Source organism: Rhea pennata, chromosome 1 (genome assembly GCF_028389875.1).
Source record: "Rhea pennata isolate bPtePen1 chromosome 1, bPtePen1.pri, whole genome shotgun sequence".
Taxonomy (NCBI): Eukaryota; Metazoa; Chordata; class Aves; order Rheiformes; family Rheidae; genus Rhea; species Rhea pennata.
This window is the reverse complement of record NC_084663.1, coordinates 155,215,911-155,287,999: the sequence shown is the minus strand read 5'-3', so window position 1 is coordinate 155,287,999 and position 72,089 is coordinate 155,215,911. Positions and strand designations below refer to the sequence as shown.

Below are 72,089 nucleotides of genomic sequence, written 5' to 3'. Positions count from 1 at the left end.
GCTAGGAGTAGGCAGGTGGTCAACAGCCTGTTTTTCAATAATATTTGTTTCTCCTAATCAAATAATATCTGTCTTCCACAGAGAAGGAAAGCAAAGCTTTTAAAAGTTTTATTTTAGAGTTTACTTAGAGAACCATAAAATATATTGTAATTTTAACTATACTACTGATTTAAATGGATGAGTTCTTCTGCCATGTATAGCTGTAGCTTAGTTTAAAATCTTACAGATGTTATTCCACTTTCTATTAAATTCTGCAGGTTTCAAAACAATTTCTACAGAATTTCTACAGAGCCCTAATGCTATCATCTTTTATGAAAGACTGCTCAAGAAAAATACCTAACAAGTATATAAACAATCATGAGTACAATTTGTAATTCCACACGGAGGTGATTTTCTTTATGACTTGTCCTCACTCCAGGTGCTAAATAAATAAACCTCTGCTCAGAAGAAGTCAGCTGAAAAAGTGGTGTTGAAATTACTTGTTCTTTCTCTCTTGATTTCATTTTCCTTAAGAATCACAAAAATTCAGCAGTTTGTCTTGTAGCATGTTCATACATTTGAAATTGCTTTTTTGACAAGCACCATCCCATTTCTACTAAGAAGGTGCACGCCTCCATCCTCCTCTTCCCCATTTGAACTAATCACTACACTGTCTTCTTGAGAAAAGGAGCACTGATAAACTCTCCACCAGCCTCCCTTCCCCCTGGGCCAGCAAGTTCCTGCATATTGCTTACCTAGTGCTCTTTCTCAGCAAGGAAACTGCTGAAACAACCAACTATAAACATTTGCAAAGGGATTATGATCTCTCTGTAGGACAGCCTTTCTTATAGAGACACTGCCTTTTCTTCAACTAATTATTTAAAATCTGTTTTCTTCATGCTCTTTTATTACACCATGACATCTTCTGACTTCTGCAGAGTTGTTTTATAATGTCTGAGAGGTGTAAAAAAGCTAACATCAATCAGCCTCATACAGGCGATTGGATTCACTGATGCCTTCCATGATTTTCTGTTAAAAGCCTAGTTCCGTGCTCTGGAGCCTCACAGCAAGCTTCTCAACACCAATCAAGTGCAAATGCTGCCTATGCTCTACTGGTGCTTAGAAAATCCACAAACATGGTGTAAAATATATTATCTGTAATCATGTAAATTTGTACTGTCAGAGAGTCGATTTTTATTTGCTTGGCAGGAGAATCCACAGGATTGCAACACTCTAAAGATTTAAAACTGCTAGGTACAACTGCTGTGACATTTTAATTCAGTTGTGTTCATCCCAAATGATAGAAAAAACATCTCTGACCTTTCACGTGCACGCATATGCACAAAGCTTGACAATAAGTAAATGTTTGCAGTCTCTCTCGGAATAGTGAAAGCAGCTGCTGCCTTGAACGTGTATGTGTGAAGATTTAGAAGATTTTCATTAATATTCTGCTAAAGTAAGCCTGTGAAATTTTATTGTTAGCAGTAGCACTCAGCCTCAGAGAAATAATAGGTGAAAGACAATATGCGGCATGCATTCACATCAAACCTCAACAGAATATACAGAACAGTATTTATGGCCACACTCCTAACAGAGGTTCATCTTCGTTACCTGCAAGTAAAGTTTCCAGGCTGGTGTGGAACTGTGTCACATAATATAGCTAAAGAGTACCCAATCTTTAGCTATGTTATGTCAGCTAACGCAAGACAGAGACTCACATCTGTACTGTAGCACTTCATTATTGGATTCTTCACTAGACCAGAGGGCCCAAAGCACATTTTCCAGAAGAAGCAAATGCTAGTTATCAAAATAATTTGTTGTTAGGCAAACATTTTTATCAACAGCTGGGCATAGTGGCTTTTTGTAAACTCTTTCTAGCAACTTTGAGGCAATGGTAGTTGGCCACTGCTGACCAAACTCTTTTTCCATCTGGACATGAAGGCACACTGTCTGCTTACATGAAGTTTCATGAAAGATCAACACTGCATTCTGCCCATTTGTTCCTACGGTGGATAATGGAACCTTTATAAGTATAATCGAGTGGTTGAAGAAGCCATTGGGACAGTGAGCATCCCAGGAAATTTTGTGGGCACTTCAAGAAGGAAAGTACAAATGATTAGCACAGAGGTCAGCAACTTGCCATGGGTTGTATAAAAGACTATTTCTTTGTACAAACTAGAGCCTAAACACACTGGTAGAAGCTCCAAGGGTCCTGGGACATGCTACCTGCCACCTTAGCAGCACCACTTTTTCTCTCTGGAAAGAAAGGTTTCTGCTGAGCTGAGAATTCATGCACCCTGAAATTAAGGGTGGCTGCCTTACCTAAATGGCAGAGCTGAACCATTAAAATGCCAGTCTTTTTGCTTGTTAAAATTTGTCCACTTAACACCTTAGGCACCTAGGCTGTAAATTGCTGAGTCTGAATTAGTACCTCTAAAATATCTGAAATTCTATCTTGTTGTCTCTGAACTGGAACAGTTGTTTAGTTATATATCTGAATGCTATTTTTAAATATAACTTATACCTATGAAGAACACAGAAACATAAGCATACACATAAGGAAAAAAATAGATCTAAGCCATATTTATTTCCTCTGTAGCAGACTTCACACCTTCACACATTTCTCGATCTCTAAAAATTACTGCTGTAAGGGAATAAAGGGCTGAAAAAGATTTTATAGGGCCCACATGGTAAAATTACAACATTTATTTTAAAAAGTTATAATATTCAAGCATAAAAATCTTTCTACTTTTACATCTTTATTTTTTCTATTTTTTAAAAAAGACACCTTTATTTGATTTAATACATCTTATTATTATTTTCATATAATTAAGCCAAATTATAATAATTATTACAAATATTCACATAATATCAATGAAGGCTAAGAGTAAATTTGATCTAATAATGTACTCATTCATTTTTAGATTATATTTGCATAAATGCAGATATTATTAATACAAAACCATTATCTTACTATGATAGTTGATTATGTAAGAAATTGTGTTATAATTAGCTTTTATAATTCTTATGTTCAGTTTTCAATAGAAAGAGACATTTCTTTTATCCTCAGTATTCACCTGACAGGCATACAAATCTTGAAAACAGTTTATTATATTTAAATATTAAGCAGACAAGCATCTTTTATCTTAAAAGAAAGCAATTAAGGTCAGAAACTTGTCAATATATGTTCCTGGGTCCTATCCCTCAAGCTTTGGTCAAAATTCTTAACTATGAATTAACTATTAATGGCAACAATATCTCCACTAAAATAAGGTAATCATTTGAGTGAGGCTAAACTGATATGATAATTTATCTGCTCCTGAAACTTAGCTAGTAAAATAGCATATATCTATGAAAGTGAAACTAAATTTGCCATCTTCACTTGCCTTGATTGAATACTACTAACCAAACTTACATGAATACTACTAACCAAACTTACATGAATATTAACACATAGCACAAGGACAGCAGCTCAGCCTCCTTCACTGTCATATAGGCTGAGAACTAGATCAGTCTTTCAAGCATCCTTGATAACCTATAAACAATTCTTCTTTACAATTGTCATTGCACACAAAGGTGAAAGCTGAATTATTATTTCTGGCAGGGCAGGAATGGTGGCAAGATTTTTAAAGTGATGTTATGGACATTCTTCATTTGATAGGAAATGATTGAGAGATTGGCTGATTTGAACTGACTTCCTGTGCTGAATTTATGTGATGGATAGTTCTGTGGCTGTATTAGGACAATGTTGACAGAATAATAACTGCAGATATTTCAATATATGTATAACTGTGTTATAGTTCTTGGCAAGAACGTAGTCTTACTGGTATCTGATTAGTATCTATTCTACCTCTCACATTATAATATACATACCTGAAACTTTGGTAGCAAACTAGGGAGAAGGAAAGCAAAATTAATAGACTGAGAGTTGAACAATAAATGAATGCTTTTAAAATTTTAATGTGAGCTATGTAAATGTAAGCATGAATGAAAGTGTCCATGTAAAAACTATGCTTCTTTATACTACTTGTTTATGTGTTTGAATCAAAGTATAGATTTCTATGGTAAGTGTCAGTACATGATTTTAAGAGTGCTGGTTTTTTTCCCTTTTGCAGCTCTCTATAGTTGTCCTGAAGCTGCTGATACTATCACTCTAAAGACATCTTTGTTATTGATGTTACATTATGAAGATATCATTTCTTCAAAGGAAAGTGCCTTACCAAACGTCTGGGCATTGGATGGATTTGCATAAGTACAGCGTTCTGAATGCAGATAACTGAATTACTTGTCGTATTCTTTACCCTCCATCAAGATGAAATACAGTTCTGCAGGGACTTTTCAAAGACAGATGCAGAAGTAAACATTAGATACAGAAGTCCTACTGGCCAGTGATTCCTTAGATCCTTGTCAATGGCTGAAGTTGTATCAAGAACAGCCTGTGTGCCAGAAGTGCTCATTTTCAGAGTGTGGGCCACTGAGTGGCCTTTGAGCAGTACAAATGTCTTTTGCAACTCCATGTCTTGCCTTTTGACTTCTGCACACACTTTTCACAGGCAGATAAACAGCACCATTGCTCTCCTCTGTATGTGAACTGTATAAGTGGACAGGCTTACTCCTGCACTGAACTTAAGGGTCCTAAGGGACAAAGCATGAAGGGAAGCAGGTGCTTCCAGTTCCCTAGGAATGATCTATGCGTGCCATTCTGGCACAGGAGAGAAGTCTGCAAGACACCAATGTTATCATCATCACAATCTCTCAAGTTTGTCCTCAATCTCCATCATCATCTTACTCTGCAAGGCTCCTCAGCTCATGTCCACAGCTGAAATTCTTCCATTAATTATGGTATTTCTGTGGGCTCTCTGTCTGTAAATCTGACTTCAGTTCAGTTGAACTGACTATAGCTCAATTGACTTCTGTTCTCTGTGCCAGGATTTAGCTAGCCACAATTCATCATCCACTTCACTCCAATTGATTATGTTTCGAATTATGCCAACCTTAACATGTTTGGAGTTGCCAGTGAGTTTCTTTTACCGGACAGGTCTTAACATGGAAAACAAATATTTTATCAGGAAATACAAATGTCTAGGTGTGGTCTGAAAGTCCCAGATGTGTCTGCTTATCCTTACCAGTTATATGGCTTTTGTTTATCTCAGTAAAAAAAAAGTCATCTTAATATGCCAAATAGATATAGCTGAGATGAAAAGCTGGCTTCTTAAATCAAACCTGTTAATGCTGATGCAGAATACTGAGTACTAAATCCCACAGGAGCAAGCGAAGCCAATTCCACACGATTTGTTGCTTATGATTTCCCAAACAGAGTTTAAGAGTTGTATTTGATTTATTAAGACACAACTGTACTGGGAATACCTGTTCAAGACAAAGGCATTCTCTAAAGCTTATGGCTACAGATGTAATCAGCAAAGACATATAAGCTGGAACCCGCTGTTCAAAAAAATAAAATTTTCAGACTCCAGTGAGGTATTTTTCTTAGTCTTAGTACTTCTCAGATTTTTTTTTTTTTTTTTAACTAGAAACATGTTTAAATTGGCGGCCTTTAAGGCAGGCTGTACTTTACACTCACTAACTACCTCTTGTGGGGAAGAATGGGCTGATAAGAACAGATATTTGAGAGCCTTGTGAGGAATTTACTGTGCCCTTCCATTATTTTTATTTCAGGATGAGGAGAATCTGCTATTACATTTGTTAGAAAATGTATTTTTTTTCATGGTTAAAGGACTAAAAATAAGCTAAAACTTTTGAGATCCATCCCACCCTCATGAGTTTTCCTTGAGCTACAGTGATGCATCTTCACTCACTTGATATCTACTATGTAGAATACCTTTCTGAAAGAGGAAATTTACTTTGAGAGGATAAGGATGGTTAAAAAAGCAAGATCAAAATTTTAAATTCAGTACAGCAAAATGTTCCACCTTCAAGAGGAGGGATTCCCAGTGATCCTCCTCCTGCAATACCATGTAGCCTCGTGGCTCGAATAATTCCTTAAGAAATTATAGTAGTTATTTCAAAAACATCAAGTTGAGGAGATCCTGTATCTCGAGTTACTCATTTGCATATCCAGATGTTCCAGCTTCTCAAATTGTACAGAAAAAAAGAGATATCCTCTCCCTTGTGCCTACATTTATGCAAAGGCTCATCTTTGAGCCTGCCTGGGAAAACCTACTGCAAAGCTCTGAATCGGGGATACATCTTGTAAGTACTGAACCCATTTGCAGAGGTTCCTTGGCACTTTACACAGTAAACAAGTACCTTGCTCAGACATCTGAAAGCACCTCATTCTGTCTCCAAGGACAGCACTAAAAGCCCAGGCACCTCACTTTGACATACTTTGCCACGCTGATGATCCTACCTTTAGTATACTACCATACCTATTCTGAGTGCTAAAAATATGCCAGCAGATTCTAGTCTTGAATGTTTTCCTTCAGACAACTTCCACATTCAAGTTTCTGTCTCAGTCAGTGTTAGAGTCTTTATTATCCATCTGAACTCCTATGGTTTCTTTGACTCTCTACAGGCTATTTTATTGCTTCTGCTTTTCTGTCTTAATTTGGTATCTCTAACATTTCTCTTATACCCTCTGCTTTTTGTTTTGAGGTACTTGGTGCTAAGAGATAAGTCTATGGCAGATCTAATTATCCAGCAGTGTATTAGTCAATTGTTACTGCCTACTACCTGCGTTTGTCATACCAGAGTGTTTTGGCTGAGAAAGGAGAATGTGGAAAGCCTTACAGTTATTTCTTTATAATAAGAAGCTATGGGGAAGCAAGACACAGCCTTTTAAACCTAAAACCTTAGACCCATTAATCCTATAAACCAAAAAATATGACTCTCAGAACCTACCCCATGATTTGTATCTATTGATGGCATGACCATGTTGGATATATTCATAAACTTTTTAAACTGAAAAGAATAATTATAATCATCCAGTTTGTCCTTAGGCTTCTACTATTTCTTACAAGCTTGTAACTTCAGCTGGAATCAGACATGTCTTTTAGAAAGTCATCTATGCTGATGTTAAAGTTTCAAAAAGTGTAGTAAGACTGGAGTATAAGATTATTTACCTTCACTATTTTTGTATTATTTTTGCCTGAACTTGCCTAGTTTCAGTTTGCACTGTTTAGGAGTCCTGGGAGTCTTGTTGTCATACTTCCATATGATATTATACTTCCTTTGCATTTGGACAAGTAAACACACCTCAGAACAGCCCACGCTCTTTTTTCCAGGATAATGAAGTGGTTTGGGACAGATGGGGAAGAGTGCATGTGAACTACCCCAGATAATGAAGATGCTAGGCAAAACCACATAGACACATCTAAATAACAGTGTGGAGTTAGTTCATAATAATCACTAAATGAGAACAAAACCCCCAGATTAGTCTCATAGTGGCTTCCTGGCATTAGGCTTCCAGTTCCACAGATTTACTGCTTCAGATACAACATCAGGCCTGCACTGTCTACATCCATTTTCATCATTCTGCACCAGAAACTGAAAATCCTTTTACTAAGTCTGCTGGCAAGTGATTTGGCAGATTTTCTCTTGGACTCTTCTGACCTCACTTGCCCTGGCCATGCTGGATTTGAACTGACTTTACGCAGAATCACTCTGGTGTCTCTGTGTTACACTTCCCAGGCCTGCCAGTAATGAGAATGTGTGCAGGGAGGTCTGGGCTGGCTTTGTGTGCAGCACTTTAGGAGCTCCTAGATGGCATTACATTTACTCAAACAAAATCCAAAATGTGTAAAAGCAACTGTACTTCTGGACACATATAGCCAGATTCATATGGCTCTGCACACATGGCTCACAAAAATTGGCTCTGCACGGTTAGCTCACTGTCTTTACAACAATTAATGGAATGATTAATCAGCAACCGGATAAACACCCATAGATAACTCACAGTTCGCTAGAGTTTCTTTTATCTGACTGTGCTCCTGGATTGAAATTTTATGTAGTACACAAGCCAAGAGTGTTTCAGCTAAATTTCTAGTGAATATTTGCTGTCAAGATACGACAACATCACTTGATACAAATGTTTTGTTTTGTTTTGTTTTGTTACTCAAGAAAATAAGGGAATGATGAGATTATTGTAGGCCAGCAAAAATTGATAAGATATCAGAGTAACAGCCCGGTTTCAGCTAAGGCTGATACAGAAATTCTTAAGATGTGATTGACTGAAGGGAAGTCTTGCTTCTTTCACTTGCTGATGGTTTGCTGGGGTCTTGGTTTGGTTTGGTTTGGTTGAGTTTGGTTTTAAAAATAAGCCTCAAAGGCAGTAGAAAACAAAAATGTTGTCTACCTTGAAATGAGTATCTAGACACCCAGCTGTGGAGAAAGCACATTTTCTGAGAAATAGAGTTTCAGTTGTACAAAACCATAGTACTTAAAGATGGAGAGCGCTTATAGGGAACTTTGATGTAGGGTGCCCCTGCTACTCATCATTTTGTGCCCTGACATTGACCCAGACAAACGTCCCATGATATGGACCTAGCCATATCATGTTTGAGCAGTTAGCAAGACTGGTAGCCAAAATATTATTTTAAGAATAATCAAAGTTTTAATTAGGCGTTTCTTAAGAAGAAAGGTTACCTTCTTAATTAACTGTCATTCTTGTGTATTTGCAAATGATTACACAGACTTCAAGAAGATGGCTCAGTTAAAAAGCATGCTGTGCTAAAGTAATATCACAGGGAATCCACCTCTATACATACTGTATTAATGTAGTAAATGAGGTCAAGAAGATCTTTAGAGACTGAAAGCTGACCCACAAAAATTCACAAAAAGATTCATGTTCCTAGCTGTCTCTTTGAGCTGCTTGACAGCTATCTTCACCTTTTCATGAATCTTGTAGACATCTGAAATGCCAAGATAGCTATAATGTTATGGTTAAACTCACCCTAAACATGTACTGCCAACTTTTCTCTGAATCTTTTAAAACCGAGAAACAGGTAGGCATTTAGCTCATTCTAGTTACTCATTAATCATATCACCCCTGATCTCACATCTGGAAGCCAATCTAAAAGATGCTAACAGAGTTCACCCACTCGATGGAAAATACGGAGAAGACAGAATCACAGAATGGTTGAGTTTGAAAGAGATCTCTGGAGATTATCTAATCCAATTCCCCTGCCCAGGCAGGGTCACCTACAGTACATTGCTCAGGATCATGTCCACATGGCTTTTGAGTATCTCCAAGGATGAAAACTCCACGACCTCTCTGAGCAATTTGTTCCTGTGCTCTGTCACCCTCACAGTAAGACTATTTTTCCTCATGTTCAGATGGTACTTTCTGTGTTTCAGTTTGTGCCCATTGCCTCTTGTCCTGTCACTGGGCACCACTGAAAAGAGGCTGGCCTATCCTCTTTATGCCTTTTCTTCAGATACTTATACATGTTGATAAGATCCTCCCTCAGTCTTCTCTTCTCCAGTCTGAACAGGCCCAGCTCTCTCAGCCTTTCCTCATGTAAGAGATACTCCACTCCTTTCATCATCTTAGCAGCCCTTTGCTGGTCTTGCTCCAGTACCTCCATGTCTCTCTTGCATTGGGGAGCCAAGAATTGGACACCACACTCCAGATGTGGCCTCACCAGGTCTGAATAGAAGGGGAGGATCACCTCCCTCAACCTACTGGCAATGCTCTGCCTAATGCACGCCAAGATACCACTGATCTTCTTGGCTGCAAGGGCACGTTGTTAGCTCACGGTCACCTTGTTGTCCACCAGGACTCCCAGGTCCTTCTCTGCATCCTTCTCAACCCTTCTCTGGGGTTATTCCTTCATAAACAGGCAAATACCACTGCTTCTGATTAGCATATCTCATACTACATATGGGAAACCCAGGTTCATACCTATTCAAGACTAGCTTGTACAAAGGAAGTAGGTATCACAGTCCCTATTTTTATTGTGTGGTCACCATGACTGGAAACCAGAATCCTCCATAGGCTCCCTCCCGAGGACACAAGGAGAGAAAGGTCCTTCACAGTATCATCACACCAAATCATCTAGGTAGAGAAATGTCTAAAGATGGCATATTCTGAACACCAAATACATGTAAAGAGGAAATGGAGACACACTATAAGTCTTCAGCCTCCAAACACCTCAAGAATATACCTTTTCCAGTAAAGATCCACACAAGTTTTCTCTATAAGTAGCTACATTTTGTTGAACATTATGTGTACACACATATTCATTGAGACATATAAGTGTAGAATATCTGGTTTCTAGACCCAATAATTTTTGGATCAGGCAGACCCAGCTGAGCTTTGACAAGATCAAGATGCACCTCCACATGTGCAGAAGCAGCTCAGGCATCTGACAAACTAACTCTGTGCCAGAGGCTCCAAAGAGTAGGCTCACTCCAGTCTCAATAGCTACTGAAAGAGGATTAGCAGGATTATCATTTTTGTTTTACTTACATACATTCTATTTACATCTTATTCTAAAGTTCTTCATGTCTGTCTTTATAGATTTATAAATGAAAACCACCCTGTAAAAGTTAGGCTATTTGAATTAATTTTGGTGATATGTTTATTGCTTATCCATAACAGTCCTGCAAAATGTTAGAGTTGCAGTCATATATCACCGAAGCAGGAACCTTCAAAAAATACAGGAATATTAAATATTCTGTTTTCCAATCCACGAGTTTTCAGCACATTTATAGCATTTGTTTTCTTTTCCATTCTACATATGTTCTTATTAAAAAAGCAGCCATCTTTCTGGGAAGTAAATATCATATTTTAATAGCACACACTACCACCTGCTGTAAGCCATTGAAACTGCCTTCAAACTTTTAGAGTTTTTAAACCTGAATAAGGCAGCCAGCTAGTCTCTGACATTTAAAATACAGATAAATTGTTGATATCTCTCTCTGGTGCTAATTTAATTATCTACTCAACCAGATATTTTCAGACTAAAAGTTTCTTAATTACATATGATTTGTAATAGCTGGAGCTTGATTGTTTCTAAGATGCATGGAAATTTAGGAAATAGTTCTGTTGTAAATATGAAATTTGTAGTGCACTATTTCAATAATATTTATGAAAATTAGCCATTTCAAAATACAGAATATTCAGTTAAGAAATCAAAATTTGCTGCAGAGTGCACAAAAGTTTTTTTAATAAATAAAGCCACCAGGAATCAAAGTGTCAAAATGTATATTATTAAAATGTTTATAGTTTTACATAAAGAAGCACTGTTTGACTCGAAGGAAAGCTAAGATATTTTAAGGAAATCAAGATATCTGCTCACGATTTGTTAGAATAAACATAGACACATCGTAGGACACATTCTACATGGCTTTTTTGATGTATGCTTCCCTATTTTCTCCCTGCTGTTTGTTTACCTCAAAATAGGAAGTAGAATTATGTGTAAACAACTGTTATACCAAATTCTCAGTGAGTATAAAACCCTGTAAGTGCTATAAAGTCTGTATCTTTCTTGCAAAATTGTCTTGAAACATGTGGAGTTCTTCCTCATTCCAAGCATGCAGGGAGACCAATTCTGGCTGCCAAGTGCAGCAGAGTGATCCACTTGCAGAGTTGAACTTGGCCATAGGCTAATGCTATAATTAATATTATTTCCCTCACAAGATTATGCAGGTGTCTGAGGGCATAAATAGGGCACATCTAGCACTTGGCCTAAAACATCCAAGAGCTGGAGCACCCTAGGTCAACCTACTGCTCGGGCCACTATGTGCTTTTCCACTATCTAGTCATGCTAAAGACAGGAACTATTTGTTCTATTTCTAAGTGTTATTATTAACAATAGAAACAATAAAAGTATCACATTATTCCCTTCCCCTGCTATCTATTTATTTCTACAATCACCTGTCTGTCCCTTTGTATACTTTTTTCCTTACCGGCTCCATTTACTCCTACTAATCCCACAATGATGAGTTCAAAACTTCCTCCTTGTACCATTTTCTTCCTTCCTCCCTTTCTTCTTCTTGAGGCCTTCAGGCTCTCAAAGAGTCTTGAGACATTTTTTTCTTGGCACTTTCAGGTCTCATTTTGAACAAAGCCTCTCCAAAACTTCCTATTTTCTTCTTCTCTTTTTTCTTATTCTCTCTCATCATTTTTTCTTCTTCTTCTACATTCATAGACTCCAAATCTTTCACTCATAACCATTATCTTGGTAGACTTGACTGATTTCCTCACACTTTAATAACTCTCAAAGCTCTCCTTTTCTAACTATAACAATGTCAAAACATTTTGTTATACGTGCATGTTTTTCCCTTATAAACCTGGCTGCCTTACTTATTAAAGCAGAATTTCCCAAACTTTTCTTTCTGAGCACCAACATAGTAGTAATACTGACAGCAGGTGTCTTCCCTGAAAAGGTGGTGGAAATATCTCACTTATGACTTGTGGCTTGTCCATCACAAATTTGAAGGAACATATATGTGCTGCGTAGGATCTGCTTCAGATCTGGAGCTCTTTCCTTCCATCTATTAGCAAATGAGGAAAAGAAAGGTTGTTTAAGAGGGCTTTATCTGGAGATCTCAGTTATTCAGGGTTCCTTCAGCACCATGCTGGGAGTCACAATAACTGCACACTTAGTCACAATTAGCATAATGAGCTGATGTAAGAAAAGAGTCAAGAAAGAAAGAGTATTGGTTAAAAGGGCACTTAGGGAGTCTGGATGATTTGTGCTCCTTTTCACCTTCTGAGAAACTTCTGTCAGCAAAATTTTTTTGTATTATGGCTGAAACTTTGGGGTACCAAATTAAGGTAGAGAAACTGTTTTACAGGATAATATACAACAGAGCTATGGATGATACCTCTTTTCTGCAGCCGTTAATTATGAAGATTCTTCTCTGAATTTTCTGATCTCCTTTTTGTGTACTCTTTCCACATTCCCTTATTGTTTTGTCTTTTTCCACTTCAGCGGCTATATAGTATTTGTCCCTACATTAATTTCCTTCCTTTTATCCACTCTGTTCTCCATGTCTATCATTAAAACACATATCTTTCTTATCTTTAATGTGAATCCTAATATTTTCTTTTCCCTTAATACTTTTCCTGTATTTTGACTACCTTAAATTGGAAATCGATCATATGTTGTTCCAGGCTTACATAACTCCTATTACACAGCAGTAGGAGCAAATTAAACCATTAATTATTCACTTTTTTAAGTATGAAAAAGAAAGGTCTAACTCTTTTGAAGTAAGATCTTTCCTTTTCATTAAAAATATATATACATATATATGTTATATGTATACATACATATATATATATATGACCAAGAAACAATGGCCCAAAAAACTCAAAATATTTGGGTGACAGAAGCTAAGCAAGCCTCACTTCTCTTTAAGTGATTGGCTATGTCTTACTCTAGAAAGTCCCTGCGACTCCAAAGAGATGTGATCGCTCTTTAACTATCTAGGTAATTTCCTATCTTCATGTTGTCCCTTAACAGTTACAATGTATGCTGAGAAATGTCTCATCTTGAAGCATTTTTCTTCTCCTTCTACCTTTTCTTTAGCCCTTAGGTAGCCTCATAAATAAACCTTAATAATCAGAATGACACGACATATTTATAGATACATGTGTTTGTTATCACCTCAGTGGCACTGCATCTTCTAACATAACTGCACCTTCCTTCATTGTTAGACAAATCTATACGCAAAATTAGTCAGGAAAATATCTCTTAGCAACATTCTTGCTCTTCCAGTCTTTCTATTTTTCCTTTTATTTTGCTGTGGGTTAGTCAAAATAGAGTGGAGAATAGATTACCTAACTTTCACTTTTACTGCTGCTTTTTCCATTCTACTGAACTCTGCAGGATTCCTCCAAACATACTGTCAAGAAAATTGTTTCCATGCTGTTCTGTGCTTTCATCTGCAAGAATCTGTCAACCAAATCTGTTACCAATACCTACCAAAAAGTTGACTGTGCTCTAGAATAAACAAAATATCTTGATCTTAACTAGTGCAAAACTGTATAGTTCAACCAAAGTCAATGGCTGTATCAAGGTTGACTTTTGTAAGTTAAAGGCTTGGCTCAAAATGTGGTTTGTGTGCAAAGATGTCCAGAATAGTCTAAGAATATCAAATGGTAAAATTAAATTTTAAATTTAAATCCAATCCAACATATGCTCAAATACATGCTTTTTAAAAATATATTTAAAAATACAGGAATTGCTTCCATGCTTAAAATTAACTACATGACTAAGCAGTTGTCAGGATGAAGGCAATAAATATGCTATAAACCAAAGTATTCCTGCATTCCTTTGCCTTTTTTGATAGCCTCTGATCTTTCATCATAAGGATGACACATAAATGAAATTATTTGCTCTTGGTGCACTAACAGATGTGGTTCTATTTTCCTTAGATGATTTGACTTAGCATAAACAACAAATGCACTTTTAGCAAAGAAAGAGCAATACATCTTCAGGCTCTTCGAAATGCGGAAAATAGAAAAGGTCAATTAATACTGTAGATCCAATGCTTCTTTACTGACGACACTATCAGAATAAAGGAGATGCTCTTCTCAAAAGCCACTATTTTGATACAAGCCACTATCCTTCTAATTTAAAAGAAATATTTACATAGATGTACCGAACCATAAATAAGTGTTTGGATATGTTTCTCTTACCTTTTTGATCTTCCTTTTATTAAAATGTCATTTCTAAAAACATCTTCATTTTGTTTTCTGTATGACAATAAGGTCAATTCAATTTTAACTCTTGATTTATACCCCTAATATTCTGTAATTCTTTCTGCATTTTAGTAATAGTTAGATGTGGCTTGTTTGTCTCTAAATATATATAAATAGAAACTCTGGATATCTCTACTTATTTCTGTTCTAAGCATAGAGGAACAAAATTAGACACAAGTGTGAACAGAAAAAGGGTTACTGTTTCTGTTAGAGCTTTGGGCACTAAGGAGGATGACCCAGTAAGCAAGGCGGTAGCTGTGCCTGAAAGCTCACCTATCTCTATGGTTTGGACACAGGACTCTGTACTACTCAGAGACACTTCGATATCTGGCACCTTTCCTGTAGGAGAGCATCTATTTCTAGAACATATATGTATGTATGTATGCATATATGTACACACATATACACACACACACATCCTTTCAGTGACAATTTAATACTTTAGCTTTATGATGTTCTAGGATATAGAAGCTCTAAGCTCTAATACATTTGTGAAGGATGGTTTATGCCTGCTGTGGGATAATATGCATAAACATCTCTTGAAGAAGAGTCTGCAATGTAGCGCTCCAGTACAATTTCAACAGAAAAGGTGCAGAATGCTCATGATAACCTACAGCTTTGAGCTTGCTCGCCTGGGCATCCTCTGGAAAGCCAGCACAAGTGAGCCTGTATTCTGTCAACTACAGGTTATTCACAATGGGTTTCCCACATCCTAGATGAATGTTTTAGCAACTATCAGCATTATTTTAAAGAAATGATGTTCCTTTGCATTTCAGGCTGAAGCCATCCAAGTAGGTATGCTTTGGAAGTGCTAGCTGGATTGAGTCCTTGTGGAGAGACGGATGGATTGATTGTGGATTATAGTCAGCCTTAGTCATGAACAAGACAGAAAGCCACTCAGTCCTGTGAAAAATGAGGTGCTTCTCTACATGCTTGGTAGCAGAATACAAAATGTTTTTTAATATAAGATAACAAGAAACCTACAAAACTTTAGTAGGTTTTGGTAGAAATTTAACAGGACTTCCAAGATTGCAGTGTGAATCAGAAGTCCCTAAACTCTATCTAAGTTAAGCTTTATATAGCTAAACCCCATTTTACATCTTTAACAAAATGAGGATAATAATGTACTCATATGCTCATATGAAGGACTTTGAAAACATGGATGATTTAGTGAGCAAATTCCCACATCATTAGAGTTATTACAGTTTTACAAGTCAAAGGCCAGCATATAAAGCTGATGGATATTTTCCAAATATGGATTTTCTGATTGAATATTTTATTCCTGTAGTGTTGTAGTTCATACCTTGGTCTTGTTCACTGCTGCTTTGGGGAATGCTGACTGATGACACAAGAACTGTAGATTTAATACATCATTCATTTAACATTTAATGGTACTAGATGATCATTATAATTTCCCAAACTTAAGGAGTATTAGTTTTGCTCTATTTTTATTCTCAGGAAGTTGAATTTATGTTTTTCCAAGGGATTTTGTGCTCTCGTGTCAGCTGAGTTTTCACATACAAATGTATTCTCTAAATTGATTTATCAAAAGACTTTAAATGTCAACTCAGTATTCATAAGAAATCTTTTGTCTGCATTAAGAGAAGGCTGCTGTCAGTGATATTGGGTTACAGAGCACAAGAACAGTCAGCCAAAAAAAAAAAAAAAAAAAAAAAAACCCAAAGTCATTGCTTGATTTGATTGTTATTCATTTTTAAGTACTTCCATTCAGCTCTGATTGCTTTAGAATTTGTCTGCTTTATGAGTGTCTTTAAAAGGACACATTGATGTTTTATGCTGTCTTAAGTGTTAACAATCATCATTGTTGATGAACATGAACTCATTAATGTCTAAATCACTTACAGCACAAGGATGTTTCTTTCTCTCTTCCATTTGCTTTCCTTGGGACAATTAAATTTTTCCATTAGCTATTACATGTGCTTCCAATACTAGCCATGAATTTTAGTTTATCTTTTGGATCATAACACTGTTTTGCATAATAACATGACATTTTTAATCAGTTGAAGGTGTTTTAGACCATTATCCCCCATCCCTAGAAATGTATATTTTTATTTTTTAGCTCCTAAATGTATGAACCATTGCTCTTTTAGCTATTCCGTCAGCATTACATAGACTTTAAAAAAAACTGACATTATTAATCAGTATTGTACTGTAACCCATGAAGAAAACAGATATAGCTCTTCAGCTCAAAACTATCAAAACCAACATTCTCAGTATGATGCCATGACACTATGACACTACCAAACCATGTAGGAATATGGTAAAGAAACAGTGCTATTGTGTCCATTCTTATCTTAATTTTGGATAGAGATGAACAATTTCTTTTTTAAATGCTTTTCAGTGATCTGCTCTTGTGATCAGTTTTCAAGCAGTACAGCAGTGCCAAAGACTTGGGCAGAACCCAAGTCTTAAAGTTTTCTGAGAAAAAATGATACTTTAAAATTTCACTATCAACAAAAATATGAAATTAAATGCTTCACCAGTCGGGATGGGTGGTGCAGTATTCCTTCATCCTGTGCCATACCCTGGAACTCCTGTGGAGCTTTGAAACAACATATAAACCAAAAAGTAATTGAATCATGATTCTGAGGTGAACGTCTAGGGTCGATTAAATCACCCTCAGTATGCTGTAGGCATGGTGATTATTTTATTTAAACTCAGTTACTGTATAAAATGGTAGGTTATGGGCAATTGACATGAAGCCAAAGAAAATAAAAGGGCAAATTCATGGAACAGCATCTGGCTTATCAGTCTGTTCTCTTCAGTCTTGATTTCCTCTGTTCTTTTGCTGATTTTCAGGTAGAAAATGCTTTCTGACATGAGTAGTCTTCTTTTAGTTCCACAGCATTCGGATTCAGAAAGGAGAAGCAATTGCGTTGCCTTTTCAGTATCTTTCTTCCTAAAATAACAAAAGGCATCGAGTTACAACAGATCAGTCTCCTAGATGCTGAGAGTCTGCATAAAAGTAGCAAATAAAAATGACTGAATTTGCAAGAGAGGCACACAGGAGAGGATGTATGATGCAAACAGCATTGCACTGCAGCAGTGCAAAACATATGTAGTTCTGTAAGCAAGAGAACTAAACAGGAGTGTTTTTAATGAGTTTTCTGGCTTATTGATTAGAGTCTTTGATGTCTGATGAAATACAAGATTTTTCTGTGACTAGGCATTCATAATGTCACTCTTCATATGAACAGTAAAGAACAGATTAAGGCAGAGAAGGGCAAGTAAGTGTCACACCCCCAAAAATTTGTTTCTGTATTGTTGTGCTTTGAACTGACTGACCTGGTGAGAAGGTAAGAACACCAGGGAAAGTTCTTCTGGTATCAAGAATATTCTTTTTGGTGTTCCATCATGGCTTCATAGAACCTTTCTCTCACAGAGGCTATTCACAGGTTCTCTCTCTTCTACCAAATGACCTACAGTATTGGAGCCTGGGTGGAGGAGTGGACAGAGAGAGGGATATTCCTTTGAAAAGTTTGGTTAAAATCAGCCAATTTATTCAGAAGTTTTTAATATTGAATTCAGGCAACCTACTTTCAAATGTGAGGAGAGGCAGAGGGAACAAGCAAGCAATCTTGCTGTATGAGCAGGTCTGAATCTTAACAAGTTACATTTCCCTTCCATTTGCCTCTGATTTGTCACTTTATGATTACATCAGATTTTCCTTGTGAGGGAATAAAGGAAAGAAATAAGACCCTGGGAAGTTGATTTTATGCAGCACTTGATGGATGTAGCTTTTTTCTGAATTAGTTCCAAGAAAAGCAGTTGCCTTACAAGTTTCATTAAAAATATATAAATGTTTTATGAAACATAAACTTTTAACTTCTGTCTTTCAACTTTCAACTTCCAACTTCTCCTCCCTCCTTGTAGAGGTTCTGCTGCTGGTATTTCAATAAGCCAGTGCCTAGCTCCGGTACGGGAACTTGGCTCAGACTTCAGAGGAAATTACTGAGCTGTGAGAAAGAGCTGTGAGGAAGTCTGTAGAGAGGGCAAGATAAGAAATGTAAAAATGCAGATGACGGTAGGATTGTGGAACTGAGGCTGTTAGTAGCTCAAGGACTCAAGAGGAAAAACACCAACATGTAAAAGAAAATATTCAAAAGAAAAAACAAAGAGATGGAAGTTGTTGATTCAGCTACCTCAAAGATCCAGGGTATAGTAGAAGTTAATCTTTCTGTTCTGACCTGAGTCCAGATCTGCCTGACCTGACTTCTTGACTGACTCCTGCCTGCTAGCGAAGATTCTTTGAGTGTCATATGGGAAGGCATAAAGGTTGAGCATAATAATGTTTAGCCGAGTACTAAGCCCTAGCTATCTTTTATATGTGCTAGCCAATAAATAATTGTTGTATACTTTAAAGCAATATATATATTATGCTGGTATAGTCTCTCTGCAAATGGCTAAAGGTGCCAAAAGCAGTACAAAGTGAGAGGTTTACATCAATCAGGCGATATGACCAGGCTGAGATTCTGTGGTTGCCACCAAACACAAAATAGGCCAAAAGCAATTGGTTGCAGAGCTTGAATAGGGAAAGATTTTTGAGGGATGATCATGGTTATCCTAGAGGAAAGCATGTATATTAAATGATCTGTACTATCCACTGCTAGATCCAGCCTTTGAAATCTGGCTTTATATATTCGCTTTTCAAAATGCCATAAACCACTATCTTTTAATGTTCCCTGTTCAGTCAGAGGCAATACGGTAACTTATAGTTAAACTATTGTCCCAAATTGACATTCTGAGCTCATAGGTAGGAAACCTGTACATTTCTTTAATAAGCAGAAGAGCTGTGATATATGAACTCTACTTGAGATCTTCGACTGAAAAACACACCTCAGAATAGGAAATTCTCTGCATATGTGTCAGACTTTTCACTAGATTCTGTAGTCCAGTGGCAAGGACATTTAGCTGGGTTCCAGCCTCCATTCCTATCATGACCTGTCTTTTTATAGAAAGACTCTCCGGTGTAAAATGAACTAACAGTTTTGAAACTAGGCACCATAACTTTCCATGGCAAGTACTTCAACCATGAATCTATTTCATAAAATCATTCTAAAAGCAATAGCTGGACCCTTTCAAAGTCTTTTTCAAAAAATATTTTATATGCACTCAATTTTAAGCAAGAATCCAAGGTCTGTGCCAAGTCTGTGTTAAATGTATAAATTTGAAGAAGGAAGATTTCTTCTGCTTAATGACATTTTTCTTTACTCTTGATAGTGTTCCACTCAATTTGCAGGGTTTCTAGAAAGAGTGCCAGTTTTTGCATAATAATCTGTAGTCAGAGTACTTACTAGGCAGTGGGATGCTTTGAGTTCTCTGCAATATAACGTTAGTGTGACCCTCCCATTCCTGGAGAACACTCAAATACCAAACTGTAAATACAGTTTGTGAAATATATAAATGAGAAGAATATATTGGGTGAAAGTTCTCTTCTTCAGAGCTTGCTTAGGAAATTTAAGTGGTTCAGTTAGTTAGACTGATCACCATTTGAGGTCAAACACATATAATGTTGATAGGCCAATATTTAAGTTAGGAACCTGTATTAGCAGACACGATTTCCTCTTTGAGGTGCTCTTGAAAATGCTCATAGTACATTCATGGATGTAACACAGAAAATCTGTCTTGTCCTTATACAGGAAAATTATTTCACACTATTTTCAGCTCAGACTGCTTAATGCTGTTGACTGCAGTCCTTTTTGGAAATTAACTAACCTCCAAGCCATCCGCCCAAATATATATTAACTGAATCAGCCTTTATCCTTCTTTCAACAGTGTTTAAAACCAAACTTAACATAGGACTCTGCAGGGTTTAACTCCACCAAAATGGCATAAGTAGAGGATAAAAGGAAATAAAAATAAATTTAAGCTGACTAACAATGCCATAACCATTTCCATTGGAATATTAACAAGACAAGTTATCTGTGCTGGTCATCTGCCTAACTATTTGATTCCTGCAGGTGTTTCATTACTTATGCTGATCTTTGGAGGAATGTTGCTAGGCTGCTCTCCATCATCTTTGAAAGGTTATGGAGAACTGGAGAGGTGCCTGAGGACTAGAAGAAAGCTAATGTCACTCCAGGTTTCAAAAAGGGCAAGAAGGAGGACCCGGGAAACTACAGGTCAGTGAGCCTCACCTCCATCCCTGGAAAGGTAATAGAAGAGCTCATTCTGGATGTCATCTCCAGATATATGGAGGAAAAGAAGGTGATCAGGAGTAGTCAGCATGGATTCACCAAGGGGAAATCGTGCTTAACCAATCTGATAGCCTTCTAGGATGGAATGACTGGCTGGGTAGATGAGGGGAGAGCAGTGGACATTGTGTACCTTGACTTCAGCAAGGCTTTTGACACTATCTCCCATAATATCCTCCTAGATAAGCTCAGGAAGTGTGGGTTAGATGAGTGGACTGTGAGGTGGACTGAGAACTGGCTGAAAGGCAGAGCTCAGAGGGTCGTCATCAGTGGCACAGAGTCTAGTTGGAGGCCTGTGGCTAGTGGAGTTGCCCAAGGCTCAGTCCTGGGTCCCATCCTGTTCAACTTTTTCATCAATGTCCTGGATAAAGGGACAGAGTGCCTCCACTAATGATACCAAATTGAGGGGAGTGGCTGATATACAAGAAACCTGTCATTCAGAGAGACCTAGATAGGCTGGAGAGCTAGGCGGAGATGAACCTCATGAGGTTCAACATGGGCAAGTGCAGAGTCCTGCACCTAGGGAGGAATAACCTCATGCACCAGTACAGGCTGGGGACTGACCTGCTGGAAAGCAGCTCTGTGGAGAAGGACCTGGGAGTGCTGGTGGATGACAAGTTGACCATGAGCCAGCAATGTGCTCTCACAGCCAAGAAGGCCAATGGGATCCTGGGGTGCATTAGGGAGAGCATTGCCAGCAGGTCGAGGGAGGTGATCCTGCCCCTCTACTCAGCCCTGGGGAGGCCAGCTCTGCAATACTGCATCCAGTTCTGGGCTCCCCGGTAAAAGAGAGACATAAAGCTACTGGAGAGAGTCCAGCGTAGGGCTACAAAGATGAATAGGAGACTGGAACATTTCTCACATGAGGAAAGGCTGCGAGAGCTGGGCCTGTTCAGCCTGGAAAAGAGAAGACTGAGAGGGGATCTTATCAATGTCTACAAATACCTTGAGGGTGGGTGTCAAAAGGAGAGGCCAACCTCTCTTTTCAGTGGCACCCAGTGACAGGACAAGAGGCAATGGGCACAAACTGAAACACAGGAAGTTCCACCTGAACATAAGGAAGAACTTCTTTACTATGAGAGTACTGGAATAGTTGCCCAAAGAGGTTGTGTAGTCTCCCTCTCTAGAGATAATCAAAACCCACCTGGATGCAGGTCCTGTCCAACTTGCTCTAAGTGACCCTGCTTGAGCAGGTGGGTTGGAATAGATGATCTCCAGAGGTTTTTTCCAACCTCAACCATTCTGTGATTCTGTGTTATTGTATGATTCCTAATGAATTATTTTAATCTTTATTTAATTATTTTTAGATTTAAATATAATTGCAAAAGATATGTTATTTGTGTGTTGTCTGATTGTTAAAACCTATGTGAGATAATAAATTGCATATTAAAAAGCCTCTACAGGAATTTTGGTATTTAGTCAAAGGGCAGACAGGTGTGGGTGATGGCTTGTTGAACAGACAAAATAATCCCTGGCACTACCCTCATTGCTCGCTTTCTGCAGGACATTCATACCAGATTGCTTGGTTGCCTCAACATCATGCCCTTCATCTCTCCTCAGTCTGCATAGGTGACAGCTATGGTCTGTTTTCTCAGGTTCTGAGTACTTAATCTGTTTTGATGCTCCCTATGATTATAAGACCAACAGTGAATACTTACCAGATTTCCCATAAGTTTAAATATGTCATCTGCAGAATTTTGTCCAAGCCTCAAGGACTGGGAAACACAATTCCCTCCCCAAGTTTCCCCTCTGCTCCTGAACATAATCTGGGATTTAGTAAGGATTTTGCATGGTTCCAGGTCTCTTCTCCAGTTAGACTTCACTTCCAGGTTTACCGCTTTGTTCTGATGGCTGAGTCTGCACTAGAAGGAGTTAGGGCATAGTCCTGGTGTTAGCACGCAGATGACTGTAATGTTAACTGTTAGCATAGTCCCTGGTGATTTTGGCCTTGATCAACCAGCATTTTCCAAAACAATGACCAGGTACAGGCCAGAAAGGCCTGGCTAGGGCTAAGGGGTGCAGCACTTATGTGGCCAGCCAGTTTGAAGAAATGAGCAAGTTTACTGTATGAATAAGAGCTATGGCATACAGGAGTCACCAGGACCACAGAACAGTTCCTGGAACACTTTAATTACTAGAATAGATGTAATCTGAAAGAAAAAAAACAACTCCAAACAGTTCTGGTCTTGTAAATAACACCTAACCACCTTTGTCATCTGATCTTGATCCCTTATCAGATGGCTTGCTGTTTACTGGCTTTCCATATGGCTTTCAGATCTGAACACCAGATTACCCATGTTCTGGTTAGTTTGGGGTTTTCTAAGGGCAGAGTGCACTTAGCTGGTGGCTGACATTACAAGTTAAGTAGCCATAATTGGGAATCATTTCTGTTTAGCATAATCAGCAGGATGCAAGAAACAGTCAGAGTCCTGGATTTTTTTTTCTGATTGCTAACTAACTAAAACATTCAAATACCTTTTTCTGTGTAAGGGGTAAGGTCCACATAAAAGGCACAACCGCACAGCAGCAGCAAGTCTGGTGAGCTTGAGGTATAAGCAAAGCAAGTAGCGGGTAGCCTGTAAGTACCAACGTTAAGATACCTTAGCACATATGCTGTTATCTTCCCTCTCCATCTTCCTTTGCGAACTCTAAAAATCTTCTCAGCATTGGTAGAGAAGAAGGAATAAAAAAAAGATGAGAGCAAAAAGGACCCGGCATAAGCACTACATGAGTAGATGTATATATAAACACACACACACATATATACATAATATAACTTTTATATATGTGTGCCTACATATAAACACATATAGTCTTGCTGGGTTTTGAATACTCTGTTTTCAGAAACAAAATAGTTAGTCAACCCCTTCCCATATGATTCCTAAAGGGAGGGCACACACTGGACAAGTAAGCAAGCAGCAAAGGAAACCCAGAGCAAGGGCAACAGTCAAGGCATGGTCCAGCCTCAGGCAACATGTCAACCTGTGAGCCAAAGGTTCAGCACCCCAACATAACCCCAGAATTATGTAAGTCAGATGCATTCATAAACTGTACCCATAAGATCTACTGCAAAGTCTGTGCACACATGTATGCAGAGATGAATATTGTGTAATCTTAAATGCACTTTAAACCAAATGATAATGCAGAATGAGAGAAGCTATGTAAGTATGATTTTGGAAAGATTGAACTGCCCATGTCTGCCAAAAATCCAAGTTTGGAAGGCAGGTTATCCAAAACATGTACAGCAAAATATTTCTCATATCCCATTATGTATTAAGGAGCCAGGTGTCTTTCCAATAGTAACATATCCCCTTATATTTCTCCACCACTAAAAAAGAATAATAACAAATATTTCAGACTTAAATTTTTAGTAGTAAAGAATGAAATGTTACCTGTACTATACTTCAAATGCCATTTATTGAATGTGTGGAATACATATGAGATCTGTATATAGCAGTTGGTATGTTTATAAAGCACTTCATCAAGTATAAGAATTTACACACATCAATATAGAAAAAAATGCTTCCAGAGTTGCCATATAATTCAAGATCTGAAAATATATTTTCTTCCTCTTATTTGTCTTTTACTTGCTAATTTTGTTAATGCATGCAATCCCCCTGTGCTGCCCTGGTTGCTGTAACACCTCTGTGTCATGCAGTTTGAACATAGCACCTACTGTGTTTCGATTACAGCTGGATGGAATCGACAAAAATAGCTATCCTGTTTATTTCTATGTTTCAGGGGACATTGGTCAGAGATTTTATTGTGGGACTTGTCATATTCATATTTATTTTTGTTTCGGATAATCTTTAATTTCTTAGCAATAGCCACTGATTAAATTTTATTATTACATGAATATGTAATATTCAGAGATTTTAATAATAATAAAAAAAAAAAAAAGATGCTGCCTCGTATAATGATATATGAGCACATTGACATGACAAACCGAAACGTAACAGAGAAATGCCCAAGCTAGCTTTAAGCTGGATGCAGATAGCATTTTGTTTTGGCAGCACATAGGCCTGATGATACTTAAAATCTGTAATACACTAGCCAGAAAAGGCTAAGGCTGGGGAAAGTCAGGGGGGTAACAGGGAGGAAAAAAGTAACCACAAAAGTACAGCAAGAACACTTACATTTCACCTACGTATTTACTGTCTTTTCACTTTGTACATGAATATGGCTATCTATGTCTGTACAAACAGACACGTGTGACACATTTATCCACCTGCGTTTGACCACACTGTCACACATTTTGATTTCTCAGAAGTTAACTCTAAACCAGAAGTTTGTTAACCGCAGGAAGCTGAACACATGGATTTGGAGAACGTGTTGCGTCTTGCTGCTGCTGTTGTAAAACTGGCTGAGAAAAGGAGCTCTTTAGCATATCAGCTCCACAAGGAAGTACAGAAATTGCCATGTGAAAGAGGTTGGAGGAAGCCTCCTCTTTATTCAATCCCTACTCTCCCGCAGAGAGAGCAACTCTGATCTGGAGTTGGTACGTATATTTTTTTAAGGCATACCAGCACAAGAAAGTTTTTATTTAAGCACTCCCAGACCAAGTCTGAGCAATCGGTCAGAAACAGTTAAGCTACTGAGTGCATTTTCACTTACATTCACATATATGTATATGTCATGTCAAAGTGAAAGAAAGCTCTTTTACTCTCTCACATAACTTATATGACTATTATTGAAATATTTATACTAAACTGTAGTTCTTTCCATTAATCACATTTTTAACAATACTTGAACAATCTATGTGAGTCTTTACATTCAAAGTAACTCAATTTCTGGGTTTCAGAAATTGAAATTTTATGCCTTATTTTTGTCTGTGGATTTATTAGCTTTTATCATGGACTTTATGACACAAGATCACATAAATTCTAAAGCTTTCCTCCAGCTTAATGTATAGTTTTCAAAGTCACACTGATGAAAGCGTTAGATATATTAATCCCTTTTATACTATAAATCTGACCGTTTTCCCATTCACAAAACACCAACAACTCAGATTTAGCCTGAGTCACAGAAGCACAGAATAGTTGAGGCTGGAAGGGACCTCTGGAGATCATCTAGTCCAACTTTCCTGCTGAAAGCAGGGTCACATAGAGCAAGTAGCCCAAGATCATATCTAGTCGGATTTTGAATATCTCCAGGCATGGAGACTCCACAGCCTTCCTGGACAACATGTTCCCATGTTTGACCACTCTTACAGTAATTTTTGTTTTTCCTTAAGTTTAAATGGAATTTCCTGTATTTCAGTTTGTAGCTGTTGCTTCTTGTCCTGTCACTGGTACCACTGAGAAGGGTCCAGCTCCGTATTCTTTACACCCTCCCATCAGATATTTTTACATATTGATAAGATCACCCCTCAGTCTTCTCTTTTTCAAGCTGAACAGTCCCAGCTCTCTGTCTCTCCTCGAATGACAGCTGCTCCACTCCCTTCATCATCTTAGCAGTCCTTCATTGGACTCACTGCAGTACCTCCATGTCTCTCTTGTATTGGGGAGCCAAGAATTGGACACCACACTCCAGATGTGGTCTCACCAGGGCTGAGTAGAGAAGGTGGATTACTTCTCTCAACCTGCTGGCAATGCTCTTCCTAATGCACCCCAGGGTACCACTGGCCTTCTTGGCTGTGAGAGCACATTTTTAGCTCATGATCACCTTGCTGTCCACCAGGACTCCCAAGTCCTTCTCTGTAGAGCTGCTTTCCAGTAGGTCAGCCCTGGCCTGTACTGGTGCATGGAGTTATTCCTTCCAGTTCCCCAGAACTTGGCATTTCCCTTTGTTGAACTTCATGAGATTCCCCTCTGCCCACCTCACTGGCCTCTTGCGGTCCCTCTGAATGGCAGCACAACCTTTGATATATCAGCCACTCCTCCTAGTTTTCCATTGTCTGCAGACTAGCTGAGGGTGCACTCTGCATCAGCATCCAGGTCATTAGTGAATATGTTAAACACTATTGATGCCAGTATCAGCCTCTGGAGGATACCGGTAGTGTCTGGCCTCCAACTGGACTTTGTCCTGCCAATCCCAACCCTCTGAGCCCAGCAGTTCAGCTAGTTTTCAGTCTACTTCACTGTCCATTTGTCTACCCTATACTTCATTGGCTGGTCTATGAAGATGTTAGAGAAGACAGTGTTGAAAGCCATGCTAAAGTTGTGATAACAACACCCACAGCTCTCCACTCATCCACCGAGCCTATGTTATACTTCAGGAAAACACATAATGCTACAGAAACTAGGAAAATGAGGTCAGAAAGGCCTAACCACAATCATTTTCATCAAAAGGTTGGTATCTGAATCTATCCCAAAAGCAGATTCTGAGCTTTACAAATAGTGGTAGTTATATACAAAGCTACTCACTCACTAATACAATTCTGTACAGAACCAATTAAATTGATAATTAAATTGATTCTATTCTGGAAAAAATTAAGCATGAGAGTGTAGAATAGATAAACCTTCACACCATATTCACTCATTTTTCATATAACAATCCTTTTTTTCTACAGTAACTTGTTTTTTTTCATCTTAAGATTTAAAATCTGAAAGACTATATTCTAATCTATGCATAATAATTTGTGGCTCTGGAGAAAATTGATCACTAGTTTTATATAGTTCCTCTATCTGCAGTATTAATGGAAGAATGAATCCAAATATATTTTGTCTCTAGCATGGGCCAATATGTATTTTGAGATATATTTGCTTTTCAAATAAAATCACAGGCTTAGTCACTCTACATCTTTTTACCATTATTTGAAAGAAAAACTTATGCTAAAATATGAACATGAATGCTTTAAAAAAGCTTGCAGTTTGAATTTTAAAATAAATTATTCCTCATATATTCTTTCAAAATAAACTTCCTAAAAAATTACAAAGAAAGGAAAAGTTACTGCTATTGAAAGTATCTCATTTAAATGTTAAATATATTTTATCTAAAAAAATTAATTTCAAGAGGTATGCCTTTTAATTTCCATTCTAATAGCAAATAACATGGAGAAACATTTTAATTATACATACAAGCCCCACCTTTACTGTTACGTTTGTATAGTAATGCAAAGCTATATACTGCTCTTCTATTCCTATTCACTGCAAATAGCAGTACCATAAAATTGTATAGGCTAACTACTGTTTTGTGGTACAACTGTTACCAGCTGCAGATGTTTTATGCTTTCTATAACTGACTATCTTAAAAGGCATTTCCCCATCCTCCTTTAAATGATTTTTTTTTTTTTTTACACAGGAAATTTTAAAACTTAAAACTTCAAGTTCCTCTTTTGAAATAATTAAAACTGAAAATATTTATGGATTTGAAAAATTAAATAAGTGAGGTTTTTACATAATGGTTTAATATTCTAAGAGACAGTGTATCAGGCTCACTAACAGACTAAACGACTTTTGTAAAATGTGTCATCTGGCCACTAATTTGAGGTGCCATAATAGTAGTAATACACCTTATGTGTCACTTCTTATGAAAGCAGGGAGAACTAATATATTTTGGCAGCTTTCCTTCCTTTATACTAAATGGACCTCCTTCTCAAAACTGTGCATGCAGCCTCTCATATATATTCCTATATATAATTTCAGGAAAGAAATTCAGTAACAGGGAATTCAGTTTTTAAACGTTTGACCTAACAAATATGATAGGACAAAAATTTATAAGGTATCTGCACCTTTGGACTTCGGTCATCCAAAGTGGACTGATCCAAATATCAGATGAATGAAGAGGACAAGGAAAGGAATTCTATGGGGGATGAGATATTCCATAAATAAGAAAACCAAGAAAGTCTGGCCCCTTTGTTCAGTTGACTTTAATATCAAAAGATGCAAGTTCCAACTGAAGCTATTTCCACAGCTGGGCATTTACTCCCTCCCATTTGTGTTCTTTCTTAGGGGCTATTTTTGTTTCTGATGAAAGGTTTGCTCACAATGCATCCTCTTCTTTAGAGAGAATACTAATAGAGACTGTTCATCTCTATCCAGCTGCCTATTTTCATGAAATTTGAAAAAACAAAATATTTGTTAGATGCCCACTCATTCTTCCATATTCAGCTAAAATTGGCCAACTGATTAAAACGTATTGGAAAGGATGGCAAAGGAAGCACTCAAAGAGATAAAAATTTGAATTTAATAAGAAATCACATAACCTTTTTCATTATAAAAGTCAGACCTAAAAGAGGGCATATCCAGCTTCTCCCACAAAACAAACTTTGCAGAGTCTTTAAAATATGTAGAGACTTTCACAACAGATTGACACTGTTCTCTAGGATTTGTGGACGTTAACACTGAAGGTGGACATATTCCACTGTGTGAACGGGAGGACTAGGCATATATTACATGATAAGAGTTCATGCCACACACTTCATGCACATTAAGGCAGGGATGCTAAAATCTCTTAACTATTGTCAAGGGAGCAGCAAGTATGGGCTGCTCCACAAGGGAAAGCAAGCTGGGAGCAGAGAGCAAGAGCAAAACAGGCATGAGACATCTTCACCAGCATGGGGCACAGTCCCACCATACAAGTTCCACCCAAGAAGAGCAAAGCAGATCTGGTAAGAGTAACCATGGTTGGGCAGTGATAACCAGGTAAGTCTACAGTAATAATCAGGTTCAGGTTCAAGGTCAAGCCAGGAACTCAAGTCAGCAGGGCAGGATGAGGATCTGTCAGGTAAATGTCCCAGCACAGCTGCAGCACAGCTCAGGCAAGGACCAAGGCCAGGCGCTTGAGCTCGAATGCAGCTTCCAAGCAAATGGAGGGAGGTCCACAGCAAGGCTTCTCACAACTCTTTCTGACGCAGATCTTTTCACAAATCTGACTAGGTTACACAGGCACACCGGGTCAGAGCTGGCCTAGAGCGCAGGCAGTCATACCCCTAGGAAGGGGTGTACATGCTCAGGGCACTGACAGCTGCTTCCCATCTGTAAAGTTACAGTGCAGGAGAGATCCAGCTGTCACATGTGACTTCTAAGGGATAATTTCCCTTAAAAGTTATTATGGTTGTTATGAGTCAATTAGCAAAATAAACTCACTATAGTCATTTCACTACACATTTTAAATACGCATATCACCCTTGCTCTTCAAAATAAAGAAAATATTAATTCATTAACTAGAATAAGATGATTTGCATTAATTGTTTAAATAATGACTTTTCATCATATCTTCTGCAAAAGGCTATTTATATCCATCTGTCTAATTAAAGTATTCATTTAACTAGCTAGTGATCATTTCATGCAATATGTATAAAGAGAAGTATATATGAAAACAGATAGTGTCCTGTTGACTCACTGTTGCTTCCTGCCTCTTCTTTCTCTTTCTCTGGTAATTTATCTCTCTAAAACCAGGAGGCAAATTCAGGAAGTTGGTTGTGATATTCACTACATTTTCAGTACTGAGCAGATGCATTAACGTACCCAGAGCTACTACAATGCTACAGATAAATTTCAGCAAAAAGAGAGGGAAGCTTTTCTTCAGTCACGCAATTGAGTTTCTCCAGTGTTACTAAACAATATTTTAAATAAGAAATTGCTAGGATAACACATATTCAACACAGTCAGCAGGCTGCAATCAGTATACACACTATTACCTTCAGTGTTACTAGCTTTCAAGCCTTAGAAGAATAATTAAATAGTTAATAATATGGTATTTTGCAAGACTATTTTAAATCTTATTTCCAGATGCAAGAAAGATTTTTAAGTCCCTTAAAACAGCAAAAATGCCAATTATTTTCAGACTAAATGCACAAGCAGAGGAAATGTGAGATAAAGCAAGAGGACTGAAGAAAGTTGTGCTGATGTGTAAACATCTAATCAAGGCTTTCTTGTTTTCTGAGTGGTTCACAGACTATTCTGCAGAAATTCACTCCCCCCCCTCCATCCCCCTCCCCCCCCCCCAAAAAAGTGAATCATTTTTCTTCACCTTTTTAGGTTCAGCTTATGTCAACATTTATGGTTTGCTTAACAGACTTGTAAGTGTTCATGGAATTAAAAAAAATCAATACATATCCTAGGAATGTGAAAAAGATGTAAAATAGCATAATAGCATTTGGCACTTGTTTATGCCATGTGTAGGGTAACTACGATATTAGCAAGCCCTGTCCTTCCAACTTACATCACTAGATGCGAAATTGATGTATACTGTGTATTTTAACATATGAGTACAATTCAGATTTCACCAGCTCTGATCAATACATGCTGTGTTTCCAATGACAAGTCAGAGAAATTACATTAAGGAATGTGCGTGTGTGTGTCCATGTGCACGTGTGTGTGTGTCTCCCCCAAAGCCCCTGGCAAGATTTGTGCCATTGCATACAAGCTGCCCACAGGCTACATATACAACTTTTACTAGAAAAATCCACCGCACCAGTTTGAATATATGCCTTTGAGAGAAGAAAAATGCTAGATCTAAGCCTATTTGGATTTTTCTTTTTTTATAACAAAAGAAGCAGTGAAGGTCTGTGAAGTTTATCGCCTGTGCAGCAACCCGTACCTTTATAATTGACAAAGAAATTGTATCATCATCGATCAACAGACAATTGCAGAGGGGATAAGACATACCAAATGTTCTGCTACAGTAGGTCCTGAAAGTTGCTGTCTTCTCTTTTCTTCTCCACTGACAGTGTTTTCAGAAAGTGCCAGTTACAAGCCAGCGAGCAGGAACAACATCAAGAAAATTTTGCTCTACTTCCCCCAAAATTGAAAGTTTAGTATTCTGACAGCCTTTCTCTTTTTTATTAATTCTTTCTCCACTTCTTCAGCAATATTAACATCATCTTAAATTTAAAACTATACATTATAGTGCAAATTGAAAGGCTTACTTTCACAAAAAGTTCTTATTTAAAACTAAAAAAATCCCACTAGCTTTACAAAAAATGTAGAGAAGCTAAGTCTTCACCTGCAAAATCCATATTTTCTAACATCTAAATGCATTAAAGAAAATGGAGGTATTTAGTGCAGTATGAAATACAGTAGGCTGATGCTTCATAATCAGAGAAGGTCCTCTGGAACCTCAAACATCAGGTTGGTATTTTAGTATTTTGAGTACAACTTTCCCTCTTCCTTGAGTACTAATCTTGTTTTAATGGACAAAGACTATGCAATAATAAAGTTAGTTTATATGTCAAAGAAGTATTTTTATTATACAATTAGAATAGTTAGAAGACAGTTTTTTGGTACACAAGCCCTCTATTTGTCTGTATCTATAGATTGTCAGGTCATATCTACAAACCTTGGCTTATATCCATCCTGAGGCATCATGCCTGCAAATTCCTCCATCCCTCCTTAATTAATTAGACTTCCCCCCCCCCAAAAAAAAAAAAAAAAAAAAAAAAGGGAGAGAGAGAGAAAGAGAGAGAGAGAAAGGCTGTCAGAAGACTAAACTTTGGATTTTGGGGGAAGCAGAGCAGAACAAAAAAAGAAACAATTCTGCATCTGGGCAACATATCTGTAGGCTTTGAATTATTTCCCAGCCTTCATTTGTTCTATCAGTACATACTGGAGTTTCATTGAAAACTATCAAATTCCCAAACTTCTGGATCTTTCCCTGTAACTAACTACGGTTTTGCTATGCTTACTGGATTTTCTATTCTTAATATTCTGTACTTAGCCTAGAACATAATAGTTCTCCTGTCCCTATCTTATATTTTAGATACATATTTTAACAATAGTAGGGACCAGTTTCATCCAAAAATCCATAGCCCAACTCAATTTATTTTTTTTCCATTAAGAAAAACCACCTTCTATTAATATATTGTGGATTAAGAGGTCACCGAAGAATAATAATTTTGGTGTTAAATACTAGTTCCAGATTCCGCTGCCTAACTCTGTGAGAACAATAACAACAAAAATACAGCAGAGAAATTAAAGACTTCTTATATACATTTCTTTAAATTACAGTTGAAGTCTGAAGGTGAAGGTATCTACTTAGCATTGTCTCTACAGTCAGTTGTAATCTCTATTTGCTCTACTGTCTCTTAACCTTCCTAATCAGAATCACTTAAAATACATATTTTACTAAAATATGTTTAAGAGAAATCTGGGTGGCATACAAAGTCTTCTCAATGTTTTCTATCTATAAATCAAAAAAATAGGGCATTACACAAAGTAAGCTTAGACAGTCTTAATATTCCCTGTCATGCAAAAGTGTTAAAAGTATATTTCACACACAACAGCTTTCTGCTGTACTACAGGAAAACAATTATGTACTGTCTTTCAGCATTTACTACTTTAAGTATAGAAAAACAAGGAATGCACATTCTGCTTTTTAATGAATTATATGGTAACTTAAGAAAAATGGTTATGTTTTACCTTTCACAATATTTTGAAAAGTATGGGAACTCCTAATGCTTACAGTAAGAGATAAGAAATGTTCTTCCATTCAGCCTTTCATACAGTATTTCCTAATCCTTTTAAAAGTAATTTTTATGCAAACACTACCACAAAAAACACTGAACAAACAGGTTAGCCAAATCTAGTTCTATTTGATGAGCCCAGAAGCAGTTCTGTTCAACACCTGCATTGACTTCTTTAACAAGAACTCATGCCTGAATATTCCTCCCCTCAAAGTTACTGCATAGATTATTTCATAGAGTAAAATTAGAATGTGTGTTTCATGTTTCTCAAAGAGTTACTCTCACTAAAACAACATACTAGGTAGACTTTAAAAATACATTTTATTTAGTATTCTTTAAAAACTGAACAGTGTTTGGAAATTAATCTTACACATTACTGAAATAGCTTATAAAACATTTTTAGAAAAAAAAACTGAAAATTAAATGTAAAAAATTTAGGTTTGTCGCACTGATGGTTTGACTTTAACTGTAACGGAGAGAGGAAGTCATTACAGTTTTAAAGTAGCTAATTTGCATTTCACAGCTATATAGGTAGTTATTAATTCATTAATACTTCAAACAGAAGTTTATGTTCCATTTTACAATGGTTTTTATACAAAAAAAATCAGATTAAGGCAACATCCTGAAACCAAAATGCTACCCGGACTGTGTGGAGGCTCAACACTAAAAACAATGTAAACAAATTAAAACAGTACAGAGGTTTATAAATTAGGAAATCCTGTGGCATATAGAGTACACAGAGAACAACTATTTCTACAACAAGTTCTACAACATGAATGTGATTACAAAGTTATAAATAAGCAGAATGTTAAATATTAGAATTTCCTTAAAATGGTAATTAACTGACTCCATTTTGACCAATGGAAGCAGACACTATTAACGGCTAGGAATTCTCTTACCTGAAGGAATATATCTCTTCCTAGACTTGTTTGTGAAGTAAAAGGCTTAGGTTATCTTACTCTTGTCCCACCCCTCCCCCTTCCCGGCTGCCTCCCAACATAGCATAGCATCTTCTTATTTCTGCAACAGTGCAAATAACAGCCTTCCTCTATTTTCAACAATACAGTGTTATTCTTTTCAAATTTAAATAGACATCAAAAGATCAGAAAACTCATCACAACTCCATAATTTCCCAGTCTAATCATGTGAATAAGATTGGGTTTTGCTTCTAGCTTAAAAGCTAATTTAAATTAAGTAGTGATTTTCATTCTTTAGGACTCCTCCCTCTACCGACTCAGTTATCCAAAGCTCAGATACAATTTTAAATTTTTTACCAAACGTTCGTCTCAGTGCTTTCATTTCTTTTACTCGGGAGTGATCTTCTCCTATAACAACATGGGACACACCTTCTTCTAGGTGAGGGACTACTTTTGCACCATAAAATCTGAGCTCCAAAGCTCTAATTGATAGTCTTGTTCCACGGATTTTTGTTCTGGGATCATTAACAGCAGCATAACAGTCCACATAAATAGTGTTTCCTCTGAACATACTGAGTTGGCAGCTGTTCCATGAATAACGTTCTTCTAATTCAGCAATCACATCCAAAGACATCATCTTATTATTATCTTTCATTCTTGAGAACACTTCTTTTAGTTGTGCAACATCTGCATCTGTTGTATAGCTGTCTCCATAACAATCATACTCACGAGCAAAATGTTCTTTTGTGTCAGGACACATGTGAATCATAAAGGCAGGCTGCCAAGGTACAAGCATTTTGGTTTGAAAACACTGGAGGAGCCACTCTGCCTTCACTACATCGTACTTGTTGGAAGCAATGATGTTTTTCACTCTGACATTCTCAGTTCCCACAATGACACAATAAGTGTCTGGTCCAGGGTTCTGGACCACACTGCCACCACATTCAGCTATTTTGCTTTCTAATTCAGATTTTGAATATCTTCCTGTTCCTGTCATAACACAAAATTCAACATCTTCAAATACATTTGAAACCTTGTTTATATTAGAAAGATCAGGGGCTTTAAACTGCTCAGCAATTCCAATTATCTTCCTCACCTTTGGTACAGTTTTCTTTTTTTTCTCTTGTGGTTCATCATCATCATCTATATGAAGGTGTTTAGAGGCCAGCTTCCCTTCTGCTTTGCTTCTGAGATGTTCTAACATGTCTGAAGTCATGCATTCATACCATTCCTTGTCCTCTCTTATTCTCTCAATTCGGGGGAATCTCAAAGTACAGTCAGTTTTATACATATCGCTGTTAACAATTTCAGCTGCCTTAATCTGAACTATTACAGAGTTACAAGGTTCAATGTACACTTCAGGTTTTTCAGTTCCACACAAAATGTTGCATGGAGGGTCCTTCCTAAGGTAGGGCTTCCAGTGTTTAGCCAGTTTCAAACCCAGATCATACAATTCCTTCATAGTATAACCAGAGCCAACACGACAAATAGATTGGAAAATACTAGGTTTTTCATTTGGACGTGGAGTCTCTGCAATAGCGCACAAAAAATGAGACATCATTCCACCACGTGAGCCCTTTCCCCAGTAACCACCAACAATCAAAAGGTCTAGTTCATCCATCAACCCACTCACATATTCTGGCTTGATTTTTAACCACCCTTCCCCACGTTTGTCAGGCTTGTAAGATGACATGGGATCTTTCACCATAATTCCTTCCTCTCTATTATCTATTGCTTCATTTAAAGCATCAATTACTTCTTTTCTAGTTCTGGCACTTGTTTTACGTACAGTATGTATTCTCCCTGTTACTGGGGTAAATACATCACTTAAGATCTCGTATCTTTTGCTTAGTGTTTCATGGCCTAACTTTTGTTTGTTAACCATTAATACATCAAATACACAGTAGCAGGTTTGCAGATCAGATTCCTCCACCATTCTTTTTATGTCAAATTTGTTTCCTTTTTGCATGAATGTTTGTGTCTCAGGATTGTAAGCCATCATTTCACCATCAAGAATGCAATTTTGCACATTGCTTTTAAATACTTTATGAATAAATGGAGTTAATGAACCTTCAAGAGGTGAAGCACCAAACTGCTGAGTATAGTCAAACCCATTTCGAGAAAAATACTTATATACATCTCCATCTTTGTGCATCTGCATACGCTCACCATCCAATTTAGTTTCTATGTAGAATATCTGATTATTCATTTGTTTCTCAATTTGGTGGACATCAGCAATAGCAGCAAGCATTGGTTTAAAGGCAGAAAATAACATGATAGAAACATCACTAAGTGAGACAGTGGGATCATGTAGTTGTCTACAGACTTTTTCCAAATCAGTTGTGACATTGTGTAATTCAGTTGCATCAGGGTGAAAAATGGAAAATATAGTTTGTTGACTAACACCAAGTTTTAGATCCTTTATAATCATCCGGATAAGCCATTTTTGTTCAAGTGCTGAGCTCTGAGTAATTAACTGAAGGAGACTTTTCTTTAATAGACCCTTGTTTTTGGCAGCATTATTATTAGCTATTGCATCTAAGAGTTCATTGACCTGTTCTATTGTCAGTCTGCCTTTTTTGGGGCACCTAGGTTTTAATACAAAGTATGCAATCATTGCAAAATCTCCAGCATCTCCACGTGAGCCAGCAGGTGTTCTGTAATTCAAAAGCTTTGCAGCATCTTTTCCATCTTTTGGTAGATTAAGCAGTTCAATATATAATTTTGCAAGCATAGTTTCTTTAATTCCGTATGCCATCCTTTCTCTTTCCAACTGCGGAAGAATAAGTCTCATTGCTGGGTAAAAAGAATCTGTAACATCTTTCTCATTTTGATGAAGAGCATCATGGAACCTCCTCCAAGAATCCAGAAAATCCTTGAAATACCTGGTTTTCTCTGGCCGAGATTTACATGTCTGCATCTGCTCCAGAGTACAGCACAGATCAGCAAAGGGCACCTGAGAAGCTACTGTTTTTTTAGGAGAAGGCTGAGAAGCAGGCGCAGAAGCCATCAGGGTTCACTTTTCACTAAGAGCAAGAAGATACATATACTTATTTGAAGAGGAACAAAATGCCAGCACATTATCCTATCTCAAGAAAAACGCTAGGGTTTACTGAAGTAATTCATTACTTCAAGATCACCAGCGGACACTTTTGTGCTTTGCTACCCGTGGCGGCAGCACTCGGCAGCCAAACTGTGGAACAGCAGCAGAAAGCAGTGCCGCGACACGACGACTACGACAGCAGAAGGCAGCGTGATGCCCTCCCGACACCGCGAAGCACGGCCGAGGCACGACCTCCGGCAGCCTGCAGCCAGCTCCCGCAGCTCGCAGCGCGCTGCCGCCGGGGCGCCGCCAGCACGGCCAGGCACGCCGCACGCAGCGCGGCCCTGGCGCCAGCCGGGCTGCCCGCCCGGCCCGGCCCGGCCCGGCCCTGCCTCCCCACGGCCGAGGCCGCCGCCGCCGCCGCCCGGGCCCGCACTACCCGCCCCTCCCCCCCCCCCGGCCGGCCCCCGCGCAGCCGTTACGCCGTTGCCATGGACACGTCGGCGGGGGGGGGCACACGCTCGCGAGCGCTCCCTCCCCGGGGCACCTCCACGCACACCGCAGCGGCCGCCCCCTCCCCACGGCGGAGGAGGGGGGGGAGGAAGAGAGGAGTCGCCACTCTCCGGCGAGACTCACCCGCAGGTGCGGTACCGGCAGAGCCCGCGGTGACACCGGCCGCACCAGCGGCGCTCCCTCGCCCCCCCCGCCCCCCCAGACTCCCCTCTGGTGCGGCAGGAGCGACTGGGTGACGGCGGAGCCCGCGCTCCTCCCCCTGCAGCGCAATGGTTCTGGCCGCGCGGGGGGGGGGGGGGGGGGGAGGCATCCGCAGCTACCGACGGCGGCTCGCGCGCCTGCGCAGTCAGCGCTCGTGGGGAACGCGCGCGGCCGCTGCTACCGGAGCGCGGCCGGTTTGTAGCGGGGGGTCAGGGGGAGGGGCAGGGCCGGCCATGGCCGCCTTTATCCCGGCCTCCTTCCCCTCCTCCCCCGGTTGGTTCGGCCCGGGACGGGGGACGGGGGCGGGCTGCCGATCCCTGACCTCGGAAGCGGAAGCCGTGACGGCGGCGACGTCCGGCCGGGGACGGAGCAGTGGTTGAAGTTGGGGCTCCGGGAGCGGGTCCGGCTGAGGTTCCGCCGGCGGCGGCAGCAGCAGCAGCCACCGCGTCCGCGCGGGACGATGAGGCGGGTGGGTGCGCGGAGGCGAGAGGGTCGGTGGCGCTCCGCGGGGCAGTTGTTGGCGCAAGCGGCGTGAGGAAATAGGGCAGGGAGGCAGGCGGCTGCGGCGGCGGCGGCTGGAAAGCTCGTTTTGGGGAGCGTGCTGGGCGGCCCGGGGTCGCCCTGGTTACCGCGCAGCTCGTAACCGCGGTGGGAGGGGTCGGGGCCAAGGCCCTGTTCTGTGGGAACGTGTGGTTGCTATTTCTCTGTCTCGGGCTGTTCTTCATAGGGAACTGCTGCCTTGAGAGTACCATTCCAAGCCTTACTAGTGCGGGTACCTTCCTGTGAATCCTCGAAACGATTTTTGCTTCCTCACACCAAAATCTTACTTTTCTTTGATTTTCCCCTGTTGCTTTGTGGAGCAGTTTCTGCAAATGGGGGAGGGGAGGCTGAAAATGGATCATGATTTTTTTTATGTGCTTAACTGCTTCAAGTAAATATGTTGAAAACATCTAGAAGAATGTTTCTTCTAAGCAAAAATAAAAATAACTCCAGATGCTTGAGAAGTAATAAGTTTTAGGAGCCCAGACATGCTAGAAGGTGAAGCCTCTAATATGATAATTTTCTTTGCTTTTCTACAATACCTTCATAATTTATGAGACGACTGTAAGAATCAGTAGGATTTGTCAGCTGTGAAAAAGAAAGTATAGTAGGAGTTAGAGAAAAACATTTTTGATCATAAATTTGCACCATTGATGCAGATCTATGAAAGTTGGGAGAGTTATTTAAAGTAAGTAGGAGAGGTGGTTTTCTGGTTTCAAAATGTAGAACCCTTATGCCTACGATTTTTGTTTTTCTGGTTCTCCTTTTTCCTTAGGAGTAGCTACTGTGCTGTCTTATTTCTTACAAGAGTTTCCTTGGAAGTATTTAGTATTGAAGAAGTGTAATTTTGTTGTCCTTAAACTTGCAGGCTTTCTTGGAGATTAATTTCACCCTCAGATCAGATTCCTCTCCTCCCCCCCTGCACTGCATCTAATTTGTGACTGTTGAGAACTTAGTATTTCTTTTTATAGAACTCTTGTGTGAAGTATTATGTGTGTCTGGAGAAGGTGGAGCATAGGAAAGGGAAGTGCAATAGGACAAAACAGAAATGTCTGAAAACATCTGTTTTTGAACAAAATTGGGTATGTTTTGTTTATTTTCAAATACTAATGAAATACTAGGTATTGCAGTGAATCTTAAGACTAACTTTTTGTAAAGCTCTTTGTACAGAGATCAGGCATTAAATATCTGAATACTGTTAGTGCTAAATTTAAGACTACTTTACTCTCTAAATGTTAGTTTTAAGGAGTCAATGTAAATCTCCCATAACTTGACCATTATGCATCACTGTAGCCTATCTGTTCTATGTACAGTCATATAGTACATTTTAGCATCATTCTCAATTTTATGGTAAGATAAACTTTAAAATATCATCGGACCTTTTGTGCGAAAGCTGAGCTTGACAGAAAGAACATCAGAGAAAGATGATATACATGTTTCATAAGTAAAGGAGATGCATAACTTTCCAGTTCACTGGCTGTTAGTTCCTCTTAATTTGCTTTCAGATGACTGATAGCAAACAATAATTATGTGTGTAACTCAAGCAATTTTACTCAAAGTTCTCAAATGCAATTTTCTTTCAGGCAGAGATGAGGCACGGGAAATCATCACCTCCAAAGGTAAATGTCTTATGTGACTAGTATGTGAAAACTAGCAATTTTTTTTTTCACTAAAAATATAGACAAACTGAAAATACATCCAGAAGTAGTGACAAATATAAGAGTAATTCTGATTGCCATTCAAAATCAGTGAAAAACTGTTCACAGATACCTTTGAATATTCTTGTCAGTTAGATATTTAAGGGTCTTAAATAGCTATCACCATTATCAACTTAAGAATAGCATTAGGGCACAGCAAGTTATTATTAAAATGTTGTGTTCATAAAGATTTTAATCATTGTCAGAATGTGTATTGTTATGAGTGACTTAAATGATCAGTAATTAGTTAAAAATTGGATATGTAGCCCATCTGACTGAATATGACATTTGTCTGTGCCAGTAATTTTTGGCCTGTGATTTTAGAACAGGATAGATATAAATAAATAGATGTATCCCTGTCAGATAAAAAGGTGGCTGTAAATTTTGATTGAGACATGTACTGTCAGATTTTTTTTCTTCTTCTGTCCTGAGAGGTAATTCGGGGCTGCTCAGTAGCTGTATAAACTGAAGGGGTCTCTAATGGGCTTTACAACAAATGGATTACTTTAGGCAGAGGAGCACTCTGGTTAAGTCTTCCTTCCAATTAAGTCTTAATAGAGTATAGGTGGCATATTACTTTGCTGTTTTTCTGTGCTAATGGAAATCCTGATTTTAGAACTTGGTTTTTCAATCCACTTTTTTTTTGCTTGTCTTTAAGTTTTTGAAGGTGCTCACAAACTTACCTTGTGAGAACCACTGGCATTCACAAAAGCTAGCCTTATTGGTGCAGTTTTGAAGTCTTTAAAGATACTTTTTTTTACTGTTTTCTGCTCCAAACTTGATAGTACTCAGCAAGAGGGAGAAGAGGAAATGAAGCAGTTAGAATTCAGAGGAAAGATATCTGATCGTTTTTGCACCTAAGAAAACATTATCTCTGAGGAAAGAGCAGAGGAGCTGGTTTTGTATAGACTGGAAAAAAAATGAAGATAGATTACAGATTTGAAGGCTGGTAAATGTTGAATTGGAAATACTAAGGTTAGATTTCTCGGTCTTCCTTGCTATTAAGTTTTAGGAAATACTTTCTAGTTTTAAGGGCAGCTAAGCGTGGAGCAGCATGGTTGAACATATCTTGGAATTTGTATCAATTGTCTAGGAAAACGTCTGCCAGATGAGACTTATTCTGCTGTTGGTGGCACTATACTTGTCATAGCTATTGACTTCCATGACAGCAAGCCTAAAAAACAGACAAAAACTTCCCTTTTGCTTGTTATCATAGTCTCTAATTCAGTCAATTTAATCAAATACATGTTTAAATAGTCTACATCTATCAAATTCTGTTATCGTATGTGTTGTAAAATAGGGAATGACTTTTTCACATAGGAGAATTTCATCATAGCAGAAATTATGGCAATTACTTGAAATACAATGCAGCAGTATTGTGTTGCTTAAGTCTTGGTGACAGACAAACAACTTGCTTTAAGTAAAAATGCTTTCCAAGTGAATAATGTTTTGTCTGGGAAATCTGAAAAGGAAGTCTGTGGTGAAACTTAAATTTCTTGCCTGGAACTGAAAACCTGTCAGGCCTTCCACCACCCTTTTATTGGCCTATTGACCGACTTTCCAGAGTCACTTCAGTTTTTGATTCCAGTGTCCTCATCTGTAACATATGGATGATGGTTTATGCCGTCTTTCTGTAAAGCAATGATAAAAGCTAGCAGTAGAAGACAATGTAATTGAGGTAATCCTTTTAAACAGCCAGCTGTTTAAAGCACAGTATTAACCTAGTCGTATTTGTAGGTGACTGAGAAATTGTTTAAAAAGAAAAATTCTTTTTTAGAATATGCAAAAGGATATGTCCTTCATGTTCTGACTGGGACATCTAACAGTAATGGAGCAAGTCTATGAGTGGTTTCTTTTTCTAGACCAGAAAAACAGGTTTTTTGAGGTGGAAAGTTAGCTCTTCTGTTTTGCAGGTAGACAAGCTCAAACCAACTGCCTGATGCTAAAAGTGGAGAAAATTATTATAGTGGACTAGAAGTTATAACTGAATACAGGGAAGGTATATGGCATATATCCTGGAAAAGTCTGATGGCTGTACATTAGAAGGAATATTTCCAAGTGCTGTATTTCTCTATATAGACAGTGTATACAAAAGACTGTTCTTACTTGCAAGCTCCCCTGCTGTAGGCAACTCTAGCATTAAAATGGCATGATATAACCCGAGTTTTTTTTTTGTTTTTTTTTGTTTTTTTGTTTTTTTTTTTTTGTACATTTGTGTTCATTTTTTTCTGTCAGCATCCAGGTCCACTCAAGCTTTCCTCTGTGAATCTGCATATATTTGAGATTAAATCTTTAAATCAAGAATGGATTTTATATTAAGGGTGAAACTAGGCAATATCAAGGTAACCAGATAGCTGTTCCACCTCAATTTCAATTAACGGTAAAACAGAAGCCCTGAATAAAAATCAGCACTCTTTTTTGCCTCTCCTACAATGGTTAGTCTTGTGGAGACCTTCTGTTAGGCTTTTCTTTTGGAGTGGATTTCTTCAACTTTTGAAGAGTGACTTTAACTCTTCTAGCTGAGTTAATTAACCAAGTATTAATTTTTCTAATACTGCTTATCTTGCTTACTAACGTTACTTTAAGGACTTCAGTCTTAGAATATGCCTACTGCTTATATATTACATTCTGACTGAGAGACTGACTAAGCAATTAGAGAACATCAAAAGTCTAAATAGATTCTTTTCCCTTTTCCTCTCTGTTTCCCACCTCTCTGATTTCTGTGGCATCCGGTTAGTCACAGAAAATAAACAGATATAGGAGAACTGTAGCAGGTGCTCTCCGTAATTCAACAGAGAGTCTTTCTGTCTTAAGACATTGTACTGTAAACTATCTGAAAGATCATCTTACTAACCTAATATTTTTAGTTTATATAGTATTTAGTAGTATATTTAGTATGATATACATATAGCTTCCTAACAGCCAAACAATGAGGCAAATTACAATCAAAAAAACAAAAAGAGGTTTATTTTAGTCTTACGGTATGCTGAGCACTCATGAACTGCAGGAAGTGTTGAGGATTTAAGGAATATCTTATCAATCACTGAATGAATTATCACGCACTGAATTACTGTGTTATTTTCTTTCTTTCTTATGTCCTTTAATGTAAATCTGGTTCTGTTTGTATCTTTTACTGTTCAGGTCAAATAAGGTATGTTTGGAAGGCCAAACTACTTTGCAAGTTTCTTTGGACTCCACAGAAATCACTTTGTAGCGTTCTTGAAAGTGTGTTTGTATTCACTTAAAGTCTTTCAGGCCTCTGCTTCTATGATAAACCATCATTTTCTTTGCTTGTGAAAGCAAAGCAAATACCTTTCAAATAGTATTAGAAGGAGGTAGGCCGGAACCTAGAATAAAGACATATCTTAGTTCTTCAGGAAGATGTGAAGTAACAGATGTCATCCAATTTAAGCCTGGAAATGGATGGATTTAGTTTCATGCAGTTGGGGAAAACACCTTGGTGGTTTTGTAGTGCAAGGTAGTCAGTCTTACTTAAATGAAAAGATGTGTGTTTGTGTAGCTTATCCTTCCTGCTAATTAACATATTAAATGCACAAACTATTCCTTCCTCCCCCCCCCCCCCACACACACACGAAAGCTGCCCTTAATGTTGTTGGGAGGGATTGCTTTTTGATTGCAAGAAATTGAATTTGCCTTACAGTATCTCTAATTTCACTTTCCATTGTTTCACTACCTCCATGCTGAATGAAACATTGCAACATAGTAATACATGACTATATTGAGTCCTAGTTTTAGGATCAAGATGTGTTGACTTTGCAGTTTGAGTAACAAAGGAGTTTTTTCGGTTTTGCTTTTATAAAATAGAAGTAATCAAATTTACAGCAACAGTATCACAGACTAGTATAGTGCTTTTGCAGTTTTGCATGTCTTACTGAAGTTAAAAGAGGAAGCTGTGGACAACTGAAACTAACATGGCTTATAAAATCAGTTATAGGTATCTGTCTACAAATAGCAGCCCTTGATGTGTATGAGGTAGGCATTCACAAAAGTTTTTAATCATCTTAAGATTTTTATCACCTTTTTGTTTTTTTTAAGTAGTGATTCCTAGTTATGAATCTGTTCCTCTGTAGTAAATGTCTTGTTGCAAAAGTATTTTTGGAGTCTCTTTCATTTTGTAAGGAATTCAGTAAAATTGCGTGACATGGGTAAGGAGAATGTTTTTACTGTGTCATTATCAATTTTACCGTTCTTCTTACAGTCTTTAGATTATTGCAGGAATTGTCAACTTCATTAGGAAGTTCTTTTACAAATCAAAATAGCAACCTCGTGTCTCTCCTGGTCTTTGACTTACTAGAGAAAGGGATCACAATAATTAAATTTCCTTGTAGACAATATCTATACAAACTTGAATGTCAATTCTGAATGTGAACTTGTGAATAAATAATATAAGAAAACAAAGTGAGGATAACTGCAATCTAGACTGCTTCATATTTTACCTTTTTTATGGTGGGAACAGATACACTGCGCAAAAGTTTAATTTCACATTGCATTTGGTTAGTGTGTGAATCTCAAAGTGTGGCTGACGTGTTTATTGCTGATCTATATAATCATCTCTCTAGAATAAAGTCTTTCATAGAGCTGACAGTGTCATCATGAGCACTTGTCATAGTGAGGGAAAAGGCTGTGAATACAGAGGTGACTTGATCACTTGGTCCTCTCAATATGGCTGGTGTGGTTGCAGCCCTCTCTGGTAATATTAGCCCGTATAGCTTGCTTTAGTTTGAGTGAAGTGATTCAATAGCAGCCATACCAACTGAAGCTCAGCTGCACAGTGCTTGAACATGTCTCTACACGTCAGACTCCTCTGGAGTTGCTTTAATGTCTCATTGTACTAAATCTTTCCAAAGAGGTTGCATCTTAGACTGCGTCTAAACTGTGATTGTCTGTGATATGATCTTGTAGACAACTAGAGTATTTCTAAAGTAGCCAACTTGCGTTGTCACCTCTGGCAATGTGTTTATTCAAGTTAATGTCAACTGAATAGTTACTGTAATTCTTATGTAAATTTGGCAATTTCTTCTAATTTCTGTACTATACTTTATTTCCAGCCATGAATAATGTGAGATATTCTCTGTATGCTGTGAGATGTACTTATCTGTTGTAGAACAGATAGAAGATTCAATCTGTTATTGTCACTCTCCTTATTTTATGCTGTATGCATCTTTTTTTTTGTTATGAGTCCATTTCATATTTGGACTTCTCAGTCCAAAATGTTGTACTTATTGATCAGAGGGTGAGATAGTGAGGTGACTATTTTCAGTGGTCTTGTGTAACATAATCATCTTATACAGCAAAAATGTAATATAGTTTGATAAAGTTGATAGAAAACGATCAAAACAAATCAGAATCAGTCCAAATATAGCAAAACCTAACTGTTATGTCACGCTGTACTTAAATTTGTCTTATTATGATTATTTCATTCTTTTGTTTGGCTTTATAATCATAGTTGACTGAGGTACTGAAAACACAGCTGCTACGTGGTAGCTGACCCTGTGTACATTGTTAGCCTAGCCTGATTGCAGAAGGAAGTGCATAGGTTTATTGAACCATTTCTGTCAACCTTAATTTGTATTAGCTTAGAAATAAGGACTTTTTTTTGTTTATGTTAGTTAGAAGAGTTGTGACAAATTGATATCATGGTCTGTATGGTTGCATGGTTGCTCTGCTTGCCAGTAAGGAGATCTAGGGGAAAGCACAAGTTATGATGTTAGTTTATCAGTTACCTAGAGTTACAATTATCTAGAGTTCTAAGTGTTGGAACAATGTAAATGATCTTGAAGAATTATAAAACTTCTTATGATTGGTTATGATAGAAATTTATTTTACAGAACTGAATGGTTTCCAAAAAGTCTAGAGGGAGTCTGCTCTCAAATTTGATATTTGCTCTATTGTATAATAACTTAAACATTGATTTTTCTAGAAGTCTGAATGCCTAAATCATTTCATTTTTCTTTCCCTCTGTATTTATACATGTATGTTTGGGTTTTTCTACAGGATTTACTTGGAGTAAAAGATCACTGACTACTACAATGGAAAAGTCATGGATGCTTTGGACCTTTGTTGAAAGATGGCTACTAGCTTTGGCTTCCTGGTCTTGGGGTCTCTGCCGTATTTCTCTTTTACCTTTGATAGTAACTTTTCACTTATATGGAGGCATTATGCTACTTATATTAATATTTGTATCAATAGCAGGTATATTATATAAATTCCAGGATGTATTGCTTTACTTTCCTGAACAGCCCTCTTCATCACGCCTTTATGTTCCTATGCCTACTGGTATACCACATGAAAACATCTTCATCAAAACCAAAGATGGAGTTCTTCTCAATCTTATTCTGCTGAGATATACAGGGGACAATGCAGCATATTCTCCAACCATCATTTACTTTCATGGGAATGCAGGCAACATTGGCCACAGGTTGCCAAATGCTTTGTTAATGCTGGTAAACCTGAAAGTAAACTTACTCCTTGTTGATTATAGAGGGTATGGAAAAAGTGAAGGAGAAGCAAGTGAAGAAGGTTTGTACTTAGATTCTGAGGCTGTGTTAGACTATGTGATGACTAGGTCAGATCTTGATAAAACAAAAATTTTTCTTTTTGGCCGTTCCTTGGGGGGAGCAGTAGCTGTTCATTTAGCTTCCGAAAATTCCCATAGAATTTCTGCCATCATGGTGGAGAACACCTTTCTTAGCATTCCACATATGGCCAGCACTTTGTTTTCTTTCTTTCCAATGAGATATCTTCCTTTATGGTGCTACAAAAATAAATTTTTGTCCTACAGAAAAATCTCTCAGTGCAGAATGCCTTCTCTCTTCATCTCTGGGTTGTCTGACCAGTTAATTCCACCAGTTATGATGAAGCAACTTTATGAATTATCCCCAGCTCGGACTAAGAGATTGGCGATTTTTCCTGATGGAACTCATAATGACACTTGGCAGTGCCAAGGGTATTTCACTGCACTTGAACAGTTCATCAAAGAAGTAATAAAGAGTCACTCCCCTGAAGAAATGGCGAAAACATCATCTAATGTAACAATAATATAACTGATATTCTTTTGCTGGGAGGGGGAACACTGCACTGTACCTTGATTTGTGAAAAGTGGTAAAAGAATGTCCATTTTTAAATGTATATCATGTCTGTACTTGCCTAAAGAGTGAAATTAAACTTGGAAAGGTCTAATGCTTTATTAAGATATTCCAGATAACTTTTACACTTGCAGCATTGTAAATGAACCATTCTACATGTTTCCCATACTTTTTTGATATCTTTGTCCATATCTTCCATTTGTTTGATATGTACAATGGATGCTATTAAAGGAAAAAAAACCCAACTTGTTACAACAGTAGTACAGAATGCATTAGTTTAGAACAGTGGCTCTTCAATATTCACTGCTACTGTGTGTGAGCTTGTCAGGCAATCATGGTTAGCACAATGTTTTGTCGTTTCCCTTAGACTTTGTTTAAAATATGCCATGCATGAGGTACTGTTGTATTTATTGAAATTTTAAATTGTGCGAAGATGGGGAGGCTTTAAAGTGTTAAGTAATATAAAATAACATAGTAGCGTATGCTTACAGGTATACCATCCTAAATTGTTAGTATTTTCTATGGTTATGTACTTATATATATGTTTATATGTGTGTGTATATATATATATGCACATGTGTATAAATATACATGCATTTATACATATATATATTTAAAAAAAAAAAATTGTAAGTGTAGAGGAAAAGCCACTTTCCCTGTTTTCATTTTATTATTTGTATTATAGTACGTGCCCATGAAGTTGAATGTGCCTATACATAGTGGCTGCTGGGTGTTCCCAGGCAATTTTTTTCATAGAACGTACCCTTCAAAAAGAGATATGCAGTCTAACTTTCAGAGCTGTTTCTGCACCAAGCTGTCCTCATTAATTATTGGCAAACTTTCTGTTGGTATTAGTCTGCTCGTGCATTTGAGGTAGAATTCCTGAGGAAGAGTGGGTAATGTGGTAAGAGTGTCATACAAGGTAAAGGTGTGTATATTTGAATTCAGTTTTTAAGTTGGTATATTTAAGTACTTGTGCCCCTTTTTTATATACCTCTAGAAGAAACAAATCCAAATAATTAAAAATAATCGCATGATTAGAGATTAATAATTACAGTTGCTAGGGCAAGGACAGTAAAATTGAGCAGTGCGTAAATTAGTAGACCTGAGTAGTTAGTCTAAACCTGACAATGCTTATTTTAACACTTTTATCCACTTGCTTCTGAAAAGTTTTTTTTACGGTGCTGTTGTACAGTGTGAAAATAGCTTAAGTATCAGTGGAATGGTTAGTTTTCTTTAGCTGTACTGAGAATTTGAAGCTAACATTGCACATTATAACCAGCAGTACTTAATTTACGAGAGCTTGATTCCGATTAAATGTTTTTCAGACTTTAAGGATCCTTATCCTAAGTAATCGTAACAAAGTTCCGTGATACTAGCTCAGTCTTTCTGTACTAGGCTGTGTGGCTATGTAAATCTCCAACAGGCTTAACTGCTCATTTCCTGCAGTTGATAGTTACCTATTCAAAATAGATTTTTATAGGAAGAAAGACAACTGTAGAAAAACTTCCCCCAAAACTGTACAATTTCTTCTTCAGATTTTTTTTTTTTTAATAAACCTTTCTGCCACAATTCTCCGATTCAGAAAAGCAGCTCAGCATATACTTAATCTGTTTCCTGATGGATAAGGGTATTTTAAGCTTGTACTTGATTTCTGTCACTGACTAAAACTGCTTTTTTGAACTGGTGCCTTAATGATTATGCCTCCAGTTACTGTATGGAATTACAGGTATTATGTACACATTGGATGGTGTATGTACACACCCAGTGTTCACATTGGATAGTAGTTGTCAGCAAATAGTAGATAGGGAGATGCATCTTTATGAGAAAAAACTTAAATATGGCGATTCTTTTTACTAATTAAAAAAATATAAACTAGATGTTGCTGCTCCCTCTGGTAAGTACCTTGTCCTACTACTATTGAAACATATTTAGAATTGACTTGAAAAAGCTATAGATCTGCCTAAATAGCTAAAATCTTCTCCAGCATAACTTGGCTTTGAATTTATGTCAAACTAAAGCTATCTCCTCGGCATTCCAGTGGTACGTGGTATGGTTTTTGGAGGGGTGTTTTCTGTGTGGTCTCTTTGGAGGCACTTGTTTACATAGCGAAAAGGATTTAGTAGACTGTAGCATTCTTTTCTGTGATGTGTTCCTAAAACCACAGTGTGAGGTCCTTGCTTCACTCATACTTTTTTCTTTTTTTCAGCTACTTTGCAGTGCTTTAGAATTAAGGTGGCAGGATGACAAGAGAGAGAAGGAAAATAAGTGGGCAAGTCTGCTTTTCTAAAAACAATTGATAAAGCCGATGGCATAGATTACTTGTTGGAGACTGAATGCAGATAAAGTAAACGGCTATTTCAAAGTTGTCAAAACTTGCCATTAAATACCATAGTGTTCTTCATAAAGTATGGATTTCCAAAGCAACAAAGGACCAAAGGACTTCCCCCCCCCCCCCACTTCAAATCGATCAAAACAGACAAACAAAAAACCCAACCCAGAACACCCTGCTATCTTTCCAACCTCCTGCACTATCTGTCAACTGCAAGGTGTTCTTGTGTAAACAAGAAATGTTCTCATTATTGGCCACTGTAATGTCTAGTGTGTGGTATTAGATTATGGCAACCTAGATACAGTGTACTTTATGAGCAGTTTTAAACAGTGCTTTGGGTTATCAGGCTCTGTCTTCACTGTAGTGTCTGCAGGACATGGAGATGAAACTTTGCAAATAGCTGATATGAGAAGACAAGAGTCATACTTTAAAATTATTGTGGTTTTCTCTGCCTTCTCTATGTGGATTTTTTTTTAATAGGTTGAACACATGTACTTGTGGATGAATATCATTCTGTTTTTCATTGTGTTGGCTTTGAAATCCACTGAAAGAAAAGGGGAAGGAAATATTAATTCTTATGTAAACATTCTATTGCTGTAAATATGATCTTTTCCTTTTAAGGGAGGGAAAAGGAGCAAGAAGCTTGTTGCTGACCTTTTACAGCTGACAAGTCGAGACAAATTTTTATTTTACAGTCTGTATAATGGCAACCCACAGTTATCTACTGCCAGACGCTATTACAAGACAGTGCGTTGCAGGAACCATAGCAGTAACTTTAAATTGCCAAAAGTTGTATTATGACTTCTATTGTGTTTATTCTACTTAATACTATTACATGATTTCCCATACTCCACATTCATGTATAGAAGTTTCCCAAATGTTTTTCTTGTATATACAAATTTCTAGTCTGGTTTGGGAAGGGGGAGTTGAGTTTTATTTCACAGGTTTGTAAGAAAGTCATCTTTTGGCTTGAATATGCTCTGTGTAGGAACTGTGTTCCTTTTATAAGGTGAACTTTAAAAAATGTCAGGAATTGAACAGTTGTAGCAATAGAATCCTTAGGAGGATTTATCCAATATAAGACCATGTGTGTGCTTTTAATTAGCGGAAATACTTGAGACTTCCTATAACCCAAGTTTACATTCCCAATATCTGCTTCTGAACTGTGAAATGCGGAAATAAGCTATAATTTCAGACGAAAAATTAACTGATATAGCTGCCTACATGTCCATTTCTCAGGTAAAATTAGAAATACAGCACAAATCCATTTGGTAGGCTAAGGACAATCTCTCAGTTGAAGGGCAGATGGATTAACTATTTATATAAAATATGCATATCAGCATCTCTTAGCTAATCATTTGTGTCACCTTGGATGTTCTCCGGGCGAGCGCAAGGCTGCATTGAGATTCTAAGGTATGGTCTCTTCTATTAGCAAAAAGATACAGCCATACTTCCATTTATATTTCATAATTCAGTGATTGAAAAGTGGAAATTTTTTTTTGTAAATGAGGTGACTCTCCTAGGAGTGCTTCTGTCAAATATAAAATCAGCACCTCCTGCATGTTATGGGATCAATATGGTGTATCCCATTAAGACTAATAACACTATCCTTGTATAATGTAGAGTAGAACCCTCAGTAGTGAAAATAGAGAAAGTGGATTCAAGTTCTAAATAACACTGATGTTTTGAATTCAGAAACAGCCACTGAGTAAATAATGCAAGGATTTTACTTGAATTTTTCTTTAATATGTATTTTAAGCAAAAATATCATATAAAGTATTCTTAACTCCTAAATTTTGTAGACAAAGCATAAATGTTACCAGATGTGTGCTAACCATGGTAGAGTTTTACATTCTCATTCTATTCTGGTTTTTACAATAAAATTAATTTTACAAAGAACACTTTTCTATTTTTATGTACTGGCATATGAAATAAATTGATACAATAAAAGTGATATGAATGTCTTATTCCAGTTTGTTATCTCTCTTTAGTACGAGTGTAGGGGTATTTTTGTATGTATGTTAACTGATTAATCTTAAGATATAGTTTTGCAGTTAGAAAGCAAACCAGTGCACATAAGACATCTGCATTGTTAGATACAGAGTTGAAATGCTATTACAGTAGGAAAAAAAAAGTTAAATTACAAATATTCATTTCTAAGCTTTGTTACATAACCTTGCTTTCAGGAAGCATTAAAGAGTAAAGTGGATATTCAGTAGCCTCTGCTGCTTTCTATCGTGTGCTGCATTTCAAAACCTTTGTTGGGGAATTGAGGGATGATCTGAATACTATGTTACTTTGACTGAAAGACATATTTTTAAGTCTGTTTATGACTATTTTTACTTCCTACTGGTAGAAATGTTTTAAATATCAATTTTAAATGGTCTGATGGCACTCTTAATCTGTATATAGTTCGTTAATTCATATAGCTGCAGTAGAATGCTCAGGCTGAGGCAAATTTTACTTTGTTACAGAGCAATACATAAGTAAGCTTAACTCGCTGCACACATACAGCCTGTTGTGGTATGAAATACCTTGTGAATAAGGATTTACCACTGTCTTTGAAGTTGCAAAGTATGTGTCCTCTTTTGCATTAGTGGAAGACTTTCAGCTCAAGTTTAACCTAATATCTAGGAAACCAGGTGCGGAGGGGACAGCCATTTCTGATTCTTGAAATAGTGACAGTAAAGGAATAACTCAGATATGGTTACTTCATGTATATAATATTCTTGAGTAAACAGCAAGTTTGCTGTCTGGAGAACTGTCAGTAAATCTTACTTGAGCAGGCTGCTCTGAATTCAAGACTTCCATTTGCTTTTTCTTATCTGAAAACTGATAGGCAGCTGTGTTTCAAGGTACAGCTTTGTCCCAAAATGCCTTAAGTTATGTTTGTAAGTCTGATATTATCTTTGTCTGCTTAGTAAATACGTATAGACCTTTATATCAACTAGATAAATTTACAATATAATATTTGGTGATTTTTCTCAGAATTTGTGAGTACTGCTTAAAATGCATATTAAAAACCCCAAAATATGTAAACATAAATGGCATTGGGACATCAAAACTAAAATGCTATAAAGGAAACCTAAACCAAAGGCAGGGGACTTCCTGTTTATGAACAAGATCGAGTAGAAGCAGGTAAAGTTCTAGGGAAATGCATGGTTTCAGTCTCAGTGCCTAAGCTGCTTAGAAGGCTTTACTTCTAAATCCTGCTATATTAATAAATAGTTAGGTGCTTCTTTCTCTCAACAACAACAAAAAGAAATTAGGAACAATTTAAAAGTTAATCATGCTGCTGGGAGTGTCATGTTTGAATTATTAGTGATGTTTAAATGCCATTGGTCATGTACTAGTTTCTAACCTAGACTTAGCTAGTTCAAAGCTTTATATCCTTTGTTGGGGCTTAATTTTAGATCTATTGAAGAGATTCCTTATCTACCTACATAGATAGAAGATCCTTTTTAAGAATAAACACTGGGAATATGCTGAAAACCTTAATATGATTACTTTAACATGCTAGACTTTGGCTTGGTTGGGGTGTTACTCTCTTCCGTTACAGCAGTCTTCCTTTTGGTGGAAGATGGTGCATCTTAAGAGTAGACCTGTTTTTATGACCTGTATCTTCAATAATCTTAAGTAATGAGTTCAGTAATGCCAAAGTACAAAGATGTAGTTGCTTGCTTAAAATGTAACTGCATTTATATGTCAGGTTCCAGAGGCATACCCCAAATTTCTAAGAGCAGCTAAGGGGTGATTTCCTTACTTGAAGACAGTAAGGAAGTCCTACAGCTATTTTACACCATGCTTGCTTCTGATGTGGCCTAATTATTTACTAAACCTCAAAGTGAAAGGTCATGCACAGTACCCTTCCCTTTCTGCTCTTGAAGACTGGAGAACAGTGTAGCAATTAAACGTGACTACAAATAAATAACGCTGTGGCTTGAAAACGTTTGGATCCCTGGCCGGTGCCCTCTGTTGAAAGTGCTCCGTGTGCAGCAGCAGAGGACAACGAGTGGCCACTCCCACGTGAGCGGCGATGGCCTATTGGTCCTTTTGCCACTGCGCAAATGCATTTTCAGCCCATCTGTGCCAAGCCTGTCTAGTTGCATAGAATTGGAGAGCTGCAGAAGTGCAATATCTCACGTTGCTGGGGTAACCAAGTCAGTGAGAGCATAAGTGAAGTTAGCTCCAGCTCTGTGACAGAGCTCCTTTTTTCACTGTTCAATGCAGTAAGAAGGAATTACTGTGACATTCTGGATGGTTTTATCATTAAGCTTCTGTAATATATAAATCCTTTGTGTTTTCTCCTTATTATTTTATATTTCTTGTTGGTTCTACTACATAGTTTGAGACAGACCTGTGATAATCTCTTTTCCTTCCTGTGCCATTTCCTATCCTCTTTGAAAGGACTGTAATAACCATCTTGTAAAACTAATAATAGGTGCAAGTCTGCTATAGTTTTGCTTTATGTATTTGTATGCATGCCAGCTTTGGACCTAACTTTGCTGTTCTCAGAGAGCTGTTGCTGAAAATGGCTGTAATAGAATCATAGGTGCTAGACATTTTAGGTAAGTAGCATTATTTGATTGTGTTAAAATAAATTTTTAAGTAATGTTAAACTTATGAAAAATAAATCTAGTAGTTGTGCTATGTTTTAAATGTTAATGAAGAAAATGGAGTCTAAGCTCTAATTTGGGTTGCCGGGAGAAAGTTAAATTTGATTCAAACTAACTTTTTCTTAAGGAGAAAATCTATTGGCCTTTTCATATTGATTATGATTAAAAGCTAAATTATATAATAAATGCAACAAGGTTATAAGACAGTGAACTTTTTTTCTTATGTATATCTCTAGAAAAATAGTCCTAGGCCAAAAATAAATCAAGCATGGAATATCTAATATGTGCAGACATGTTCATGTTGTCCTAACCAATTTTGCCTTAAGAGGCAAAATGACAAGAATACCACTTTTGTTTCAGAAAATAATCTTTTAGGATTTTTTTTTTCTTTTAACAAGATAATATATCAAATAAGGCTTAAGCTGTTTGTATAACAGTTTCACGTCCTCTACTTATGATATACTCAAGTTTAAGTTTAAAGTTAAGTTTAAGATAATAAGATACATACCCACAGTAGCACTGAAACCACAAATAGATTGATATATGTGAGGCAGAGACTTCCCTGATTTTATTATTATGGAAATCAGGATTTAGGGCTGAAGGAACTAATTTAGTGCCCTTGAAGGAAATATGTATTTTGTTTCAGAGGACTGTCTATGAGTGATCTTAATAAATGACTTTATTAGGAGAAAAATATCATATGGGATTTATCCTCATCTCCTTCTCCACAATAGTTTGTCAGTTCTTTCCATCTTCAGAGATGACTTGAAATTAAATGTGTTTTAGGTGGAAGCTTTGCTTTTTCTTTGCTCTATCTGTTCTTTACTGTCGTGTGTAGTAGGACAAGTTACCATGGCTTCTTCCTTTTTGTAATAGTAACAGGAACCAGTTCCATTTTGTGGCAACCTCAGAAGTGTGTGAACAATTCTGCTAATTTGGACCTTTGCCATTGGAGATGCACTTCTAGCACGGCTGTTGACACTGGCCAGGGTCTCTGTGTTGCAGCATCTGCACAACCTCCCTTTTAAAAACTGAGCATTTGTTTTTAAACAAACTTTCACATTTCTTCAGTGAGCCGGGGTTTTTTTATTCAAGTCTGCTTATTTAAGTCTTCTGCTTCTCTTTTGTGTGTTAAACTTCATTATGGGTTTTCCTCCCCCTCAAAGAAGATGCTTTTTGTGGTTAAAGCACTGGACTGGATTTCAGGAAATCAAGGGTTCAGTTTCTGGTTCAACCACAAACTTCCTGTGTGATCGCTTACTATCTCTGCCTCGGTTCCCCACAGATGTAGTAATGATGTTTCATAAATTTGCAGGTTAGCAGGGCCTATCTTGATCATTTAATCAGATATTCTGCATAACAGAAATGAGAGGAATTTACCTACTTGCAGAAATTGTTTGATTCAGCTATGAAATCTTGGAGGTTAGCCAGCCTTGATTTTATTCACATATCTGCTGTTTCCCTTAGTAAATAACTGTCTTCACTGATAAAATATTTTTTCTTTATTAATTTGAGTTTTACTTAGCTTTTACTTCCCCCCCCCCCAAAAAAAAAAATTGAAGACTCAGCTAAGTAAAATTGTTAGACTGATCAAACAATTTCTTAACAGTTTTCCTTGGCTAAATTAAAGAGATTCCTTAGTTGTTTGCGCTAAGGTATTAGTGCTTAGTCCACCCACCTGAGTGATTAAAACAGCTCATCGTCTGGGGCAAGGAGGCACTGCATGATTGGATTTACTATATGTGCATGAATCAACTGTACTGTATATACAAAATAGGATCATATTTTCCAGGTAACTTGGTCATAAGGGTATATCTTTTTGCTTCCAGATACAAGCCCAGGACTGGGTTTCTATTGTTTAATGCAGTGTCATTTTCTTTTCTAGGAATAGTTTGGAAAAAGGCTGCTTGAGCTGGTCTTGAAGCAGCCACTTGTCATCTTGTTTTTACTATACACATTTAGTATATGTATATGTAATATTTAGTATATAATATATATAATTTAGTATATGTATATATGCAAGGTACATAGTATATGTACCTTGTGTCAAAACAGTAATATGGCATAACCCTTTGCTACAGAGTTTTTAAGAAAGGTGACCAGTAAAAACAGGCTGCTAACCACAAACTGATTACCCTGTCCATATGGTGATTCTTTAGGACTCTTACATAAATTGTGATTTCTTTTTCTGAACCGTTTTCACTCTTAGATTTTTGGCCATCATAACTGTACGCATTCAGTAATGGTCCTGTGAATGTTAAAGCACAGTTGTTACTAGTTCTTATTTTTGCTTAATATTCTCTAGCTTATATGCATACAAACATTACATTTAAATTTCAACAGCAAAGCTCCACTGTGAGCTTATGTTCACCTGGAGTCACCACTCTCTCAAATCAGCAATGGAAGGCCTCAGGTGAACACTCGTTAGTCTTCTTTCAGTGTAGCAGATAAATGCAGAATAAACTGGTCATAAGTTAACCTTATCAACTTGGCTTTAAGCAGGCTAAGGAGTACTTTGCAGCTCTGCCAAGAAATGGAATCATAAGGAAAGCTTGCTCTGGCAAGGCATAGCATCTAGGCACCAACTCCAACGAGGTGCTAGGCTCTACGTAACATAGTTGTCAAGAAAGAAAGAAAAAGGAGCTAGCCAGCCTTCTAAGCTGTTATTTACTTACAATTAATATGTCCAGTCCTTAATTTAGTGAAGTGTCATTTGATTGTGTTAAAACATAAATTGTTTGACTAAGCATATTTTCGGGAAATTCATATTATTTTTCATGACTGACTGTGACTGCCATTGTTCTGTTACATTTTTGTCATCTGCAAAATTTGTCAAAAATTGTTTTCTTTGTGAAAATTTTGCCTTAATTGCTTATGAAGCTATAAAGCTTTGTGAAGTTGAAAACAGTGATCCCTTTGCAACTTGGCAAGAAATACCTTTGAAATTTAACAGTTTGTCATGTGTGGGCTGCTCTAATTTTTCTTCTCTCCCCTTTGTAATTCTAATTTATCAAAATGATGGGCAAGCCAAAGCCAAATGTCTTACAGAAGACCCCTGCGCCACCACAATTACTTTTGTCAGCTCAAATAGTGACCCCGTTTAAAGTACGTAGGTGGCTAGAAACAGCCTATTTTATGTAAGAATAACTTGAGTGATGTTAATTATATAATTGTCAGCTATTTTCTTATATTAATGACCACAGAGACCTCACTGGCCAATTGCTTCTTCATATTCCTGAGTAACTGGTTATAATTTCCATCCTCTCTGTTTCATTTTCTTAAATAGCACATCTTTTCTAGCAGGCATATTATTTTATTTTTGGAACGTAGTCATTCTGTGTTTCAGAACAATGACATTCTAATGTCTACTGATATTTCTAGGCGTATCTGTTTATATCAAATAATTGCTTATTATGTTCCACAAAATCTACCTGAGTACATCTTAAGTTTGCTTTAAAACGCAGCTTCAACAACAGCTACACCTGAACTTAGCCTTGAAAATAGGTGTGGAAAGGGTATAGTTTTCTGCTCCTCTTATTCCGCTGTATACTAGTTTCACTATCGGTTTTCACAATATGTAAGTGTCTTCTAGGAGCATGATAAGACAGATGTTTTTTCCCCCTCTCCCTCTCCCTCGCCCCATTTCTTCTCCCTCTCCTTCCTAACAGGATCAGCTTGATCTGAAGGTGTTCTTCTGGCAGGTGTTGCTGGGAAGATTCACTGCATGCTTTTCAGCCAGACCTGTAAAAGCTCTATCTCCTGCAAGGATAAAGTTTATTCCTGTGTGTTGTGTTGTGTTGTTTTGTTTTTTAATCAGTATTCACTGGGAGTTAAGTTGTTGATTTTAGTCTTCACCGTGATGCTTTTTGATTTTTCTGACCCAAACCACTGAAAGCCTTAACAAAAGAACAAAACATTAATTTTGTCTGGGAAGTCAGGGTAAACATGTTTTGGATGTTTCAGGTACTCTTGCTGTTGAGGATGGCAAGTACATTAAAGGAATTACTAATTCAGGGTTTTAAGAGGAAAGGATTAGTAGGACCTTAAATAGATGAGTTTAGAGCCAGGCATGTAGGATTCACCTAAAAAACTAAACAGGAATTTTCATGTTGAAAGTTTTTCTCCTATTTTTATCTTCTATTATTTCATTTCTCCCCTATTCTATTATTGCATCAATCCCCCTTGCATCAGTCCGGATCCTTGAAATCTTTAGCAAAGTTGGTACATTTATTAGATCAGTTTAATAAAAAGTCATCCCTTTTCAAGTTGGTGTGATAAATTGAATCCATAGAACCTGCAGCTTTATACAGCTGAGAGCACAGTAATGTGCTACTCATGCCTGGGAATATTTGTCACTGTTTTAGGAAACAACATAAATTGTTATTTGAGCCATTGCAGGCATATATGCACTTTAGATATGAAAATATATATGCATATAGATATATATGTTTATACACACACATTATAGGCATATGTCTGTTAAGTGGCATTGGATGATATAGTGCCAGGAAACTTATATTTCTTCTGTATGTTTAGATAAGGCTCTAAATACAAGTGGTTCCAGTTACGCCTGAATTTAAAGACAGTGGGAAATGGTAATAGCAAGTTGCCACAAAAAAGAATAGTTGAAAGCGAAAGGAGGAAGGTAGATTGAGCAAGCAGCTCATGAGAAAGTATTTGTTGCCAAAATGCAGCACAGAAAGAAGAAAACTAAAGGGAGACAGAATCTTAGACGCTCACTCTGTACATTAAGTTTAATGGTTATATCAACGGCTTCATATGACAGGAAATGATCTGGGCGTTTTGTTCACTTATTCTGGATGCCCTTAGTTTCACAGAGCAACGGGTAACATGGATTGCACCTCAGAAGGAGGCAGCTGAACTCTCCCTCTGGCTTTAGTGAGGAAAGAGCAGCGATGAAATTCGTGGACTGTGTGCACGTCATCCAGCAGAAGGATACCGCCTCCTCTCCCTCTGCCCCCCCTGGTGCTGGTTTGGGCACCAGGGGACTTTTTTCTGTCACATTCCTGTGGCTTGCAATGCTCCTGTCCTCTTGTCTTGCAGCAGTGTCTCTTTACCATGTTATCACCCTGAAAACAGAAGTAGAAGCTCTCCGTAGCGAGCTGATCTACAGGGTCCAGGCAAGCTCCCAGCTAGACCAGCCACTGGTGTCCCCTAATGAAGACCGAGTGGATGTCCCCGCTTCTTCCTTCCTGCAAGTGTCAGCAGCTCCGGCCAGGCAGGTAAGTTGGCGAGGTGGTCTTCTGGTGGCTGGGGACAAGGGGGCGAATCCGGGGCTGCTTTCACTCACCGGTACTCATCTCTGCTAGGGAAACAGGGTACCTGGTCCTGACGCAACTGAGCATTTCTGGGAGGAAATCTGGAATGGGAGCAGAAAGAGGGGGAGGAGGTCTATCATCCGCACTGAAGAAACAGGTGAGTAGTGCCCGGTGAAGCAGCCGGGGTGCTGTACTCTTCTCTGCTGCCTTTTTGAGAAGAGTAGCAGTGCTTGACTCGAATCTTTTGCTAATTAGTGATCCCAGAGCCTGTCATGGTTTGTTGCCGTTTTGGTTTGTTTTGCAACAGAATACATGGTATTAACTGTAGACACATGCTCTTAATGGTTCCCTTCATAAATAGCATGAATATCTCCTCTATCTGCATGTTCAACTTTAAACATTAGATCCTAAATCTGGTTCTCACAGCCGCATGATTTCTGGAATATAAGCAGTTAACTAAGACAGCTTTGAATTGTGCAAATGTTAAATTGTTCAGTTTAAAATCCATTACTCTCAGGCTGATATCTAATTTCTTCCTCTCTAGTCAGTATTAGGGAGGAAAAACTATGACTAGACTAAAATAAAAATGCCCAGTTATTTTTCTGGGAAAACATGCTCACCCTGAAAGAGAAGTGACAAGAAAGCTCCTTAACTTTAGGGAAGCAGGAGCATTCAAAGAGAAAGGCTTGTCTACCTGTCAGGAGAGGCAGACTATAAGGAACTCAGAAGGTTAGAGTCATTTGTGCCTGAAACATTTATTAGTATCATTAGCAAAATTAAAAAAAGGCATGCATATCTTGTAAGAATTTTTTTCTCATGACCATAAAAGGTACTACTGAGAAAAGGTACTACTACCTTTTGTATGTGTTATAATATTGGAATATTAATGGGAGAAATTTGGAAGAAAAAGTCCCTAAACTTTTTTTTGTTTGTTTTATCTTGACTCTTGGTAGTATAAAATTCAGAATTTTAATGTAACCATGTGCATACTCTATTTACAGTGTGTTACTAAAAAGGTTTCTGAATTGCTAAATCAGTTCAATCCTTCTATGGATACTTTCAGATTATTTTGACTGATAAATATCTTGAATCATTACTTGATTAAGCAGCAAGCTAAATGAAATTTAAATTTTATCATATAATCATTCTACTTACCTCCAAGTGACTCAAAAGAAAATATTCACATGGGGAACCCAAAAGCTGCAGTGTTTTATTTTATTTTTTTCTCCTTTTTTAATGATATTTAGTTCAGGGTCTTCACTAAAAGTGATTTCACAGACAGAATTGAAGACAAGATTGCTTAACTGTCATATCTTTATAGCCTGCTTCTTGTGGGATATTGGATGAGTCACAAAGTTTCCTTTTTCTTTCCTATCCAAACACTTTCTAAATAAAATCTTGATCTTTTATACTTAAAGCCCAACTCCTACCAAAATAAGGAGACAGTTCTTTTTTTTTAGGTGAGTTAACATTCCAGTTATTTACACCAATATTCATCAAGTTATTCAGTACCCTTCACAGTAACTTTTTTCTTTATTCTTAATGCTATTTGAGTTCATATGAGGGATAGGAGGGTTTGAGGCTTCTGTCAGAGTTAAGATTCTTTGTCATGTGTCCACCTCTTATTATCCATACTTACCTCTTCTCACATAAGAACTAGTTTATTTAGAATTTTATTTCTATAATGTCTAAAGACAGCTTTCAGATTGTCTAGATGGATAACAAAATATAGGACATGAACACTGATTAAAGAAGAAAACCTCCATTAACTAATCTACGACAAAACTCTTTTCTAAGAAGACATGCTATTTTGTACGTTGAAAAAAAGAGTAAATCACAAATCTTGGTCTTTATATAGAAGACCATCTCTTAGGCATCATTAATTTTCTGCCTGCTCTAGCTACAAGAAATTAAACTTGTCTGAGTTCAGTAAGATCTTACATTTTCTTAGGTCAGACTTCTTCATTGTTGACTACTGCCTTACCAGTCAATTTGTCAAATTATTTTTAGCAGAGAGGTGGAGATAATAAAAATACACGGTGTTGTTCATGGTGCTGAATCCTGTCTGTTGCTTAGTCAGACGCATCGAATTGTTATCCCTGCGTTTTATCCTGCCACGTTTGTTGCTGGGTGTCAGAATCCTGGCAGCCTCCAAATTGTCCTGCAGCTTCAGTACTTTGAGTGACTATTTAAATAGTCTTTTTTTTTTCATTTGATTTCTGTTAGAACAAGGGTTCCAAATGGAATCTGGTCTGATAATTTATTGTCAACCCATAATTGCACTTCAGTGTGTACTGTAAATCAGAGAGCAGTGGTAAAAGATGGAACTGTTTCTTTTAATAAATAAAAAGTCATGATTTGATTCTGTTATCTTTTTAAACTTCAGTAATTAAATTTCAGAAATTAATACCCCTATAACTCTTTCTAGGCCCAGCACAGCCTTTCTTAACCATATGGAATTCCCATTTTAAAGTTACTTTTTCTGTTTGCTTTGATACTGTGTGTGCAAATTGGCTACAAATAAGGACTTTAAAATGATATTTGAATGAGAACTGACCCGTTATTTTGTATTTTTGATGGGCCTTGCATTTGTCCGTGTTTATGCATAAATACAGGAGTCATCAGTACTTGTACATTTTGTATCTTGAAAAAGTTTCCAGCTCAAGTAAGTTGAAGAAAGACATTTTGAGCATCAGTTCCAAGTAAAGCTATTCACTTAGCAGTCAAAACCAGAGGTCTTGATACAATGAGTAGGAGTTAATGGGTGATTTCAAAAGGCACATATTGTTAATCTGCAGGCAGATAAATCATCTAACCACTTTTGGTACATGTCATTTCAGGTTACTTAAGAATAGAGATACTTTTTTTTTTTTTTTTTTGGTCTCTCTTTTCTACTGACAAAGAGTATATTAAAAATTGGTGCATGACAGAAGCCACTTCTAAATTACATGTCTGGGTCACCATTATTCATTGCATTACCAGCATGTTTCTCTCCATGTCCACTCGTGTCCAAGAAGAAGATACAAGTTTCACTACCTAAGCCAATTCAGTTTATGAATGTTTCATTAACATGCTCTGTATGGGCCTAGTTTTGATTTCTGTTGTGTGATTCCAATTCCAGTCTTAAACTAGAGAGAAGCATCAAGTCCTCTGTAATCTCAAGTTCTGGTAAAGTTTTGGTGTGATCAGATTGGTGAGCCAATAAAATACATTAGTTTGGTGTATTGAGATTATCCATATCACCTAATTTAATTGCCTTTTTTGAAAGAACTGAAGAGAAATTCTAGGTAAGCTCGTAAAGAAGTGAAATAGGCAAACGTGACATGAGATTCAGATATTTTTCATAGCAGTTCTCAAGTTTATCCTCTAATGTCAGCAATGACCAGAGAAAATTGGTGTCCTGCAAACCTGAGTATAAGTGGTAACAATGTATCACCTTTGCCATTGTTCTCGGTATAACTGGCTTATTGGAAATTCATATTTTTGCTGGGTAGAAGTGTTTTAATCTTCTGTGTTCTTGATTTAGATCTCTGTGAGAAAGGAACAGAACAAACTTTTAAAATTGGAACCTGACTTCAAAGATCTTTGAATCAAGAAACCTAACCTTTGCTACTAGTCTAAACAAATAACAAACGTAAAATTCCCTCAGTAATTATTCAAAATCTTCAAAATATAAGAAGTAGAGGAAATATAAGAGTTCTCTAAACTTAAAAATAAAGATCTACTTCTTGAAAAAAGATGTTATTCTTTTGTTTGTGCTGACAACTGTCTAACTCAAAAGGAAGTAACCCCTCCTATGTGAAAGGACAAAAAGTAGCTTCATTCCAGTGCTTTGAATTTTACATGAAGAATTGCACTTAATGAATGAATGTGTTTGCAGTGTTCAACACAATACGCAAAAATACACAAAATAGGTTCTCATTTTGGGGAAAAAAATCTACTTTATATTGCATAATAGAAGTTCACATAAATTGTACTTAATAAATAATTCCTTATTGTATCTATTGTAAGAGACTATCTATTAAGATTAAGGTAACAATACAAATGCTTTGAAGATATTTATTACATCTGAGTCATATCTGTAACTATCACCAAACCATTTTAATGCAGGGACTGATTTAATCTGTGATTAATGCCCCACAAATACTTCTAAGTTAAAAAAGGACCAAACTAACCAATCTATATACAAGCAAAAATTAAAAGAATATCTCTTATGAGAAGAAATAAATAGGGGAAGAAAAATCATTCAAGAACATACTCATCTATAAACTAAATTATCAACTGCTTAAGCTTGTTTCAGGAAGTCTATAGAGAACAAATCAAAAGCAAAGGAACCTCAATAAGCAGGTCTCTTTTTTTTAAAGTTCAGGGTTTTTATTTGTCTTTGATTCAGCAGAAATTGAGAGATAGATGTCTAAGGCCTCAGATAGCTAAACTTAAAAATCTATGCATGGGTTCACAAATAATGAAACTGCAATTTTCTTTGACTAGATTATAAAGTTGGATCACAAGATACTAAAATGATTAGATGAGTTAAATGATAAAGAAAACTTGCATAGGAGGGGAATTTGGCCATGCTGGTATCAGGTCTTAAATCATGCTGATGTACAGGGTTCCTATCCTGCTGCAAAAGTAAGACTTTGCTAGCTTTTTTGAAATTGTGGTTATGTTGCTCAACTGGTACAGATCACATCCCTTCACGCGCTGCCTGTGGTTTAAAAAGGCATATGGAGTAATTAATTTCTTCAGAATTGGCTGTTCTGTTCATGGAAGAAAATAGATTCTGAAACCCTTTTTTTTTTTTCTCCCCACCCACACCCACCCCACAGAGCAGTATAAATCAGAAAAAAAAATCTCATCAAAGCAAAGCTGTTGTCTCAAATCACAGGAGGTCAGACACGCTTTGGTGTTCTAGATACAGCCTGTTCTATGCAGCTGGAGATCATGGTGGTGTTTAGTTTAAATGTTGTTACACATTTTTAAGAAGTATTTTACTAATCCTGTATTCTGCATACATTGTTAATTATTCAAAAATACTTTAGACTGCAAAGCTAAAGCTCAGATTTGATCCTCTCTGAGCTGAGAGGCATTCAAGTAGAAAGTTTGACTTTTTCGGCTTTGTGTTGATAATTTCTGTTCAATCCATACTTTGTAATGTGTACATTCGTGATATTGTACTTCAGGTAAGACTTGGTACTTCCTGGAGTAGAATTACTAACATTTTTTAACACAGTTAGCGTTTTACTGAAAGACCCTGTTAGCTTACCAAGAAAATATTCTCCATATAACTGTACTTTTTCTTTAATACTTAGTAATGCTGTTTGCTCTGAACATACTTCAATGAATTACTTCATTTTAAGCCTGTATGTAGTTCCACGGAAGTTAGACTAAAGTGTTTGGATATACTGGATGTTGCTATGTGTTGCTCCTAACTTCTATTTTTTTTTCCTAAGACTGTTGTTCAATTCTGAAAGTAGTTTCTAGGATATTATTTTTCATTTGTGGCTTTAAGTAAAATGGTTGCTATACTAGTTTCTGTTCTCTTTATTGTAATGAATGACACTTCAGTATCCTTATTTCTCCCTGAAAAGCAAACTTATTGTATTATATATAATCTCATTTCTATCTGCATACACTAAAAGAAGAGACAGTGAGATTGTTTAGAGAATGTATCTTGATTTGATATCTATAGAATACAGCAGAGCTGGTATGTGTTTTAGTTATGGAAAAGATTCTTGGACTGTACTGAACTTAATGATTGTAGTACTCAGGAATAATAAATAGTGTTTCAATGGTGTGAACAATTATAATGCAGATCCAGGTTTTTACAAAGTATAAAGCAGGGTATTTTCAAGGATGTCAATCAAGTTTACAGAGCAGGTTTAACGAGAGCTGCTAAAGCAGCCATAACTTCCATTGCTTGTGAACTTGGTGGTACTCAGCCAGGGAACAGTTGGTTTGCATGGATCATACCAAATCCCCTCTTCTTGTTTAGTTAGTGGAAAATCCAACTAGTCAGGCTGCTGAAGTTTTTTAAAAAAGCAAGAATTAAATTTTTGATTTGGATTACTGATCTGCTAGGGAATCGGCAAATTCCATTCACTAGGAAGGCCTTTTCCTCTAAAGGAGAGGCAGTGAATACCTTGTGAAAGAAACTGCCTGATCTGCTTTTCCTTTGTCCAGGAAACTGCATTTTGATTTTGTTTGGAAGCTGCTGCTTCATAAATTTCTGTCACATAGCAGTCTGATAGAAAAATGACTAAAGTATAGTAACTTTTTTTGATTTTTGCATTGGCTTGGTTTTCTTCCTTTATCAGAAGCAGGGAATTTACAAGCTTTAAGTTCTTGGCTTGGAAATGCATAACTCTCAGCATGTTAGTAAGCGTTGGTGGAACTCAGGGATATGCTCCATTGCAGGAGACAGAGTTGCATAATAGCACTCCCATTAACGAAAGTAAAGTTTCTAGATTGAGTGGTGATGTTCACATTGGAGTGTTCCCATAAATGTATTTGATGCTTTGTCTGCTAATTGTCTGAATTGCTGATGTGCTGGTGAGCATCTAGCCCTCTTCTAGGTGTTGTTGACAGGCTCCTTAGGAGAAGAGACTTAGATGCAGGAAGCAGGCTGCTTTCTATTGAAGCCTTGTTGCTACAGGCAGTGTGGTGAGAGGTGTGTCCTGCTTGCAACTTGACTGCGCAGTTGGGTACCATGGACAGATGTGGTGAAAGGATCTCATGAAGTAAGGCTCTTCCTTTTGTAGCAAGAGTGGCCAAATCTGGCTGATGGCCTTTTTTACCTGAAAAAGGGTAAACAGGGATGAAGATTCAGCAATTCAAGGTAGTTCTTTTTCTTTATTCCTAGTAAGTTACTACTTTAGTAGATTCACTACTAGTTTAGTTTTGTGACCTTCAAAATACTAGTACAGCCATAGGTTTTGGTGAAAATCTGTTATAAGCAAATGCAACTCCATTTTTATTTTGTCCTGATCCCTGACCTTAGCAGATTTTAAAGATATGTTTCACTTATGAGCCTGTATCTTAACATATCACTGTGGTTTTTCTGTGATCAAGCTTCTAGTTTCTCATTAGTTTCCCTCCACTGTCAACAGTTTTGAGTAATACATCTTGTTTGACCATACTAGGGTACTAGTTAGGTATGCATTAATTATGTATACATTAATTTGCCCAAAAGCATCTCTATATCTTTCCTATTACTCTCAGTACAGGTTCATTGACTGTGGGTATCTGAAAATATATTGAAAGTACATATATTGATTTTGAGGATTTGAATTTATTTTTGCAAGTGCCATGTAGCCATCATATTAACATTCTACAGAAACTGTGACTTGGAAACTAATTTATTTAAATAGTACAATACATTATTAGAAAATCTGATATCTGTCATGACTAACTTGTTTTTATTTAGAAAATTAAGAAACCTAATGTGTTTTAATGATTCCTGGTTCATTTGACTTACTGCTACATTATTCTATTATATTAAGACCAGGGATTAGAACAAACAAGTGTAATTTGTGCTACTATCTGAGCCCACCTGCTTAGCATAATCTCTGAAAGTTATCTAGTATGTGTTGAGGTATAAATTTTACTCTGGCATGTTTGAATAAGACTTGCCCTAAAATCAATAGATACATTCTATTTTCAAATAGGTGGTAAAACTGAGAGAAGTGTTTTTTGTCATGCCCATCTTTCCTTTTTTAATTTTTTCCCCCAAAAAAGTATTTCCAAAAGCTTACTCCATTCTATGTATGTTTTATATTCCTTTGATTTTAAGATGATTTCACTTTGCAGGGCTGCAGGCCTGCTTGCAACTGATTGCTGACAGCAAAAGTGATGTCCAACAGAAAGGTAAGAATATAAGAATATATTCCATGGTTTTTAGTTTTTCTAGTAGCTAGTATTAGCTTTTCCATCCAATTTTTGCTAACTTGAAAGCAGTGATGTCCAACAGAAAGGTAAGAATATAAGAATATATTCCATGGTTTTTAGTTTTTCTAGTAGCTAGTATTAGCTTTTCCATCCAATTTTTGCTAACTTGAAAGCAGTAACTGAGTTACAAGGCCTGATTTTTTTTTTCCTAAAAAAAAAAATAAATAAAGTAAAAAACAATCAGAAAACACCCAAAAGGGTCTGTGCAGCTGGACAGCTCTTGCAAATATTCTCTTTTCAGTTGGGAAATCCCTCTACTGAGACTAGAAGTCCTGACTAGAAGTCAGCATTGTTAATTTTAAACACATGAAAACTAAGGAAGTAAATTTGTTTTTCTCATTACGCCAAAATTCTTGTTTCTTCTAGATGATTCAAGCATTGTCCCTTGGCTCCTTAGCTTTAAACGTGGAACAGCTCTGGAAGAACAAGGAAATAAAATAGTCATCAAAGAAACAGGATACTTTTTCATATATGGCCAGGTAGGAATGCTCAATTCATTTCAGTACTTGACCTTCTAAGGATTTTTTTTTTTTTTTTTTTTTTATGTCTTCATACAATATATTTGAAGTCTATCCTTCTTCCTTCTTCAGGTTTTATATACAGATACAACATTTGCTATGGGACATCTAATACAGAGGAAGAAGGCCCATGTGTTTGGTGATGATCTCAGTTTGGTGACATTATTTCGTTGCATCCAAAATATGCCACAGTCTTATCCGAATAATTCTTGCTATACTGCTGGTAAACTTCTAAATTTTCCTCTTCTTTGTTTATAAATAAACTGTATCAAGTACAATCTGTAGTGATGGGTGATTAAGTATTGTAGTCATTGTAGAGAAAGTGGACTACATTCATGGATGACCCTGACTGTAAAATTACCAAATATTTTCCAAAAAAAGTACAATTTCATATGCAGTATTCATAGTTTGACTGTAAGCATTTAACTTATATGATCTGAATAACTTCTCTCTCTCCAACAACTGTATAGGAAGCTTAGATGCTTTGGTGTTTTCACAGTTAGATGCCTGCAGCAGCCAAAAAGGAGTACATACTGTCCTTAAGTTAAACTGAGTTGTTCTTTTGGTGTTGAATTCCAGATTTGGGTATACCAGTAAAACTTCTAGGAGATATGTTCTACTTTAATACATCAAACATGAATTTCAAACACCCAATTTTTACGTACTTTCTCATGGAATTTTCAAAGGTCGTCTGTGTCAGCTTAATTCTTTGCATCTAATAAAAACTACTGCAGTTTTACCATTTGGTAAGATGAAAAGATAATCAGTTTCTGTACAAAACTTTTTTTGACTGACTTGCACAAACCACAAAAAAGACAGTTTAGAATATTTAGTGCAAGTCCAGCAGGCCAAGTGCTCACTACATATGTGTGTTCCTATAAAAGTATTTAAAGGATTATTGTCAAGGCTTATTCAACCTAATTCAGTATCCCTTTTACTCATTCATCTTTCCTTCCAGTTGGTAGATTTAGAGGTTTCTGTAGTGTTATTTTCCAGCAAGAGCTCTGTGAATAAAAGCTCGGGTTTTTTAAAGTATTTGGTATAAAATGAGTGACATTCAGTGACAGGAGCTCACCGTTGGCAAGTATTGGCATTACACAAATGGGACAGGAAAGGAAGCTAACATCCCCCCCCCCCCAAATAAAAATAAATTAGCTATTTCTTCCTGCCAAACAAGACTGTCCAAACTTTTTAACTTTGTGCCTCTCCTCCCACACATTCTGGCATCATAACCACTTCAGTTGCATGTATCCTTCTTTCTCACCCTTGTTTGCACCTCCCTTTCTTGTCTAGGATCTCTGCTCTATCCTGTCAGTTGACGGTTCCTGCTTCCCAAATTCCCACTCTCCACCTTCACCTGGAAAAGCAAAGCTCACTGGAATACCTCATACCGCTGAGCATGTGTTGCAGCGTATGTTAGTTATGGTTTCAGCTCAATGACTATTGAGCTGACTACATCAGTTGATGCATGGTTTGTAGGAAGCAGACTTTTGAGCTTTACAGTTGTAGTGAATCAGCTGATGTTTGGTAACTTCAGTTGGCGGTAAAGCTGGTGAAACCTCCTCTAGAAGTGTGAGAATGCAGTGGTCTAGGACCAACAGCACCCAATGCTGACCTAGTCCGTTTCATCACCATAACATAAAGAACATTTACTGAAGTGCGTTATGTCATGTTGAGCACAGAATGGAATTGCTAGGGAAAGGAAGGCAGTCCCAGCTGCATAGATGATGTTAAATGGCAATTTTGGGTGGGCTTAAATTTGTAAGAATTTGCCTAGAGATAAAGAAGCACTTGTCACAAGAAGCAAAATATGCTTAGATTTGTAAGATTATGTGTAATAACTTATTGAATACCATTTATGAAAATACTGTATGTGAAATATTGACTTAAAAATATTCCAAATCTTTTGCCAGGCATTGCAAAATTAGAAGAAGGGGATGAGCTTCAACTTACAATACCACGAAGAAGGGCCAAAATATCCTTGGATGGAGATGGAACTTTTTTTGGTGCAGTTAGACTCCTCTGAAACACCTCTTTTTTGTTATTATGCTTAGTGCAATTTTCTTCTCTTCATATGCTTCTGAAAGAAAAAAATACTGGATTGCAATAAAGCTGCCAATACAGTTTCTTCTCTCATCCCCTCCCCCACCTTTCGAGACCTTTTCTTTGGTTTAATAAGCAAACCCAAAACAGGAAACCTACCAGACACACTTGTGAAATATAACTATCATGTGATTACCAGAAAACAAATTTGTTTTAGGTGATGGAAGACTAACATCTGTAACTACATGGGTTTTGACTTTGAAGTAATTTCTTGTGTATGAGGCAAATCAAGGAGTTGACTTCAATATATGGCAGAAGCAGGACCATTTTGATGGTGGTTATTATTAAGGCTTTCTCATTACCTGTGGGCAGAAGATGTATAAATTACTAAAATCTACTACTATTTATTAGTAAGAATCAGCGTTACTGGGAAAAGGACATGTAAGATACTTTGACGGTTCAATCTTCAAAGTGTCACTACTCATTAAGGAATATGTGTACACTTATATGTGAGCAAGGCAGAGATAGAAAGAAACACAGTGGAAATCATACCCATTTATATACAGGACAGAAAAATAATTATTCTCCCTCAAAAGGAGAATGTTGGTATTTGCTCCAATCTTTATTTAAATAAGGATCATGTAGACTAGCTGTACTTCTCTATCATAATATATTAGGTGGAATTGGATTTCTGGCTTAAAAAATTTTGTAGTCCTAAATATGTCTGTGTGTGTGTGTATATATGCATATCCACATATATATGTGTATGCATATACACTTGGACATAGGATTTTTTTTTCTTTTGAACAATTTATCCCCTGAAAATATTATTGCATACAACTTTGTCCTATTTGTCTTGCCTTTTGCTATCATCCTTTCTAAGCAATGTAATAAAAAGAAAAAAAGAAATAAGCCATACAGTTAAGAAATTACATGTGTATTCAAGAAGTCTGGGTTCAGTTCCTAGGCTAAGTGTAGACTTACTGTGCACTTTTGAGAATAATGCTCAAATCTGCGTATACACAAAAATCAAACCTGTAAATAGGTCTAAGCAGATCTCTTCTCCCTTTTGTGTCTCTGCTTTGTTCAGTACACAGACTTTATTTTTTTTCCCCCACAAAGATGCATGTATACTGCACCTAATAGAGTGGTCAAGGCTTCTAGGAGCTATTGTAGTACAAACATTAAATATTTCACTGATTTTCATGGAAGTATTGAAGTGCTACTGAAATAGATAATAATAAAAAAGCACAGTAATGAACTGTGCTTCACTGGAAGAAAATTTCTAGGGTTCAAGTATTGTGTCATTAGTAAAGAAAAGGTTCTTTGTATATTGCAGTCTCCTTGTCCATTTTTATAAATAGTGCTGACTTGATTGAATTATGGTGTTTGACAATAAATGAAAGGTATTGGGAGACTGGAATTACAGACTATGGGAAACTGATGAAACAATTAATTCAGCTTTTCTGTGCTTCAAGAGGACATTTCAGCAATGAGCATGTGTATTGGATTACCACACTGGGGTTATGTGAGGCGTTAATTAAGGTTTCAAAATGTCTAGAAGTCCTCTGAACTATTATACAAATGCAGATAACTATTGTTTCTATATATATGTATGCTAGAGATAAAAAACTGATTTTTTTATTATTATTATTATTATTATTATTATTTTGTAATTTTGACATGCTAGGTCTGCCAAAACAATGTCTTAAATTCTCTGCTGGAATTCTCTACTTAGGTAAAGGTTGTGAGAAGGTGCATTCAGGTCAATTATTAGCATGAAGAGAATTGTCTGTTATTACTTAATTATGTTAAAAAAGTGCCCAGAATCTCTAATCAGATGCTGATTGGTTTTGCATATGCTCATAGGAAAAATACTGTTACTTTCCCTGAGAGTTTATGCCTAAACTTGCAAGTTTGTCTTTTGGTATGTAAGATTTTCTAGTGGTCTCAGTGACTTTGTGCATGCCTAGTTCAAGCAAATTCTGAGCTGGAGTGTTTGGCAGCTTAGAAGATGTAGCTTTGAAATATAGTATAATATTTTAAAAATATAGGATATTGCATAAATTTTGTGAAGCTAAATTACTGCCAACACTCTCCCTTTTTTTTCCTTCTGTTGCTGGTGAATA

General features: G+C 37.2%; 3 protein-coding genes across 4 annotated transcripts; 2 read left to right on the top strand and 1 right to left on the bottom strand.

The window, feature by feature from the left end:
- Positions 1-33,598: 33,598 nt before the first annotated feature.
- Positions 33,599-37,872, bottom strand: LIG4 (DNA ligase 4). The gene is made up of 2 exons (XM_062575585.1): positions 37,805-37,872; positions 33,599-37,151 (listed from the first exon to the last, which is right to left on the bottom strand). Exon 2 carries the CDS (start codon positions 37,133-37,135, stop codon positions 34,394-34,396), a length of 2,742 nt encoding a protein of 913 aa, XP_062431569.1. The 5' UTR covers positions 37,136-37,151; positions 37,805-37,872; the 3' UTR covers positions 33,599-34,393.
- Positions 37,873-38,202: 330 nt separating this feature from the next.
- ABHD13 (abhydrolase domain containing 13) lies at positions 38,203-47,470 on the top strand. Of its 2 annotated transcripts, XM_062575548.1 has the most exons (4): positions 38,203-38,351; positions 39,394-39,504; positions 40,006-40,041; positions 46,135-47,470. In XM_062575548.1, exon 4 carries the CDS (start codon positions 46,170-46,172, stop codon positions 47,181-47,183), a length of 1,014 nt encoding a protein of 337 aa, XP_062431532.1. In that variant the 5' UTR covers positions 38,203-38,351; positions 39,394-39,504; positions 40,006-40,041; positions 46,135-46,169; the 3' UTR covers positions 47,184-47,470. The 2 variants fall into 2 exon arrangements, with proteins under 2 accessions (XP_062431532.1, XP_062431539.1); XM_062575555.1 differs by lacking the exon at positions 39,394-39,504 and having other exon boundaries at positions 38,230-38,351.
- An 11,183-nt stretch (positions 47,471-58,653) lies between these two features.
- Positions 58,654-70,053, top strand: TNFSF13B (TNF superfamily member 13b). The gene is made up of 6 exons (XM_062575570.1): positions 58,654-59,416; positions 59,504-59,609; positions 67,262-67,318; positions 67,766-67,878; positions 67,990-68,140; positions 69,831-70,053. The coding sequence occupies exons 1-6, from the start codon at positions 59,090-59,092 to the stop codon at positions 69,941-69,943; spliced, it is 867 nt and encodes a 288-aa protein (XP_062431554.1). The 5' UTR covers positions 58,654-59,089; the 3' UTR covers positions 69,944-70,053.
- Positions 70,054-72,089: the final 2,036 nt, after the last annotated feature.

Bases quoted from the DNA above. Each gene is read 5' to 3' on its own strand.
- LIG4 (XM_062575585.1), bottom strand. From the start codon at position 37,135: ATGGCTTCTGCGCCTGCTTCTCAGCCTTCTCCTAAAAAAACAGTAGCT.
- ABHD13 (XM_062575548.1), top strand. From the start codon at position 46,170: ATGGAAAAGTCATGGATGCTTTGGACCTTTGTTGAAAGATGGCTACTA.
- TNFSF13B (XM_062575570.1), top strand. From the start codon at position 59,090: ATGAAATTCGTGGACTGTGTGCACGTCATCCAGCAGAAGGATACCGCC. The intron at 59,610-67,261 runs GTGAGTAGTGCC...TTCACTTTGCAG, and splicing joins CATCCGCACTGAAGAAACAG to GGCTGCAGGCCTGCTTGCAA. The intron at 68,141-69,830 runs GTAAACTTCTAA...ATCTTTTGCCAG, and splicing joins TAATTCTTGCTATACTGCTG to GCATTGCAAAATTAGAAGAA.